The sequence below is a fragment of the Tympanuchus pallidicinctus genome, unplaced genomic scaffold (genome assembly GCF_026119805.1).
Source record: "Tympanuchus pallidicinctus isolate F22 unplaced genomic scaffold, pur_lepc_1.0 scaffold27, whole genome shotgun sequence".
Classification (NCBI taxonomy): domain Eukaryota; kingdom Metazoa; phylum Chordata; class Aves; order Galliformes; family Phasianidae; genus Tympanuchus; species Tympanuchus pallidicinctus.
Genome location: NW_026294744.1, coordinates 7523327 through 7592697, shown reverse-complemented (window position 1 = coordinate 7592697; position 69371 = coordinate 7523327). Strand labels below are relative to the sequence as shown.

The following is a 69371-nucleotide window of genomic DNA, read 5'->3' as shown; positions in this document are numbered from 1 at the left end:
TAAGACCTCAGGGGTGAAAGACTAAGAAGAATTAAAAAAGAAAAGAAAAGAAAAGAAAAGAAAAGAAAAGAAAAGAAAAGAAAAGAAAAGAAAAGAAAAGAAAAGAAAAGAAAAGAAAAGAAGAGAAGAGAAGAGAAGAGAAGAGAAGAGAAGAGAAGAGAAGAGAAGAGAAGAGAAGAGAAGAGAAGAGAAGAGAAGAGAAGAGAAGAGAAGAGAAGAGAAGAGAAGAGAAGAGAAGAGAAGAGAAGAGAAGAGAAGAGAAGAGAAAAGAAAAGAAAAGAAAAGAAAAGAAAAGAAAAGAAAAGAAAAGAAAAGAAAAGAAAAGAAAAGAAAAGAAAAGAAAAGAAAAGAAAAGAAAAGAAAAGAAAAGAAAAGAAAAGCTGTGACTTCCAAGAATGCAAGTTTCCATTAAACACCAGTGCCAAAACCATAAACCTCGACCTGCGGGAACATGAGTGAACCTCTGCGAGTCGTTTTTGACGCTGCACTAATTTTGCTTATATAAATACCCATCCATCAACTCCCCTTACAGCGGCTGAGGATTAGAGCGGCCCGACGCAGCGCCCATCTGAGTCAATGCGACCTGCGCGCCGTACAAAGCAATGTCTCTTTTCCTCCTGCCGCAACAGGTAACTGCGTTTGTCGGGGAAAGGCCGTCAGGCTCCGACCCCGCTCCTCCAACCGCTTACGCTCCTCCAGCCTGCGAGCTGAGACCTGAGCTGCCACAAAGCTGGGAAAGCGAAGCTACAGGCTCTGCCCAGAGGCAGCACGGACACCCACATCCCGCCGGCTCGGCCCAGCTCTGCAGCCCCAGGGCGGGCGTCCGTAGCTCCTGCCCGCTCCCGAGGGCTCCCAGCAGCCCCGCGAAGCGCCGCCGCGCTCCGGCAGCCGTCTGGGGACATGGCTGGGGATAAAAGCGGGGCCGCCCCGCCTCATCCCGGAAAGGAAGGAGGGCTGACTGGGGAACGGGAACGCCCGCACGGCGCGGTCCTGCCTCCAGCTCGCGGCTCGGCTCCCTGCGATGGTGCCGAGGGACGGGACGGAGGCTGTGCGGCCGGAAGGGATCTCCGCGGGCCGGCCTCGGTTCAGAGCGGAGCGGTCTGGTTCTTTGCGCCCCGAAGGATGCGAGTGACCGAGTGTCCGTGCTGCGGACACACCCGGGTATCTCCTGGAGAGCCGAGGACCCGACCTGTTGTACGTCGCGTTACTTTAGGGCGAGTTTGCGGGAGAGTCCTGCAGCATGCCTTCTGCAGGGAGTGCCAGGAATGCAGATAGCATCCCTGGTGTCCTTTGGAAGCTGGCACCCGTCGCTCGTACAAAGAGGATGGGCTGGCGTGGGGAGGATGTGCTGTGGAGTAAAGCCACTTGTCACACTCAATGTCAAAGCTGCTGATGTGGGAGTACCCAAGCAGAGCTTCTTGTTGAAGCACCTCTGCAGCATCTGACCAATTTTCTCTTTTCTCAGGGGAGGCAGTGAGCTCCACGGAGACACACCGCAGGGAGCGTCCCCCGTTTTGCATCTCGCTAGGTGGACTATGGTGGCAGGGAAATGTTGGCTCGGAAGAGTATCATCCCTGAGGAGTATGTGCTGGCACGGATCGCTGCTGAGAACCTGCGCAAGCCGCGCATCCGGGACCGGCCGCGCAAAGCCCGCTTCATCGCCAAGAATGGAGCATGCAACCTGGCCCACAAGAACATCCGAGAGCAAGGGCGATTCCTGCAAGACATCTTCACCACCTTGGTGGACCTGAAATGGCGTCACACGCTGGTCATCTTCACCATGTCCTTCCTGTGCAGCTGGCTGCTCTTTGCCATGATGTGGTGGCTGGTGGCTTTTGCCCACGGTGACATGGACCCGAGCACAGAGAACGCTGCAAACAACACCAAGTGGACTCCATGCGTGACATGTGTCAGGTACAGCGCAGTCGGGGTGACAGCAAAAGGGGGGGACATTGCTGCCTGCTGTCCCATCAATGACTGAAATGCAGTTTTTGGTTTACATGAACCATTATGTTTGGTTGAGACAATTGAAAAGTGCGGTGTTTTCCTCTAGATTACGTAAATTCAGCAAGCCTTCTGGGCTTGGAAAATGCTGTACTGTAGATTTCTTTGATTCCTTACAGGATCTGAAAGAGAGGGAGACCTGCTGCTTTTCATGTGTCTCCACACTCTGTGGGTGACATACCTTGCCTGTCAAGATAAGAGCCTGCTACAAGAGTGGGTATGTGTTACATGTATCGTAATGTTGTCTGTGGCAGCAGGAGCCTCCCAAGCATGGTGTGAGCTGTGAGCCGTGCTGGTGGAAGGTGGCCCGCTCCAAAAGCAGTGCCTGGGAGGCAGGCACCCGCCATAGGTGTCAGCTGGCAAGAAATGTGCTGCTTAGGGCCAAACAAGGTGTGTTTCAGGATGACACTTATGAGACAGCTCCATAATGCCTGGCCTTTGATGAGGCCAGCAGTTTGAAGGACAAACTGCTTCCATGATGTGCATGATTTATCGGATAGTGAAAGCTTAAGGGAATTCTGGGTTAAATGTCAGCTGTTAAGAAAAGTATTTTCCTCTCTGTCCTCAAATGACAATTTTCAAGGCTCTGGCAAACTGACGCATATCTACACAGGACAGGAGGAGCGTTTGTTAATGGGAAGTGAGAGTAGACAATAAGATCATTCTGTCATCTCATCAGTAACAGGTCTTTTTATAGCAGCAGGTGCTTTTAAGCGGGATGATCTGGGTTCAGGGTGGCCAGGCTGCCCTATAGCAGCTGCTTTGACACTGTGCAGTGACTGTGTGAGGGGCTGAGAGTTTCTGCTTCTCTTTTAACTTTCTGTTGCATATAGTTTTTGAGGTACCTTAGCAAGCTTGAGGGCACCTCGGATCTGATTCATGAGGCAATGGAGATTTCATTCTCCCTTTTTTTTTTTGACACTATTTTGCTAAATGGGAAATTTCCAAGTGGAAGATAAAGCGGAGATTTTCCAGGCTGACCTTCATCAAGCTGGGGATCTGGAGCAGCGGGAGATGGCTGTCTTATTTCCTTTCCATTAAGGGGTCAAAAACAGTTGCCTCTGACATGAGACATCATGATCCAGCTGGCTCCCACTGGGGATGTCCTTCAGGTTATCACTCCCTGTCTTTCTGGTGTACTGCTCCCAGAGGGAAGTGCGTGTGAGATTTGCCCAACCCCACCAATTTTCTGGGGTCCTCTGGGAGGATGTCACCCTACTTGGTGGAGGCCCCCTCAACATGTATCCCCATGGTGCTTCTGGGCCACTCCACAGAGCCTGGTCTGACTGCTGAGGTCATCATGCCACCAGGACAAAGCAGAGCCATAGCCCCTGCTATCTCCCTGTAGCCTCAAATGCAGAATCCCTGTGCCAGCAGTGTCCTCCCTGCCACAGAGGCTGTCTGAGGGCTGGCAATGAGCAGAGCCTATGAATTGGTGCCTTTGAGCTTAGGCCTTTGGCAAACAACACCTGTTGCACTCTCCTGTGATTACCTGAGGTGTTTCAGCCAACAGCTGCCTACGTATCCATGGAAAATCTTTTCCCTACATCTTTTTAAACCTGGCCACCACCTTGGACACAATATCAAATAATACAATCTGAAACGACATTGTGATTGCTGATATTTTTAAGAGTACAGAGTTGCTGGATTTAAAATGTACTTGATATTGTGTATATGTATATTATATGGATTAACAAATAATATTAATATAATATCCATCAAAATAGTGGCAAATATTTTTTTTTTTTTAATTCACTTTCCTGAGATTTAGGCTCTAGATGTTTCAAGAGAGTTTTTTTGGATGGGTGCCATTACAAATTTATAGGAAAATCTGGCATTAGGAAATTTTAACCACTGCTGCAGGGAACTTGCAGAGAACTTCCATTTTTCAAAGTACTGCAGAACTTCGAAGGCTAGTAGCACTTTTGCCATGCAAAGCAAATGTTATCCAAAGGGAAAACCTGTTGCAGAGCTCTAAAGTGAGGGACTTGGCAATAATGTGGTTTAACATTCATGGCTCCCTCTTCGCTTGTTCATCATGCTGTACAAACTTGTTGCCTCTGATACTGCCACTCTAAAAAGGTGGGGTTCTTTTCCTTTTTTTGAATGATGAGTATCAAAGGGAGTCAGAATATTTCATTGCACAGAGTTTTAAGTTGAATTAAATTTAATTAAGATTTAGCTGGAAGCTTTATTCTGCATGTAGATGACTACTCATTAACATAGAAATCATTCCATGAATGAATGAACTCCTTCATCCCTGATTTCTTCAGTATAAAAGACAAGAATAAACTCCTTAGTGTGAGGGGATCTGCTGAAGATTAACAGAAAACAGAAAAGGAAAAAATAGACTAAGTTATTTCAAAGATGTCTGTGCAGAGACTGGCTGGTTTTCTGAAAGATGACCATTCTCATTCTACAGAACATTATCCCTGATATTGACTGTTCTATTTCAATGTCTCTGCTTGATCCCAGGCCTTAGAACCATCTTCATGGACAGGATATATATTTTCCATAGGTAAAGCCACACACTTGGAGATGCTTCAAATGTTTGTGGATTGCACTGTGCTGAAAGGATCACTGTGTTAGTTCATGAGACCCTGTGTGTAAAATATCTACTGCATAAAACCCAGGGTACAGGTTTGGAGTATAAGAGACTTTTGTGAAGGAAGTATCAGTTTATACAGGGAAGTGAAAAAGCCTGGTGTATATTCAAGAAGTCATATTGTGCACTATTATAAATAATGTGTTCTGGAAAGTTTGCAGACAGCATCCTCTGATGTCCAATAGTATAGTATACTGGGGATACACTTCTGCAACCCTCTGCTGTGTTGAAGTTTTCCAGCTAGCTTTGCCACGGCAGTGAGCTTAACCCAAACCCTGGACACAGCATTGTCTGTCAGCTGGGATGTGCCCTCCCTCTGCAGCCTGATTCTGTAGGCTCACATGCAAGGCATGCAAGAGTCTGGGAGGTGTGATAAAACTGGGAAAACTTGCTAAAGGGGCTCATGACAAAGAGAGTCAGGTTTTGAAAATGAAGTCCTGCAGCTTTCCCAGTTTCCTTTTCCTGTGCAGGCTGGTGGGAGAACCTCAGTGTGCCAGCCAGTTGCTCACTGGTTTGTCTCCAAAACCATCACTCCCTACCAAGAGCTTCATTGGATGTAGAACGTGGAAAGTCATGCTGGGAGGTAAAGCACTGTCAGCTAACATGGTGTGCAATGTTTTTTCTGGACAGAGAATCTAGTGAGCTTCTTAGGGTCATCTAGAATTGCAAATGGTCTTCTAGGAGCTCAGGCTCTTACGTCTTCCCTCTCAACATTATATGCATCAGTGATCATACAAACACTGAATCACTGAACATGCAATGTTAACAGAAGGCTTAAATTTACAAGAGCTGTAAAAATAGGCACTTAAGTTTGTTTCTACTAAGCATATGCTAATAGCTTATCAGTTTATGTTTGACGAGCTTTGAGTTAACTTTGTACAATCTTCCTCTCCAGGTCTTTCACCTCTGCTTTCCTCTTCTCCATTGAAGTTCAGGTGACCATTGGTTTTGGGGGCAGGATGATGACGGAGGAATGTCCCTTGGCCATCACAGTCTTGATCCTACAGAATATTGTGGGTCTAATAATCAATGCTGTCATGTTGGGCTGCATCTTCATGAAAACAGCTCAAGCTCACAGGCGGGCAGAGACCTTGATTTTCAGTCGGCAGGCAGTCATCGCTGTTCGAAATGGCAAACTTTGCTTCATGTTTCGAGTAGGAGACCTGAGGAAGAGCATGATCATTAGCGCCTCCGTGAGAATTCAGGTCGTGAGGAAGACTACCACCCCCGAGGGAGAAGTCATACCCATTCACCAAGTAGATATCCCCGTGGATAACCCCATTGAAAGTAACAATATTTTCCTGGTGGCTCCCTTAATCATTTGTCACGTCATAGACAAGCGCAGTCCTCTTTACGATATCTCCGCTGCTGACCTGGCACTCCAGGATCTGGAGCTTATAGTGATACTTGAAGGAGTCGTGGAGACAACTGGCATCACAACGCAGGCAAGAACCTCCTACATAGCAGAGGAGATCCTGTGGGGTCACCGCTTTGTGCCCATTGTCACTGAAGAGGAAGGCGTTTACGCCGTTGACTACTCCAAATTTGGCAACACAGTCAAAGTGGCAGCACCACGTTGCAGCGCACGAGAGCTTGACGAAAAGCCCTCAATTCTCATCCAGACCCTGCAGAAGAGCGAGCTGTCCCACCAGAACTCCCTGCGGAAACGCAACTCTATGAGGAGAAACAACTCCATTCGGAGGAGCAACTCCATGCGGAGAACCAACCCTTCCCTCATGGTGCCCAAAGTGCAGTTCATCACACCCGAGGGGAGCCAGAGTGCCTCCGAAACGTGATGCACAGCCTTGTGTAGGGTCAGGGGGAGGCTCAAAAATAAATTTCATTCTACTGAAGAAAATGAGAATGCAGACAAGAACTGAGCAAGGACTATTTATTCCATTACTTACTGAAAGCACTACCTAATGGCATTAGGAAACACGTTAGCACTTAGTGTATGAATTAATAAAAATGGCACGTACACTAAAGAAAACACAGTTCACTTATGTAATATAATGTGTATTTATACTTCTCCTAATGGCATGCTAATTTTCTTTTTTATCATAGTTTTTCTATCAAAGGCCTCTTTCTTATCTTTTTCCACTGCCTATCACAAAGTGTGTTTTTATCCTGTAGAAGGGGTTACCCACCCACAGGCAAAGTGTTTTAGTTCAAAACAGCTTCGTATCGACAGCTTGCACTTATTTTGTGTGAGATATTTGGATATCAGTTTTTTAAGGGTTGATCCCTTGTTCTCTTGAAAGGACTAGCTAAATTCCTCAATGATTTAACAGGAGAAGAGGCAGGATTTTCCAGTCAGTTTTCTAGATCCTTTCTTTCCATTTTTTTATAGCAGAGATGTTTTGAAAGCAGTCCCAGTAGGTGAAGTGACCTGGCCATGCCAGAAGAGAGCTTCTGCAGCTCTGAGCAGCACCAGGATTAAAAACAACATTTCAGCAGACCCACAAAATAGTACAACCTCTTGCAGGGTGCTGCTCTTGTCCTGCAGGTAGGATATAGTGCTGCAGGACAGTATGTGTTTGTATTGTATCTGCAACCCATGCTGAGAGATTGCAGTGTTCCCAGCCTCCCATTGAGCATCTGTGGTGCTAAGGCTGAAAAAAGCACACAGCTTTTCAACGTTCTCCTTGTACTGCTTGAAGTCCAAATCCCGTTGTTGTTTTTATTAGTTTTGCAGATTAACATGCTGAAGACAAGAAATCTATTTCCTTCACTTACTTTTTGTAGGATTAAGTCTGTTTGTTTCAGGAAAAGGTTGTTTGTTTGTTTGTTTTTCCCCAGTGTGGCTTCATGAATGGGAATGAAAGGGGATCATGGCAGTAATATTACAAGTAATAACATTTTCAAAGTCATCTGAGTAGTTTTCAGGCAATGCAGCTGAAGTACTACCCTTTAGCAATGTCGCACTCGTGTTTTTATACAAAATGACATTGAAAGTTGGTGGTGAGCAACTTTTTAAATGACAGGGGGTATTTATTTCTTATCTAGAACCTTTGCCAAAATGTCACCACAAGATTTTCTAGAAGAATAAGTACAGGTAAAACAACTAATTGTGTCACATTTGGTAATGCTAAATGGATGGATGCTTCTTTCCCCTGTGAAAACCAAGTATAATTATGGATAAATTCTTGTTCACAGAAGTTGCCTTAATGTCTCTGGCTCAGGAAAAGTACTATTTTTGTGCTGACTCAGTAAGACACTCAACCACTTAAATACTCCTGTGATTTTAAATATCTGCTTACTCCTTCCATGTTACACAGTCAACAGCAATGCTTGATTCTCATTCTCTTTGGAAGCTAGTTCATCAGCACTTGTACAGTCACTTTGTAGCTTCTTTAAGAGTTGGATGGTGGCATGGAAGGGCACGGCTGTGTAGTGTAGACTCCTTATATGCAGAGCAGGTGCTGTCTATGAAATAAACACCAACATAATGTTTCATCCGAAGCACTAACAGAAATTGAAATTTCTGCTAAAAGTGTTTATTCCTGTCCTGCCCATTACTGTTCTGGAAGGATGTCTGGTGAACATCTGGAGATATTAATCTGTCCGTTGTGTGTCCAAACAATGAACATCTGTAGCTTCCAAGAAGAGTCAGAATGAACATATACAGTTTGTCTCTGGTCTGCATTTGCTGGCCTGTGAATTTCTGTGATGCAGCCTGCTTGCAATACAATTAAGTCAAATGCTGTACAAAAGCAAATTTTCTACAAAATAAAAAAGTGACTATAATGATTTATTCCGTCTCTGATTTTCTGCTCATGTCTTTTCTTTTTTTCTTTCTATTCTCCATTCATTTTTCTGCATTATTTGTCCTTCTTGTCCCTCTTCCTTTTCCACAGACTCTTCGAGTATTAATTTAATATTTTTTAAAAATTTTCCTAGTATTTCAAGAGTTTCTCTGTTTTAAATAGGAAAATGCCTTTGTACTCCTTGTGAATAGCCAGAAGATTTAGAGTTAGTGTGGTGGGGACATGGAAAGCAAACAGAGAGCACTCAGAGAGAATACAAAGCATAGTGCTACGGGGCTGAAGCCATCTTCCAAGTAATGGTATTTGGAGGGAGCTTGCCCCTCCAGGTGGCAAGGTCACTCCACAGTCACTGTCAGGTTTCCTTGTGCTCTCTTCCAACACATCTGCAGTGAGCCAGGGTCAGGGCAGGACCTGAGATGGGCACACCCTGAGCCAGGGGGGTAAATAGGAGCCTAGAGGAGGTACAGCAAACTGCAGACATCCCAAGCACCCTTCCTGGGCAGCCCCAGTGCATCTGCATCCTGTTCTGCCACCAAACTTGCCTGGAACCTTGCCTATGTCATACTTCTAGCTCCTCCAAAAATGATCCCACTCCTGAGCATTGCATCACAGGTACGTGCAGCACTATGATAGTTTGCCCTTACAAGAAAGCCGTGTGGCTCCATCCACAGAAGAGTTATCTCAGCCTTTTTGGGACACTCAAGGCATCACACGGAGAAGGATTCAGATTTAGCTAATATCTCACACACAGAATAGGCCTTCACCATAAAGCCACGTCTTACTGTAAGACCCTGGGTCACTTTAGAGGCATAGGCCTCAGCATGCCTTACTGCCAGCTTGAAGGCATTTCACAAAGGCACATACCTTCCCCTTTGCATGAAATTCAGGCAAGGCACTATGCTTTTGCTTTTCCATCTGGAAAGCAGTTATGTGCACTCCACTCTTGCTGACAGAAGAAACATTGCTAATTGCTTTTCTCCCTCCACAAACTAAGATTAAGGACATTTTGTGAAATCAGTTTTCTGGCTTTTCAGTGATTATTATTAGCAAATGCTTGCTGATGCAAGCTGAAAAAGTAGTTTGTGTAAGACCAGAAAGGAACTTTGTCTGGAGAAAAACATGAGATATTGTATGATGAAAGGAATAAAGCTTTCATTATTTTTGATAAATGATACTCTCCACGGAGCACGATATTTTCAAAACACTGGTGAGGGTTTGGAAGGGACTGTCAAACAATAAATCACATCCCTCTAGACTCTGGTTTTGTGCTCCACTGCCATTAGCAACGAGGTTTTGTAGCCATGTAGCCATGGCACAGCGTCCTACAACTGTGCGTCAGCCCTGTCTGCAGATGCCTGCGGTCACATAACAAGTTACACTAGGGATTCGTGGGGAGCTGGGTGCTGCCTGGACTCAGGAGCTGCAGTCACCAGTCTCAATGGGCAACAATGCTGGAGTTTGTGATCATAAGGTTGGGGCTGAAAGTATCAAGAACCTGGCGTCCTCATGACAGCCAGATCTGTGGACAGGAGGTAGATGGCCTCTGCTGGAGCTCCCCATGCACCAGAAACCCTGCCAGAGCCCTTGGATGGTGACATGTCCCCAAGAGTGGATTGGTAAGGGTTGTGCCCTCTCGGATGCTTTGTCGTTCGGTGTCCTTCATAGCAAGGTGTAAAGGTCCAGTAGGCAGGATGTGACACAAGGTGGTGGGGGAAGCTCTTTTAGTCTGTAACAGAAGGCACTGAAACACAAAAAGAGAGAGTAAATTCCCATTTCTCTACATTGCCTCTCTGAATTTCTTGCAAAGCCAGGTGAGAGTTAATATTTTCCTTCAACTGATGCTTATGTCAAAATATATTTTCTGTATACGTGTGTTTACATCACATCGAGACTAATCTAAAATGATAGACAAGAATTCCTAATACCCCTAGCGAATTAATAATGCTGCTTCTCCCTATCTCTCTGAATTATGTTTCCTACTTCCCCTTAAGAATTCTTTGAACTTGAAAAAAAAGATTTCTCATGTGATAACTGGACAGTAAAGATAAAATGTGTTCCCACATTCTTTCATTGGACAGTGTAGAGAGATTTACCACGTGAGACAAAATCAGTGCTGTCCAAGAGAAACAGCCTCTGAGACTGAGGCACTCACGGTTTGGACATGTCAGCAAGGGGCTTGGATTAGAAGAAACCCTTGAAAATAGTAAGTATGCAATACTCTCAGACCACTGATAAGTTACTAGTTAACAGTGGAGACACAATATGCTGGAAACATCACGCTATACTGCAACATAAATTAAAAAAAAACTGCATTCAAGGAAATTATGGCCTGAACTTCAACTAATGCTACCAATGATTTAACATTTGTGCTGTTAAAAATTAAAAAAGGAAGACTAAAAAAGTGATAGATTCTCTGTTCACATCTAACAGAGATTTAACAATTTTTTTTTGCCTTTGTTCTAAAAAAAGAGTTGTCCCAAAAGAAGACATTTCTTTCACCCACAAACCTGGTTTGTTTTTCTGGAAGATGCACATTATCCTCAACACACTTTTCTGGATTCAGTGCAGTAGCTGTGCATGATGCCAGGGCCTGTGCTGCTCAGGGGGCCAGATGGGAAGACCTAATGGTCCCTTCTGGGCTCTGCATGTATGAATAGGGAGAGTTAATAAGTTTGGATCAAGGGAAAGGCTTCTTCTGATTCCAAAGTTCTAAATTAATGTCCCACTGAGGAAACAAACTTGCAAAATAAAAAACAATGTTAGGCAACACCAAATTGTTGATTTGTTTAGACAAATGTATTTCAGTGCTAATTGTGGATACCTCAGATGTCACTGACAAATGTCCCTGAGGATAACCTGTAAAAATTGGGGTATCTTATCATTACAGGAGTTTACTTTTTTTCCTACTGCTTTTAAATTTAGGTTACTAGCAAGGGCAAGAAAGAAAACATCTGTGTGGGCCAAAGCAAAACTGTGTGTCTTAGTTTTATGGTCTGAAGCCTGCTGCAAAAGCCATTAAATTGAGGAGTGGCACAGGACTGCAAAGGGCTGTTGTGGTTTGGGGCTCCAAGTCTTCCTCACTCAGGGAGCATCACTGCTCTCCACAAGTGCTATTTCTATAACCACAATAGCGACAGAAATTAATTGCATCCTTCCATGGCACAGCCTCTTTATTCTTCAGGGCATGTTTTTTGATGTTAGGCCTTTGAATCTGGGTGATCTGGGTTGGCCTGTCAAAACATGGTTACTTCTGCTCACTGTCATCATTTTTACATTCAGTCAAAGCCAGAACTGGATCAATAAAACACTGCTGAGATTCAAGGAGAGCAAGTTATAATTGTTAGCCCCTTGGGTAGTCAGTTTTGTGTCTCACAGCATTTAAAAGATATATCAAATAATTAAAAAATGTTCTATGCTCAATCTTAGCCAGAGTTTCTAAAGTAAGTTATAAACAGATACTATTCCTGGCAGATCAGATTAAACTGTTTGTGATGTGCTAATTTTTCCATATACGGTATCTCAACATATTCTCTCAATTTTTAGTATTAACTTGAGAGAATAAAATGGTTTCTGAACTAAAAGTCTCCTCATGGTCAGTCTCTTTGTGTTGCCTATACATCAACACGAAAAAAAATGGAATGCAAATCTGAATGGAACTTTTGAAATACTTAATATAAACTAATTTTAAAGACACAAGGATCCTTCAGTTTATATTGGTACTAAGCATGCCCATATCATATTCTGGTTTATCATTTTATCATATGTCATATTTTCTGTTTCCTTTTGGGGACAAGAATCTGTTCAAATATCAATTCAGATATTCTTAAAGAGTAGCAGGCAATGAACATAGTGTATGTTCACATTTTGCTCAAATACTACAAAATTGTTTTTCATATAGTATCATATAGTATTGTGTCCAGTTCTGGAGCCGCCAATACAAGACATGGAGCTGTTGGAGTGGGTCCAGAGGAGGGCCACAAAGATGGTCAGAGGGCTGGAGCACCTCTGCTACGAGAACAGACTGAGACAGCAGGGGCTCTTCAGCCTGGAGAAGAGAAGTATCTCAGGAGACCTGATAGCAGCCTTCCAGTACCTGAAGGGAGCCTTCAGGAAAGCTGGGGAGTGACATTTATAAGGGCATGTAGTGACAGGACAAGGGGAAATGGTTCTAAACTAGAAGAGAGTAGATTTAGGACAAGATGTTAGGAAGAAATTCTTTACTCTGTGAGGGTGGAACAGTGGAACAGGTTGCCCAGCGAGGTTGTGATCTCCCCTCCCTGGAAGCATTCAAGACCAGGCTGGATGGGGCTTTGAGCAACCTGGTCTAGAGAGAGGTGTCCCTGCCTATAGCAGGTAGTTGGAACTTGATGATCTTAAAGGTCCCTTCCAATCCAGACCATTCTATGAATCTATGATCATATTTCCTTGAATGTTTGTAGTAAATCTTGTAGCTGAGGCAAAGTTTTTCAGTATGTTCTTTTTTCAGAGACTAAAGAAACATAAAACCTTTCCACAATCCAATTTATTGTTGTACATCTTCTGGAATGACCCCAAGAAAACAAATAGGTAAGCATGACTGTATTTATTAATCCGTATCAGTACTTAAATGTGAGCACAGTTTTGAAGCATAGGTTCATCATGGAAGGAGTAAAGATTTGTTCAGCACTAAAACTGGGGCAACTTTTTGCCCGCATAAGGAAGTTACTCAGTTAAATCCCTGTGAAAGCATTACTGTTCCTTAAGAGATGTAAGAAGCTGCCATCCTTCCTTTTGGGCAATGGACCCCTTCTCTTTGCACGTCAGATGTACCCATTGTGGCTCTGCCTGCAGAAGGTGTGGTGTAAGCACTCTTTATTTCCTCCAGGCAGGACAAGTTGGGCCCATTTTCCATTAAAGTGGTTGATCTTGCAGCAAAGTAGATAAAGGATGAGTACTTCTCTGTTAAGATGACTAAAATCAAGATTTCCCAACTGTGCTCTGAGTGATAAGTGGAGCAATCTTCAAAGTAGAGTTGGTAGAAGCTTCACCGATGGCAACGCTAAAATGAGACCATACGCATTCATGTACAAGCTGTAATAAATGATCGGGGAAACACGTAGGCCAAGTCAACTGTATCTTTCTCATTTCAAAGGTCAACGTCTGAACATTTGTTCACTGAAAGGAGGTTAGTGATGTCCACAAAATAAAAAGACCATCTCAAGTAGATGACTGCACCTTCTACAGGGCATACAATTGACTGCATATCACACAGCTAGCAGCTAGTAATAACTCCTTGGGGTCTTCCCAACATAATACATCTGTGTATATTATTGCATTCTTTCCTATTCCACTTTGAGCATATTAACTCCTCAGTAAATTCCTTAAACTTAAATTCTCCTTGTATACATAAGCAAATCAAAGGACAGAAACTAGTTTAACTTGTTATTTATAGAAATTGAAGATGTGTTTGCACTGCCAGATTTGGCAGAAGGGATTCTCCAGGTTGTATTTAATATGACATTCCAGCCAACAGTTTCCCCTTTAAGCTTGGTGTTCAGGACACACAGCCCAGGAATCCTCATGTCTAAGAGTTTTGTCTCATGTGCTTCAGTGAGGAAAAAACATCACTGTGCCAATTATCCATTTGGACTTCTCTCCCACCCAGAGCCTTGAATAAACTCATTGACCTTTGAGCCAAGCTACCAGCTCCATCTGTTCTGGCAAATGTTAAGGAAGGTTCAACACAGCAGAAGATGCATTTTTTTGTTTGGAAGAACAGGCTGTGAAGGGGAAATTTTCATCCTTATTAGGGCAACGTAGCAGTGATTAATGTGACATGATGTCACAGGAGAAGCACTGGTTTTGAGACTGATTGTTGTTTGTAACTCGTTGTAATGTGTTGGTTTAGATTTCTGTCAAGCGTTTCAGAGAGCTTTACTTGACCACTTTTCTCTTTAAAGTTTCCAAATTGGCTAGCACATGGATGCAGAGTCAGAGATGGTACTGCCCATGTGCCATCTGGAAAGAAAGAGGGCAGGATAGTTAAAGTGAAGCTTCTTCTCCTTCCTCCATTAGAATTTCCAGGCATTTCATACTGGCACTTTACAAATGTCACTTTGAGCATTAAAAAGAGGATGTAAACAGTAGTTTACGCACGTACAACTGTGAAAACACGCACATGCAAAGGTTGTTTATGTTTTGTTCCTGAACTTCTTTTTTTTTTTTTTTGTGAAAAACTGAAAGGTTGTCTTAGTAGTAAAAGATTTCAAACTCCCTTTGAAAAACTTCCAAAGATGGGGAAAGGTCTGGCAAGACATGTGAGGAGTGTCTGAGGCCCCTTGGTGTGCTCAGCCCAGAGCAGAGGAGCTGAGGGGAGGCCTGATGGCGGCTGCAGCTCCTCACCGGGAGCGGAGGGGCAGCGCTGAGCTCTGCTGTGTGACAGCGACAGGGCCGAGGGAACGGCGTGGAGCTGTCAGGGAGGGCAGCTGGGGGTCAGGGACAGGGGCTGCAGCACAGGGCGCTGGGCATGGAACGGGATGCACAGGGCTGTGGGCACGGCAACAAGTGCTGGATTTTAAGAAGTGTCTGGACAAGGTTTGAATTTTGGGTGGTCTTGTGTGGAATTGGGAATTGGGCACTATGACCATCATTTGGGTCTCTTCCGACTCAGGATATTCTATGATTATATGATTCTGTGAAATTGTAAAGATGCCCTGTCAATTCAGCTCAGTGAAACTGCCGTACATGCAGACCCACCTGCCCAGTATCTCAATCATGATGTACACATACAAAAAAGAGGTACAAGCGCACTTTGCAAGGAGTGATATTTATTAGCAAAGACATGGTAGATTAACCAAAAGGTTTAATTCAAAAGGTCCAAGATTTTAAAGGTTAACACTCCATGCACTCATGGCCCCAGGGAGCTCCACTAGCGCAGATGGTGTTGTATGAGGAGCAGTACATATCATGCAGAACAAGTTCTTCCAGTCAGGAAAAGCAGTAGTGACCACACAGCTACGTGCCTGCCCGCTCACATCAGTCAGGGACTCACTTCCAAGTGGGTTGCGTGCTGTGACCATGCGAACATCACAGCAACGGGAGGGATCAGGCCCAGATCTTCTTTCTGTCAAAAGCACATGTGCCTAATATCTCCTGGGGAATACTCTCTCTGAGCTGCCAGAAGCATGGTTCGAAGGACTGTGAAAGACAACCCAGACTCCTGGTTTGTCTTTGTTCCCTTCCATGGCTTTTGCTTTTTCTCTTGCTAAACAACTGATTATTGTGCAGAAGGGTCTTGCACATACTCTGACTCTGAATATTCTCTTCTGCCCTCTGAATGAACTTGATTCTCTGTACTAAACAGTGGACAGTGAATGCTGAACCAGTTTCTAGAGTGCAGCTGTGGTGAATCAGCTTAATAAGGATCTGGTGGGCAAAAGAAGCAGAAAAATCAAGAATGGTAGGAAAAGCCATCCTTCAGCATGTGTTCTATTGAAAAAATACAACAGGAAAAGATGGATTCTGAGGGAAACAGAAATCAAACTCCTGCAGCAGTCTTGAGGGAAGACATCATCCATGGGAGAAGGAGACGACACCTCCAGGCAACCTGGCTAATGTGGGAATGCACTAGAGAGGTCAAGGAATGACTGGCCTTTAAGGAAAGCAGAAGTGAACATCAGCTTTTCACAGTTTTAAAATTATTTCTCTCAAAATGTCTTATTCCTCTTGGTAAAGTAAATGTGATTCTGATTATTTCAGATATGAATGATTCAAGACCTCTGAAAGGGAAATCTGCAGGTGCTGGATGTCAGCTGCTGTGCTGGCTAGTACATGATAACACATAGGTACCAAATTAAGTATGACTAAGTATGAATGAATGAGAGCATCATTATAAAACAGATGATGCTCTTATTCACTGAAATAGACAGAAACATCTTGGCACTGTTGAAATCCTAAGCAGTTCAGAGATTTCTGTACATTTGCCTTAAGTCACCTCCAAACTAGGATGGTTCTCAAGGAGGACTTTGAAGCTGAATATATGCTTAAGAGCTTAAAGTCCAAGCAGGAAGGACAACTCTGAATAGTGGCAGGATTTCCAGATCATAACTCTGTCTATAAGGGGACTTTTCCCAATCCCGATTCATCCCTTCCCAGGCAGGGTTGATGTGCATCTTCTAATCCCAGAGAGTTATTGACTTACATACAAACACAAATGTCTTTGTTTAGACATCTCTGTGCAACCTCTGCAGGAAATGAAAATAGCAGGAAGTTTCCTGCTGTCCTTTCTGTATAACTGAAGTGTGCTTTTGTTTCATACTCTGACACATTAAGAATTTTGTCATCATTGTTATTATACGAGGGTTGCTCTGAAAGTAATGTCTCCTATTTTATGATGTTGGCCCGACACTGGAGTTGGATGTTGGTGGTATGGCAGTAGTGGTTGAACCTTCCCAGCTTCCCTATTTTGTACCTTCTTGTTCAGTATTGTTTTTGAATTACTTGCCTGCTTTTCAAGAGGAACAGTATTCCAGACACCGCAGAACAGTTTGATGCTATTTGAAATGATGGATGTGCTCTTCCACTGGCTGCTTCATAATAAAACTCCCACCTTATTGTATTGTTGTTTTTTAAAGAAAAGGAAGGAAGGAAGGAAGGAAGGAAGGAAGGAAGGAAGGAAGGAAGGAAGGAAGGAAGGAAGGAAGGAAGGAAGGAAGGAAGGAAGGAAGGAAGGAAGGAAGGAAGGAAGGAAGGAAGGAAGGAAGGAAGGAAGGAAGACTGTTTAACACTCGACTTATCCAAAGTAATTCAACAAGGCTCTGCACACATCCGGCTTCACATCAGTGGAACATCTTTGGGTGTGAGTATGAATGTGAAAGGCTACTATAAAGATGTACATTGACAAGAAACTTTGATACCCTACTTGGATCACCTGTGTGCATTTATTAGCTCTGTCCCTCCTGTGACTTTCTAAAGTCTAAAGTGCTAAAGTGCTTTGTAAGTGCTGTGACAGCAGGCAGTTTGTGCCAGAAAACGCTATCAGACATACAATAGATGCCCCGCTTAGCTGAAATCTGCAATTAGTTCTGACATAATCTGAACTTCTGTTTTTAATCCTAATTCCTAGCTGCCACAGTGTGGTCTTCTGTGGAGGACTTCAGGCTTTCCAGATGAAATTTGGAAATCTATTTTACAAGTATTATTTACAGTAATTTTGCCATATTTCCAGCAGATAGAACAAATACGTGTTTTCATTTTATAAACAAAGCAGGGAATGTCTCTGTTTCAGTGAAAGTGCCCTCCAGTTCAGTACTATGCACATTGGAGTTGCACCAGTCGTTACTGACACCTTATGCCATGGATGCTGAGCTTGTTTTCACTCGGGTCTGCTGGCTCCTGCCCCCAAATTCCCAATGAGAAAACCCATGGCAACAGGGATGGACAGCCCATTACAGAACTGGGGATTCCAGAGACCCATGCAATGCCCACTACAAAGCAGCTCAGCCCAGTCACTCAAACAGGCGCTGGGAGAACAAACCCTGTATATTTATTATTGTAAGCCAGTGTAGCCTGAAGCATAAAGGAAAGAGCCTTGCTGTTACATAATTACATGTACTACTTGACATCAGGGAAAGAAGAATGACTTCTCTCATCTGAGCAAAAGCCGAGTAATCACTTGAGAAACAAAATGTCAAACAAGAAGCATCTCCAGGGTACTGAGCATTCCCAGAGGAAGTAAGAGACACATTTCTCCTTGGGAGAATTTCCCACCACCAGTGGAAAGCAAAGCTGTCACAAGGTTTACATAACAAAAAATGAACAGATCACAGTACAGCAGATCAGTTAAGGGCTTTTTGACGCAAGATTTGCTTTATTTTATTTTATTTTATTTTATTTTATTTTATTTTATTTTATTTTATTTTGGTATCACAGAATGGATTACCTACAAACAGTATTTTGGAATAATTTCCTACTGATGTGACTTTCCTTTTGCTATTTGAAACAGAAGAGCCCTGTCTGAGGTTTGCAATGCAGAATCTCATTGGTATCAAAATGAGATAACAAGCCACACATCACTTTCTGACATGCACTCTTCTATTGTGAGAAAGGAATTGAAAACACCATAGGATTTTAATAACTGAAATTACAGGAGATGGCTTTCTGCTGTTCCTACAGAACATGCCCCAGAAAACAGGAAAGGGAGGATTTGTCTTATTCTCTGTGCATCAGCCAGAGTTGGATTGTCACGAAACACCTAGGCACTCAAAATAAGTTCACTATTTTGACATAGCATTTCCTTACTTAGTGCTAAAACTCTCACACATGAAGAAGATTAACAACTTGGTTTTCCCTGTATAATAAAATTACGTTCTGGAAAATGATTACACTCTTAAATAAGCTCCTTTTCTTTCCTTAGTCCAGTCTGCAGTTTGGTTACCCCAGATTCACAGGCACACCCCTGCTTTTCCTCTGTCTACAGTCAGCTCTGTTCACTGCTACTTTTTGTCCCCAGGTGTGCAAGGGACAGCTCAGGTCACCCATTCTCCTGGAAGTAGTGTGCCTGTGGTGCCACGAGTCATCAGCTAAGGCATACAGTGATGTTATACAATTCCAAGAAATGTCTTTTTAAAAATCATTGAAAACCCATAGACTGTGAAGAGATAAGGGAGATAAGGCTTAAATATGGAGCCAAAACTCTTCCACTCTTCAGGTCTCCAGGGTCAAGGGGGTTGCTTTTATTTCTCTCTGGGATAAGAATGCCTAACCATGCTCAACACTATGCGTTCTTAAACTGTTATGGCCTAAAATTTGATTAAAGATGGTAGATTTCTTGTTTTAAATCTGATGATTTAGTGCAGACTTTGTAGTCGTGGTAAGACACTACTGTGGTTTAATCTGTCATACTTTTGTACGACATCAAGGAATAACGGGTGGAGACGCATTTTTGATATGTCTTTTTCTTATGGCATCTTTCATTGGATTTATACAAAGCGTTGCAGGAAAAATGCTTATCTCACCACCTGAAAGAGTCACACTGTTGCTGACAGAATATAGAAAAGGGTGAAATTCTAGGCACAAGAATCAATTTTCAGTACTGATCAATTCGTCTTACTGAAGGCTGCTTATCAGACTGGCTTTGCAAGAAAAAAAAATCATATACATCCATAGACATTATTTTCTGTCCATAAAATAAAAAACTGGGAGAATTGGAATAAACATTCTTTGCTCAGTGTATATATCTATACAAATACATTCATATATGTATCTAAGCAACAATTTAAGCAATGAAAGTTAACAGATACACTCCATTAGTCCTGAATATTGATCTTCCAAAACCTGCAACTTATTTTCTCTGAAAACCTTCAAGGGGTTTTAAAAGACGGATACTGAATTCTGTTGCAGTGTTGCTTAGATGGAAGAGCGCAGAGCAGATCAAGACTCGTGTCAGATGTATGATATATTCTCTCTCCTATAGGACAGTATTAAGAAATAAACCACTGATACAGAATGTCATCTTCCAGTAATAAAGAGCTCTTAGTTCATGCTTAATTTTAGAAGAGAAGGCATATTACAGAATATTTCTTGTTGCATTCTATAAGAAGAGCCAATTTTTGCAATTCATTCTCTGAACTCCTAGCAAGTGTATTATTCCATATGGCAGTAATGTCCGTTACATGTAAGTCATTTCTCATACTGAAAGATAAGTGAGAAGCATTAAAACACAACCCAGTTACCTTCTTCCTGCTTTTGTATTTTATTGGGCTGTAGCAGAGAGAGTTAGTCAGGGGCAAATAGAGGTGTTCAATAAACATACCCATCATTCTGTTTGATGAAAACAGTGGATGGATGAACAAACTTCCCTAGCTATTACAAGTGGCTGGGAGCACTGAATTCTTCAGTATCATTGCTCTGTCACTTCAGGGAGTTTGTTTCCACATAAATCAAATGTTAACCAGACAGAGTAAAACTGTTCTCACTGTCACAAAGAAGGCAGCTGGCCAACTCAAAAGGACTAAAACTCTGTTCCTCTGGGACATATTGAAATGGTCATTACAAGACAATATTTATTTATAAACACACTTGGCCCCATCAATTGGGCTTGAATATATAGAGGAATGAAGCTTATTAGTAAGATAAAGCTTTCCCATGACCTATAGAGGACACTGCATAGGGACCACAGATGTTCTGTATTAGAAATGCTGGAAAATTTATGTCAATGGCCATGAAAAGCTCAGTTTGAAAAGAAGTAAATAAATAAATAAGAAGGTCATCAGCAAAGACAAGGTTAAGGACACTGGAAAATGGATCTTCCGGGATATGTAACCTTTATTTATTTATTTAGGTGGAACAGATCCTGGCCTTGACTACATGTGTCTCTCCTTAGGAAATCTGCTGAAGCTACCAGATTGCTGAAGTTCAGTGAATTTTCAGAGAGCCTCTGCAGTGGCCGTGTCTGTCATGTGAGTGAACATACACACACGTTTGCCTTTTTAATGGGATCCACACAAGTAACAACAGGAAAGTGCCAGGGAAAGCAATACTTTGGAAGACAATCCATACCGATTTCCATGCACAAGTACAAAGGAAAATGGTGTCTATATGGACTCAGCTTTGCTGCATAAATCACAAAGCTTCTTACCACACAATTAATAGCCTACTTTTAAAACTGAAAGCCAGAATAAGGTACCAAAAAAAAGTCACAATATCTAATTCAATTTCTATTTAGCATGGCCTGCTTCTTCAGATTCTAGAAGCTGGCCTGTCTAAGACAAAGGATCACCTCCTTATACCAGCTCTGAATCTTGCTCTAACTAAATGCAAACTATCAAGTCCTACTGGGACTGAAGCCCAGAATCAAAGGTTTTGTGTATATATGGCTTCAATCTGTGCTCATGAAAGTTAATGAACACAGGCTGATGTTTGCACAGCTGCAAATTCACTGTACACCTTTGGTCTGGCTCACAGCCTCGCTCTGCTTCCCAGCTGCTTCTTCCTCCACACAACATGGAACAATCAGACCAGCTTCTCCTCACATACCATTGTGGCAAGGAACCTTTCTGTCACACGCCAGATCCTTGAGCAATCTCGGTCCTCCCTCTGCCAGAGGGTGCTGGCTACTTGCTTTCAGATAGAACCATGCAGAACCAGAGAGACAGTCAGTATGGACAACCAGATTCTCCAGCTACTAAAACAGCCATCCTATGTCCAGATACACCAAGCCTGATGTGGCAAAAACTAGAAAAAACATCATTTTTTTTTCTCCCCAGGCCTGAAAGAAGACCCATTAAAGGGAGAAATGAGGCCACATTATGCTTGGAGTGATGAGACATCCTCCCTATCACAATTTTGAAACAAAAATGCTATGGTTATCATATGGCTGAGAGCACCAGAGATGTGGGACTGAGTGATTTCCATTGGGTAGCTGAAGTCTAACATTTTCTAAACCATCTTAATGCTGCAGGAGGTATCCAGTTTTTCTTGACTGTAGAAGGCCAGATGAGCATTCCTACAACTACAGAAGTATGGCTATATCTTTGCCATCAGTTTGTCTCACTTTGTGTATTTCCATAAGCTCCTGGTCTCACAGATATACCCACCCTATTCATCACAATCTGCAGCTTTCTGCCAGGACCAGAAAAGTTAGTGCTCTCTCAGCCAGCTTCCCAGAGAGCTATGGGCACATCCTAACAATCTCCCCTTTTCTTGGGACCCACAGGCACAGATCCCCACAACACAGATGCTACCTGATTAGGACTACGTTTCTTTTCCCAATGGATGAAGAAGGGGGTAGCAGCCAGTGAGGTGCTGGGAAGCTGGGGAGGAGAGTACTGTGAGCATCCCAGAAGCAGAGCGGGTGGACACTTAACAAACACATGCAATCATCACACTAAAAATTACACTGAAGTTCAATTTTTTTTTTTTTTAGTATTGTTTCCTATGATGGGAAAGATATACAATATTAATGTGATTAATTCAACTCAAGCTTGGTGTTCAGCAAGGTTAATTATTAAAGAGTAATTTACTTTTCCTTTGAGACTGATATATATCTCTGAGAGAAAAAGAAATCTCACAGTGCTATTTTGCAGAGTCATTTTCCTTATATTTGTGCTCTTTAGACTCTTCAATTTATATATATATATGGTTTTTTTTTTATTTTAGAGTTGTTAAGGAGAAACACAATATTTTAAGTATGTAAAACTCTCTAGCTTATAAGAATCAAGCAGTTCCCACTGCTTTTTAACTCTAAGGGGAAAAACTTAATCTGGAATATATTAGTATATTAGTATATTAGTATTCTCAATATGGTCTTTGTTGGATAACGTTTGATCCAATCTCCAATCCTTTGAATATTCATGGAGCTTTTGCAAATGAAAGTGAAAGGATCCATGACCATGTATTACTTGCAATAACAATTTAAAAAGCAAATCAAATGATCAGCACTTTTATAGCACTACACTAACAAGTGTATCACAAACAGGAATGGAACATTTCTGTAGAACAATGAGTCCTTTGATTCTTCTTTGCCTTTCTTCTTCCCCTCAAACATATTTGGTAGTTTTTCACTATCTATCTAACTAGAAACAGAACACTTGAAGTATATCTTAGCCTTCTCAAACTCCTACAGTATATGATTACAGAATCACAGAAGACACACCTCTGGTCCAAACCAAACCCCTCATTTAAAGCAAGGCCAACTACATCAGGTTACTCAGGATCATGTCCAATGGATTTTGTATATCTTCAAGAATGCAGGCCCCACTCTTTTTCAGTGTTTAGTTAACATCATGGTAAAAAAGTTTATCCTTATATTTAAGTGGACTTTATTGTATTTCAGTTTGTGCCCATTGTGTCTTATCCTGCGAGTGGGTGTCACTGAGGAAAGCCTGGTTTCATCTTCCATACTCAATCCATCAGGTATTTATACACACTGAGAAATACCCCCTGAGCCTAATTCCTGACTGTTCCAGACTGAACAGTCCCAGCTTTCTCAAACTCTCTTCATATGAAAGATGCTTCAGCTGTTACTTGGCCCTACTATTAACTCCTAGGATATACTACAATTGATTGACTTCCACTGGACTTCATGTCACTGATCACATTTGTTTGAGCCTGGCAGGTAAGCCAGTTTTCAGTGCACCTTACTTCTCACTTACCAAAGCTATACCTCATCAGCTTATTTACGAGGATGTTATGGGAGACAGTATCATATTCTTTGCTAGTGGCAAGGTAAACAGTATCTACTGATCTTCATTCCACTGTCAGGATGGTCATTTCATCACAAACAGTTATCAGGTTGGTCAGTCATTACTTCCCCTTCATAAATTTATGTTAATTTTTCCTAATCACCTCCTTGTTCCTATTATATTTGGAATTGTTTGCCAAGATTAGTTGCTTCATCATCTCTCCAGGGATTAAGGTAAGGCTGATCGTCCTGTAGTTCCTCCTCTTGCCCTTCCTGAAGATAATGGTAATGTTTGCTTTCTTCCAGTTCTCAAGAATTCCTCATGATGGCCATGACATTTCAAAGATAATCAAAAGAGGCCTCACAATGACGTTGGCTAGCTCCCCCAGCTCTCATGGGATAAGCCCATCAGTCCCACAGACTTGTGTATATTCCGTTTGTTTAAATACAAGTGTTTCTCCTCAGGGAAGGAAAATATGACAATTACTCACGTGCTTTCATTGTTGTTAGTTGTTTTTTGTTGGGTTTTTTTGTTTGTTTTACTTTTTTGTATCCCTGGTTTATTTCTATAAACACTGGTGCTGAACTTGTCAGTTCTCAATTTTTTTTAGTCTAGTTATCATCCCGCTAATACAGAAGCTCAGACAGAAGTTCAATACAGACAGAAGTTCAAGACTTTGCTTCTTCCTCATTGCAGCCTTCACTCACTGTTTCATCCCTCAAAGCACTCTAGTTTCTAAAGCAAGAAGAAAAAGAGACTAAAAAGATCTTTAAGCTTTTATCAAAAGAGACCCAAGCCTATCGATATCTGTGTTATTTACTCTTGCTCTCCTTGAAACAACCAACTCTATTTCTACCAAAAACAATCCTTGTTTTGACTTGAACCCCTCTGGCTCTCACAGAGGCTATTTTGCGGAATGAGAGGCTGATTCATTCTGATCAGTCTATGTTAGAGCCATTTCTCATCTTCCCATGCAACACTGAGTTACCCACCACAGGAAAAACACCATCACAATACAACCTTTCTTTCCAAATCCTCTGCTGTCCCTGGATACCATGAGAGTCCATTTCAGCCACAGTAGGAACAAAGGCATTTATTTTGATTTATGGCTTCCTATCTGCTCCCCATTAGCCACAAGATTCTGATCTCCAAACAGACACATCATCTCTATGTAACTCTGCTCCCCAATCAGACAGTGACCTATCTCAGAAGTCAAACTGAGATCAAATGTTACTCTCTGGTTCATGTGTAAAAAAAGATTGAATCACAAGAGGAACTAGAGGAAAAAGATGTCCATTCTGCACACTGCTGTGTTCACAGTGAGTACGGTTGGTTCCTTTCCCACACATGTTTGCTGTTTCTTTGTTTGTTTTTTATTAAGCTAACATGCATTGCAACAGCTGAATCCTTGGGAGTTTTAAAACATATCAAGGAGTAGTATAACCCATTAACAATATGTATAATAAAGTAAATAAATAAATAACTGGGGGAGAAACAAAAATTGTAATCTGGCAGATGCTAAGCTTGTTTTTTTTTCCTCATGGCTTCATACAGCCAAGGAAACAGTGAGGTAAATGTACGTGGGAAGATTTTTCAAAGCACATGCACAGTGTGTGTGTGATTTGGTTAAAAATTTCTAGGCTGAAAGAAAAAGAAAAAAAAAAGGCAATAGAAAAGAAGAAAAAGAAAAAGAAGAAAAAAGAAAAAGAGGAAGAGGAAGAGGAAGAGGAAGGGAAAGGAAAAGGGAAAGGGAAAGGGAAAGGGAAAGGGAAAGGGAAAGGGAAAGGGAAAGGGAAAGGGAAAGGGAAAGGGAAAGGGAAAGGGAAAGGGAAAGGGAAAGGGAAAGGGAAAGGGAAAGGGAAAGGGAAAGGGAAAGGGAAAGAGAAAGAGAAAGGGAAAGAGAAAGAGAAAGAGAAAGAGAAAGAGAAAGAGAAAGAGAAAGAGAAAGAGAAGAGAGAGAGAGAGAGAGAGAGAGAGAGAAAGAGAAAGAGAAAGAGAAAGAGAAAGAGAAAGAGAAAGAGAAAGAGAAAGAGAAAACAAAGAAAAGAGAAGAAATAGAAAAAAAGACAAAAAAGAACAAAGAAGAAAAGAAAAAGAAAAACAGAGGCTCGAGCCCATGTCTTTGTTTCAGGAAATGCATTCACCATAAACAAACCAGTTATAATACTGGGTCTGCACCCTGGAGTTCATATCCTACAGGTGGCTTATAGTCAGACTGAGGCTCCTGATCAGGGTACAGAAACAAAACAGTATTACAGCCTCTCTGTATTTGAAGGCATTTAGACTTGAACTCTACAAACTCAGCTTCTTGCCATGTCTCCCTTTCTCTTTCTGGCTTCCCAGTAAAGTTTCAAGTTTTTTATGGGCTTTGCTGTGTACAACGTTCATGAAGAAAATTGGTTCTTTGCACTGCAAAGTCACTGGCTGAAGTGATCAAGCTATAAATTTGGCTTAGTTCAATATGTCATCAAAACATAACATGAAATTAAATAAACTTTCTGTTTCTTTTTATGATCCTCATGGAAATAATGCAGAACTTTGCCCTAACAAGGACAGTTTAAATGCAACGTGTCATTTGTTGTTTGGATCACTTGTCTTTCTGTATCAGACCCTCCAGTTACTTTTTTCTTAGATAGAAACTGGAGAACTTTAAAAAATGGGTGAAAAGAGGAAAGGATCAGGCTGAGAATTAATAAACTCTTTAGTATCTGTCCTGAGCCTTATCAGCCCAAATCCAGGCTATTTTTTTATGACTACCCACATTCCTGGTACTGGAGGCACAAAGTCCCTTAGTAATAGGAGCTTAAACTGTTTCCAACAGAAATAAAGCAAGAGGACTGATTTTGCACATGCACTGCCCTAGAAATAGCCAACACCATGTGAAAGGCTCTGCTTTGTTATGAAACACTGCACTAGCACAATCATTTGGCCACAGTTTGTTTAAAGAGCAATGAAGACAGGGAGAACATAAAAGAAAACACAGCTTTACATCTATTCAGGATGGAAGGACGTTTTTTTTCCAAACAGCAAAAAAAGATAACATTTCTAAGTGCAGTTTCAAAAGTGGATTTGGTTGTTAAATATGTCCAGGTTAAAAAATAGACAGGCAGACAGAAGGAAGGAAGGAAGGAAGGAACGAAGGAAGGAAGGAAGGCAGGAAGGAAGGAAGGAAGGAAGGAAGGAAGGAAGGAAGGAAGGAAGGAAGGAAGGAAGGAAGGAAGGAAGGAAGGAAGGAAGGAAGGAAGGAAGGAAGGAAGGAAGGAAGGAAGGAAGGAAGGAAGGAAGGAAGGAAGTTCAATAATTTAGAAAAAAGTAATAGTCACAAGCTAATACTCCAAAAACAACTCATGTGCCAGCATTAATTCATATACACATACAAATATTGCACTCTAGGAGACACCAGGTTAGAGGAGTCTATTTGAAAATGGAATCTGCCAAGTACATGATGGATGAGTCCTGCCCAGTCCTGAGGGATCAGCTCTTGTTTGTCTTATAATCATTGGAAAACAGGAGCTGTAGGGGAAAAAACACTTGATCAAAATCAGTGGCATTTCTTGGGCAGAAATTAGTGAGCAGTCTGCTGGGCAGCAGCCCAAGGGAGGAGAGAGACTAGTTTGAAGAAATTATCATTCGGCCTGATTGAGTTTTTTGTGGCATGTTTCAACTGTTCCCATTCAGATCCTATTAAAAGGATTAAGATGGTACAGCCTTGTCTGTTCTTTGACCTTGTAAATGCAGACGTCCTTTTGAAGAAGAAAAGCCTAAGCTATGCAAGGATACAGTAGCTGGCCTTGTCATAAACAGCATGTGCTGAGCTAGTTCAACAGGCAAGCCATATATAATGTTAGACTCTGCTATCTGTGCCTTCTGAGCAGCTGAACTAATGACACCCCTTTTCATTGAGATTTTCTTTTCCAGTTGACTAAATTTGATGTCCAAGCATGTAAAATTCCCAGGTGACACTAGGCATAAGTGGGCATTTATTTATAAAGGCACTCTATCATACAAGTTCTCTAATGACTAATAAGATGTAGGTTTGCACTATGGTCCTTCTTTCCTCTCTCTTCTACCTACATAGCTATTTTCACAAAACTTGTAGCATCTTAATTATCTGTGAAATCTCAGCTTGTTGCTTGTGGTTGATAATAGCCAAAGGATTCAAATGTTACTAAGGAGAGGGGAGGAAGGCACATAGTGGTTGCATATACTTCATTTACAAGTGTAGAAACTCTGTAACGTAATTTCAGGGCATGAAGAACAATAAAATTTGGACTATTTTTGGAAGGGATGGAAGGATAGTGGAAAAGATACCAATGAGCTTCATCTCTGGGGAGACTTGGCGATCTTGGACTGAAGTAGCACAAGAAAAAAAATGTAAGCTACAAGTAATAGAACCAACATACTTGGGAAGAGCTGAATATAACAGACCATATTCTTTAGCCTGCTTACCCAGGCCTAGCAAGAAGGACTACAGAGCCTCTTGCAGTGACAACGTGGAGGAACATTTGAGCCTAATTCCTCTGCCTGAACCTCCAAACTGAAAATGTGAATATTGTGGCTGTTGGGTAGTTTGCTCATGTAGGTAATCACATTCAGGCACCTTGGTTTTATTTTTCACTTGAATGTTTATGTTTCTTTAACATTAGGTGCTTTTCTAACTTCCTCTGTCAGATTAAAAAACATTTTAATGTAATTCTTAGCTATTTCACTCAAGAAAATAACTTGTACGTGTTGTAAAGTCACACCTCAACAAACAGAACAGAATAAGTTTTCCTTACGCTTCCCATTTTCCTGAGCACTGCCTCAGCTTTTGTGACACTTGTTCAATTACCTGAGCTTTATAGCTTTCTTTTTAAAAGGCAAACACTACAAATCTCTGACTTATTCCCACATTAGGCTCACAGCTGCCACATGACCAAAACAACTGTTTCTCCTTGCTGCTACTTACTGCACACTTACTTACATACCTATGGGTCATGTTTCTCCTTTAATATGGTGCCAGATGGAACTCAGCCTTTGTCCCTTTGTCCCCACTGTCCTCAGCATTTGGTAAGGGTTTGCAGTATCGCCTTAGTCCACCTTTCTGTTTATCCTTTCAAGTTTTGATGTAGCTTGATCAGCCATGAGCTGTGAATAACAAAACACAAAGACATCATGCAAGAACATGAGGGAAGGCATAGCTGGAAAGACCAAATGTTCCTCCAACTTGGTATTGACTCTTCAGGTTTAATTATGACTGAATGTGGTAGCTGCTATCAATGGCCTACTGTGACAGGTGTTTCCTATGAGGACTTCCCATAAATGGCTTCTTTGAGCTCACACATGAATCTCCATATATTTATTAACCCTTATTAAAAAGAGTGTGTAGGGAGTGTGACAAGAGCAGTAACAGTACTATCCCCCCACACTTACATTTTGCTGTCCAAAGGCAATCTGAGGCACAGCTGCAGTCTCACAACCAACAGTCATTGTGAATTTTTGTTCCCTAAAGCTGTCAAATCATTTTTTGAAAATGTGATCATTGTTAGCATCCAGCAGATGCTGAATCAAGGAATGACAGCTTAAATACATTTTGGGTGATGGATCGGTTTTTTTCTATGTTGTGAACCTTCTCTGACAGTTGAATGATGTCCATTAGCTCCCATTACAGAGACAGCAGGAAGCGTTTTCTTACACTTCTTCCCTGGGCAGCACGTGTCTTCTAAACATGTGTCACAAGTCCCTTCTTATGGACTCCTACTTAGTTTAATATTCCACTTTATTCATAATCCCTGTTTTGTTCCCAACACTTTCTTTTCTACCATCTTTTCTGAAGGGAGAGAATCAGAACTGTGCACTGCCCTCAAGGACACCATGGACCAAATGCTCTTTAAATCTTTATCAATGACAGTGGGATTGAGTGCACCGCCAGTGAGTTTGCAGAAGATAGCAAGCTGAATGGTGTAGTTGGAACAACAGAAGGAAGAGATGTAATCCAAAGGGATTAAGCTTAAAAAGCAGGCCCACGAGAATCTAATGAGGTTCAGTAAGGCCAAGTGCAAGGCGTTGCTGTTGGGTTGGGGTAATCCCAAATATATGTACAACCTAGGAGAATACTATCTTGAGAGTAACCCTGTGGAGAAGGACTTGGGAGCCCTAGCAGTCGAGAAACTGTACATGAGCCAGCAGTACGTGCATGCAATCTAGAAAGCCAACTGCATCCTGGACTGCATTGAAACAGGGGTGGCTAGCAGGGCAAAGGTGATGATTGTCCCTCTCTATTCTAACCTTGTGAGATCTCATCTTGAGTACTGTGTCCAGCTCTGGGTTCCCAACACAAGATGTAAAACCGTTGGAGTGGGTCCAGAGGAGGGCCATGAAAGTGATCAAAGCGCTGGAGCCCCTCTCCTATGAAGAAAGGCTGAAGGAGCTGGACTTGTTCAGTCTGGAGAAGAGAATGTTCCAGAGAGACCTCATTCTGTCCTTCCAATACTTGAAGGGAGCTTGTAAACTGTAAGAGTCTGACATTTCACATGGGTAGATAGTGATACGACAAGGGCGAAGAGCTTTAAACTAAAAGAGAGGACATTTAGATCAAGTATTAAGTGGAAATTTTTCACTCAGAGGGTGGTGAGTCACTGAATAGGATGCTCACAGAAGCTGTGTATGCCCCATCACTGGAGGCATTCAAAGCCAGGCTGTATGGGGCCTTGGGCAGCTTGAGCTGGTGTCTGATCTAGTGAGTGGAACTTTTTCCTTTGGAAACTCGAGATCACATTCAGATTCCCTTGCAAGTTTGGCTTTCTCAAACCCTTGCTACTTGCCTACTTGACATCACACGTGCTCCAGGAGTTAAAGCCTGGATCTGAGGGTTTTGAGAAAGATATATAGAGATGAGGTGATTAAAACCACATTTTTTTGCTACCTGGAGGCAGTTACTCCGAGTGGTTTCAGCTGAAGGAACCTCCTTCTGCTTGAGTTTGTTCAGCAACATAATGAGCTGGAGTTGACCAGCTAACATAGCACTAGAAGGGGGTACTTTTCTGGCTGATTTATTGAGCAGCAAAGCCTGAGCAGATCCAGTGCAGTAGAGCAGGATAGACACAAGCAAACCCAGACCAGCCCTGCAGCACAGCTCAGCTTCATTGGGCTTCTGGGAGGCACTGGGCCCCTAACAGATGCCCAGACATACCCATTTGCTGAGTTCCCATAAACTCCTATAATCTTATGATGCAGGGTTGTCCCTTCACAGTTACTGAACCTGCAAAATCTCTGTCAGAGAGAGGAACAAAACCCTAATTAACCTGGCAAACACAGTGACAAGTGATAAAGCTTCAGTGTCCTCTGGCTTATTTTCTACTAGCTGTGGTGTAGATGTTCTAGGAAAGCAATGTTCAGTGTTGCCATTAGCTAATAAAATGGTTTTTTCAGCAACATTTATGAGAAGGGCTCATTTCCTTTGAGTAACTGTGCTTTGACGTTACTGGGAGAACTTTTGTGGCAGATATTTACTTGGCTGAATTCCTGTGGCATCCTCCGAATGCATTTGACACAGGGCTGGGGCACAGGCTGCCAGAAGATGAAAGAGCACTTTGCACAGCACCTTATCAATTTGTTGTGCTAACTGAGAAGCCTGATGACTTTTCCATGGCTATGAAGGCTGGCTAACTCTCCCTGAACCATTAATCTCAGGACAGCTTGAACTATGAGGGCTGCTTCAGACATTTCTGTAAAAATAGACCATGAAGTATGCATCTGAAAGGAAAGACTTTGCATCTTTTACAGCTTCTTGACCTCTTATGAGTGGATTTTTTACTAATGGGAAGGATTAGATGCAATATCCTGGTGTTTCAGCGCAATGCAGTAACCAGCTTGCACAGCTGTTCTCAGTCAAGTCTCCAACAGTGCATCTACTTGGGCTGTGCATGAAGTCGGGGCTTGACTCATTGCTGCTTTGGCTCATCGCTGCTTCAATTTGTCAGGTCACAGATTCAGCCTTGAGTCTGATGCCTGTGTTTTTGAAGTTTGGTTTCAGTGGAAGCAGACTGGCTAAAAGAAAATTATGGAGGAAGGGAACACGTAGGAAGACTATTTCCCTACCATTATCTTTTGTCCAGGTGGTGCTGTTTTTCTTGCTCCACAGCTGCTGCTCTGAATAGTCTTTCTCGTATTCCCAAAAGGTGGTGATAAGCTGAGGTTGTAAGACACCTGGGCCAAATAAATCACAGTGCTATGTAATCATTGCACACACAGTAACAGAAGATTCATGTAACTGAGACAGCCGAATATTAATGCAACCTGTCCTATGATTGTAAAAAATATGAAACGCCTGGGTCACGAAATATTGAGTCTCAAAGTTTTTGAAATTTGTCTCAAGCATTTTTTTTTAAATCATACCTTCTTCTCAAAATTAAATTTGTTGAATGAGGTTATTTCTTCTGTCAGATATTTTATGTAATACCGGACACAGAAGGAGAGGAATTTTACATTGCAGTATTACTTTTTTGTGTGATAACCTCAGTTGCGCTTGGGTTGCAGGCATGCTGCCTGTGCAAAGACTTGGCTGCAAAGGTGAAGAAAATATATGTGTAGTGCAATATTTGGACATAAGTCTGATGAACACAGTATCATCTTCTGTGTTCAGGACTGGTGTGTCAACGCAAGAAAGATGTAGAGCTTCTGGAAAGGGTCCAGAGGAAGTCCACGAAGATGCTCAGAGGGCTGGAGCACCTCTCTTATGAGAAAAAGCTGAAAGAGCTAGCCTTGTACAGTCTGGAGAAGAAAAAGTTGTAGGGTGACCTCAGCCAGCCTTCTAGTTCTTGAAGCAGAAGAAGAAACAAGTTTTCACATGGTTTGATAGTGATATGACTAGGAGGAATGGTTTCAAACTATAAGAGGGGAGACTTAGATTGGATGTTAGGAGGAAATCTTGGAGGATGATAAAGCAGTGGCACAGGCTGCCCAGAAAAGCTGTGAATGCTCCATGTCTGGAGACATTCAAGGCTGGGTTGGATGGGGCCCTGGGAAGGTCCTTTCCAACCCAATCTATTCTGTGATTCTAGGATTACCTCATATCTCTTTCCACTGGAATCAAAACAGTTACTAGCAGCAGTCTTATAGCCACAAGCTACAAAGAAATACACAAGCAAATAATAAGAGACAGTCTTACCTTACCCCTCATAATATTTATAAATATCCTTTCATTAAGAATAATACTGCTTGTTTTCTCATTAAATTATACACCAGGCAAAGTCGCTGCACTACAGACCTTAAAATAAAACAGACCAGTGAGTACTGGTGCAGAAGTGGAAGCTCAAACATGAATCCAAATATTTCAGCATTTAAATACTGAAATATTTTTATAGAGAGTAAGGAGAACAACCCCTTCCCCTCGCACTCAGCTGCTACACACTGAGCACTATCCACTTTATCTCCAGTATTTGTAGTCATGCTGTCTGTGGCTCTGGGGGAGCACCCGTTCTTTCCCATGGTTGGACTGCGAGCCTGTGGTTTCTACTTGACATCTGATGTCTGCCAGATTTTTCATCATCATCATACAACCTTTTCACGTCGAGTCATGAACACAAAACACATTGTCAAACTTAAAAAAAAAAAAAGAAAAAGAAAAACCTCTTCAACAAATTGCGTTGTTACTACCACCTAGTGGTGGTTATCAGGGAGTTGCAGCAAGCGCTTAAAAAAAATGTATCAGAATCTTAAAATGGCCTGGGTGGAAAAGGACCACAACGATCATCTACTTTCAAGCCCCCTGCTATGTGAAGGGTCGCCAACCACCAGACCAGGCTGCCCAGAGCCACATCCAGCCTGGCCTTGAATGCCTCCAGGGATGGGGCATCCACAGCCTCCTTGGGCAACCTGTTCCAGTGTGTCACCACCCTTTTTTTTCAAAACTTACTCCTAATATCTGACCTAAACCTCCTCTGTCTCAGTTTAAGACCATTCCCCTTTGTCCTATCACTGTCCACCCTCATAAACAGTCATACCCTCTCCTGTTTATATGCTGCCTTCATGTACTGGAAGGTCACAATGAGGTTTTCCCAGAGCTTGTTCTTCTCCAAGCTAACCAAGCCCAGTTCCCTCAACCTTTCCTCACAGGAAAGGTGTTCCAGCCCTCTGATCATCTTAGTATTCCTCCTCTGGACCCACACCAAGAGCCACATCTTTCTCCTGGATGCAGTACTCCAGATGAAGTCTCACAAGAGCTGCGTAGAGGGTGACAATCACCTCCCTCTCCCTGCTGGCCATCCCTTTTTTAATGCAGCCCAGAACACAGTTGGCCTTCCAGGCTGCAAGCGCACACTGCTGGCTCATATCCAGCTTCTGGTCTACCAGGACCCTCAAGTCTTTCTCTGCAGGGCTGCTCTCAAGGGCTTCTTTGCCCAGTCTGCATAAATACCTGGGATTGCCTTAGCCCAAGTGCAGCACCTTGCACTTGGCCTTGTTGAACCTCATTAGGTTCACGTGGGCCAGCCTGTCCAGAACGGATGGCTTCTCTTCCCTCCAGTGTATTGACTGCACCACTCAGCTTGGTATCATCTACAAACTTGCTGAGGGTGCAATCAATGCCACAGTCTATGTCACTGTTGAAGATGTTGAAGAGCATCAGTCCCAAGATGGACCCCTGAGGGACACCACTTGTGACCGGTCTCCACTCAGACATAGAACCATTGATCACAACCCTTTGGCTGTGACCAGCCAAACAATTTTTAATCCACTGAACAGTCCATCCTTCAAATTCATACCTCTCCAGTGTAGAGAGAAGGATGTGGTGAGAGACCATGTCAAAGGCTTTGCGGAAGTCCAGATAGATTACATCCATCCCCTTCCCCCATCCACCGAAGCCGTTACTCCATCATAGTAGGCCACCAGATTGGTCAGGCACAATCTGCCCTTGGTGAAGCCATGCTGGCTGTCTTGAATCACCTCTTTATCCAGTATGTGCCTTAACATAGCTTCTAAGAGGATCTGCTCCATGATCTTTCCAAGCACAGAGGTGAGGCTCACCAGCCTATAGTTCTCCAAGTCTTCCTTTCTCCCTTTCTTAAAAATGTGAGTAATGTTTCCCTTTTTCCAGTCACCAGGAACTTCATCAGACAGCCATGATTTTTCACTTCTTCAACTTTTATGTTGCTTCAGAACAAGACTATGCGCGCATGATTTACATGATCTTTTGGTTTCCAGCAGACTCTTAAGATCCCCTCCAGACAGATGGTAAGTCAGTGCTTTATTTAGTAGAGAGATTTGCATGGCTTCTAACACAGGACAATGAATACAGCAGGTAAAGCCTGCAAAGCACCACTGAGAATTAATGGGAATTTTGAGAAAAAGATATAACAAACAATAAATGTCATTTAAAAAAAAATAAAAATCATCAGTGGTCATAATATATGACAATCATCTGTCAGCCTTAGCACCTGGAGGAACATCACTGGCATATTTCATCAGAATCACTGAGGCCAATAGGTGCAATCTCCTTGGAGGAACCATTAGAGGAATAACAATGTCAATGGAGATTGGATTTAGGAAGTGCCAGTGGACTGAAAATATTTTCCTAACATTTTGCATCTAAGAAACAATGAGGGCACTCTATTATCTAGAAGCTGGAAAACCATGTGGCCATGAGAACATCTGACAAGAAGTATTGTGACGTTAGCAAGAAATCTGTATGAGTTGATAGATTTGTGGAATGGATAGACTATGGCTAAGACATACTGAACCATACCAGACATAAGGATGTGATTCGCATCATTAAATGTTATTCAAAATCATTCCGGAGTTGAATTGGCCATTTTGTAGCAATTACCGTGGTTTTGAGGGGATTGTTGTTTCTTTGCCACCAGAGGTCAGCATGCACCTCATTAAATAGTAGCTATTCCTAGCGATTAAAATCTAAACCAAACCTTGAGCATTCACAGACCTACAAATAGCTGCCCTTCAAAGAAGCAGGCAAATCAGTCATGCTGAGCCCAGACAGAGCTGAAATCTCTTAAACGTGAAGGCAAGACTTTTTGTGCAACATGAGAATGATGAGGTTGGGTTACTCATCACAGGGTAAGAAGAATTAATTTTCCCTAAAATTTTAATGACATCGAGAATGTAAATTTTAAATTTAGTGTGCAAATTAAATCAGAAATCCTTTAAGATCCCTCTCTGTCATCTAAGGAAGCACAAGACCGTTGATTAGGGCTTCACTGGAAGAAGAGGATTTCTCATCCCTGACTGGAGACATTCATAGAATTAGTGCCTTTGTCTCATCATTCTGAAAACCATCTTCAAAATGTGAGCATCTGTGCTGCAATCCTTTCCCTCTCTTCCATAAGAAGATCCCAAACCCAGCTTCTAGCCACTGTGCAATAGCGTTTGTAACGTGCAGACTAAATGGTATCACATAAAGATTGTATATGGAAATAGTTTTGAAAATGTTGCCTCATAATGGCACAAACATTATTTTTCCAGATATTTGAGGCCTAATCATATTGTATTTAATATTAAAGGGAGACAAAGAGTGTGATAGGAGTTAGTCTTCTGCTGGGGTAGAATAACAGAGTGGTTCTAAGTATTTATTTTTTAACATGAATTTATGATTTCAAAATAAGTATATGAAAGTCTCTTTATTCTACACTGGGGAATGCTTCTCTTAAGTAATTCCAAGTTCAAGTCCTAAGAGCTTTTCTTATGTATATGCCTGACTTTTGTCATGCTTTCCCAGGACTTCTGCCTCAAGTGCCAGCACAAGCTGCAAGGCAAACTCAGAAATCCCACAGCAATCACTTCTGTGCTGTGCACCTTGGGACAGGACTTTACTGCTTGCAGCCTTTGTGGTGTGGAAGGTGCTTTGAATGTGTTTGGCATAAACATCCCTACTGACTGATTTTAAAACGAACCAAAATTTTGGGGGTTTGTTGGTTGGGTTTGGGTTTGAGTTTTTGCTGTTGTTGTAGTAGTTATTGTTTGTTCATTTGTTGATATTTTAGACTCCAGAACCCACTTCTTTTGAAGGAAACAGAAGCAATAAATAAAAAGGGGATGTTGTGAATTGAGAAAGGCCTAGCTGACTTGGCAAAGCGGTGTATCAGAATATTCATGCTATTCAGAATAAACAATGACACAACAGAGGTGGTTGGTGCTTTTTGTTTTTTTACAGTTCAGTTAGATGAGGAACAGTAGACTTCAAAAATAGAAGAGGTTGCTCAATCACTAGATAATTAAACAAGATACTAGACAACCATGGAAACAATCACAGAGGGGCAGAAGGTGGGATTTAAAAGCACAAATATAAGCATCTGTGCTTTGAAGCAGGTGAGAATCCTTAACTGAGGTACACAGAGAGAAGTTATTATTGCACCAGTTTGCTGCAGGATTTCCTAACTTTTCTGCTGGAAAGTTTGTTAAACTCTAAAGTCAGAGAAGGGTTAATGGGCTTTGATGAACAGTGGGTTAAGTATTGATATTAAGAAGTCATTAAACAGGTAACCTTATAGAGAAATTTTTTAGCTGTAGATCCCATCTCCTTCGCAACCTATATATTTACAAACACACAGGAATGAGAGATGCGTATCTGGCTAAAACTGCATCAGCTGCCTAAACTGTTGGTAGCTGCTCATGCAAGGTTTGCTCATGGAAGCAAGAGCAAGATATACAAGGAGTGTCTGAGGCCCCTTAGTGTGTTGGGCCCAGAGCAGAGGAGCTGAGGGGAGGCCTCATGGCAGATGCAGCTCCTTACAAGGAGCGTTGTGACAGCGATAGGGCCTGAGGGAACGGCATGGAGCTGTGTCAGGGGAGGGCAGCTGGGGGTTAGGGAAACGATCTGCACCACAGGGCAGTGGGCATGGAATGGGCTGCCCAGGGCAGCGGGCATGGCCCCAAGTGCCACAGTATGAGAATTGTTCAGACAGAACTCTCAGACATACGGTTTGAATTTTGGGTGATGCTGCATGCAGCCAGGAGTCAGACTTGATGATCCCCGTGAGTCCCTTGTAACTCAGGATATTCTATGATGATATGATTCTAAGATTTGCCAGCATAGCCTTAGGATTGAGTTTCCTCGCAGGTCCTGCCTGGTGAAGTACATCTCCACAAGCACATGGCAGGCTTTCACACAGTCCTTGGTCCTGTGGGCAGGCACCTGCAATGAAGCCCATTACTTCTCCCAGGGACCTCTAGCCTAAAAAGTTGGAAAAATAAAGTAGTGATGTACTAGGATGAAGGTGGTCAAACAGACAGTGATGCCCTGATGATGCTTTCAGTGGGATTTCTGCTTCACTTTCTTGGCAGAAATCATATAATTGTAGAATCATGAAATGGCCTAGGTAGAAAAGGACCACAATGATCATCCAGTTTCAACTACCTGCTATGTGCACGGTCGCCAACCACTGGACCAGGCTGCCCAGAGCCACATCCAGCCTGGCTTTGAATGCCTCCAGGGATGGGGCATCCACAACTTCCTTAGGCAACCTGTTCCAGTGTGTCACCAAATCTGTGTGAAATGTAGTAATACCACATTATGGATTTGGATTTGGAGTGACTGATACAGACGGTGTTTCTAATTTTTCTATCATCCAATGCATTTAGCATTCAAACACACAACTGAACGCAGTTGGTGTTTGCCAAGGCTGTGTTTTTTAACTTGGTCAGAAGATGTCACTGACAGACACCTACTCATGTATGGAAAACGGCTGAAATAAGGTCTCAAGAAATTAAGTAATGACAGCATCGTTTTTCCTCACTGGTGTCAATTTGCAGTGGCTGAGAAAGGGGAGAAGTAAATGTATTTCAGAGGAAAAATTTTCACAGGAAACAGTTGATATTTCCATATTACAGTTGCAAATATGATGAAACAATACATCTGGGCAGTGTCAATTCTGATACATTGTTCCAGTCCAAATTCTGGAAATCATTCATTCATTTTTTATAAAAACATACATTATCGGTGCTTGCTTTTAGACTAGTGTTTCACATGCTGCTATAGCAGCTAAGTGTTTAAACTTAAACAAATCCTAAAATTCTATCTAATGAAAACTATTCAAAAGCATAGATTCAGTATATTTCAGACCAGTTTATAGTAGAGTTTATTAACAGGATGGGATTTTTTGTTAGCCCATAAAACCAGGCAGGCAAAACTGAACATCTATTCAGGAATTAATACACTATAACTGTTTAATCCTCCAGAATCTTCATGGCTTCAAAGTTTGCTGAATTGCTAAACAGCACTGCAGAACTTGCAAAAAATCAGCAGGCAAGTGTCCAGAAAGTCCTCGATTAATCACTGCACATTCCTTTTTGTGCAAAGCAAAGCCCCAGATACCACCAAATGTGACAGATGCTAAAATGAAACATCTTCACAAATTGCTGAGAACACTTATCTACCTCCTTTATGACAATGGCTGTAAGTCCGTCGGCTCTGAAGGTCTCCCTGCATACCAACACTCTTTGGAGCTTTCAAGAAATGCCAGTAGAAGTATTTTGAGCTGGGAGACACACAGGCCCAAGACTGGAAACTCTTGGGTGAGGGTTTCCAGTAAATGAAGATAAGGGAAGAATTATGCAGCATGAATAAGACCATAGAACAAAGAGGGAATTGTGAGAAGGTTTTTTAATTAAGTCAGTGCATTGGAAGTTTCTGAGACAATCACCATCTAAACCATTTTTGTCTTAAAACTCATGAGAAGAAGCTGAGTTAGTTCAACAAACCCTGGAAGCTGGGTTTGTTCAGCTTCCAGGGACAAGTGTTTTCTTCCTGCTCACTCCATGGGTGTGATACACAGTAAAAGCACAGGAGACAGCAGCCAAAACATGTAGAAATAGAAATGTTGATTAGATTTAGAAAGAAGTTCTCCACCATGAGGTTGGCCAAGCCACCAGGTAAGCAAATATGATAGGACACAACCACAAGAAACCCAGTCTAAATTCCAGTCACTCTGTGCTTTGTGGGAGGTTGGACAAGAGGAACTCCAGAGTCCCTTTCAACACAAGTTACACTTTTAGTTTGTATCTCACAGAAACCTTTGGGGAATGGCTGTTCTTTCTTAAAACACTGGCATTCACACTCAACTCGATCTGGATAAAGCAGGGAAAATTAGTATTATTATTCACAGTCTCCTTGGGCAAAGGGAATAAACCAAAGAGGGGAAATGTTCCTCTTAACACCAACTATCACTCATCTGACATGAATAGTAAGCAGTGGAGGTAAATATTTTATTATCAACCACTGTAAATTGATATTTACTTTTAGGAATTGTTTCCCATCTTTTCTCTCTGCATGTTCAAATGACAAGGTTGGCCACCTGTGTTCCAAGTAACCACACTGCTAACAATATAAAGCATGCAAAGTGCAAAGAGATAATTTTTAAAATGCACTTAGCCCTGAAATTGCTTAAGATCTTGTGCCTGAAAACTATTTTTTTCCCAGATTATTGAACATTCGAAAGTAATACTCACTGCAGGCTTGGCATGTAAATTAGTGCTCCACAGAATATTCTTGATGTCAACATTAAAACATACAAGAGGCCTCCAATGGTACTCAGAGGATTGTTAGCAATTCAGACATACAGCTTGTGTGTTGATTACTTCCAAACTCTGAACACAGTAATCAGAAAGAAAGCAAAAACTAATGCAAACTTATTCTATCGGTGCAATACTATTTTTGTTTGCTTGCCCATTCATAAATGCTCCACTCTCTTCCAGGAGCTTCTCAACAGTCTGCATAGCCCTCATGGGAAGTATGTGTGAGTATGACCCCATGGGAGAAGCTGGCATCAGAGGAAAAACTTCATTATGAATTGGCACCATGCCATCCTCAGATGCTTAGCTAGGAATAAAAGGTACTTCAAAACCCTTGAGCTCAGTACTGAGCATCTGACAATTTCTTTAGAGGCAGAATATGAAGTTGCTCCGCAGCAGGCTGTGTACTTCTCCATCGGCTTTTTTCTGCCCTGGCTTTATTCATCATAGAATCACAGAATCATGGAATCATAGAATGGCCAGGGTTGAAAAGGACCTCAAAGATCATCTAGTTTCAACCCCTGCCATAGGTAGGGTCACCAACCCAATTCCTAGGGGGCCTTCCCTACAAATTAATTGTCTTCCTGTTTATTTTTATTTAATACTGGTTTACCTAGGAACATTAAAGGAAGATTAGATTGCCTTAGGGGACTTGCAACTTCCAGACTTTTTGAGTATGCAGACCAGTAAAAAGTCATTGGAAGTATTCCCTTTTCTTATATGAATAAGCCAACAAAACAGTCTTCCTTGCTTGCTTTGTCGTTGACACTCCCATGTACATAAGTGCACATCCTGATTCCGATGCACAGAATGCAGTTTGAAAGCTAATTTTCATGAAGGTTTGCTGTGATAGCTATCACTGCCAAGTTAAAAAAAAAAAAAAAACAAACCAAACCTAATTTGAAGAGAAATGTCAGTCAAGTTTCATACTAACTTGAGACAGACAGAAAATGACTAATTCTTATGAGTAATATGTGTATTTCTCACAACACTTTATCCCATGTAGGGTAAGTTAGATATTATCAGTCAACTATACTAAGTGCTTTTCAGCTCTCTCTGGCACCTCGACCTTATTTAAGTGTCCAGTACCAAGCAGCATCCCAAAGGCCAATGACTCACAGCACAGGGGAGCATTCCTTCCTCCAAGCTTCTCTTGTCCTGCATCTTCATCTGTGCATTCTTCATCTGGAAATGCTTCTTTTAGAAGAAAGAAAAAAACCTTATAAGCAGTGAAGGGAATATACACAGATGGAGAATAGATGTAATCAAAGAAGAAAATTTCAGAAATTGTGTTTAGGCTACCCTTGCCACACGCATGCTGCAAGCTCACAGCAGAGCTGTGCTATTAAACAGTGTTCAAGCCTACTCCTCACGCTATTTTAAGAGCCAACCACTTCAGAACTCCCTGTCTTGCTTTCTAACTATAGCACAAACCACTAAGGTGTAGCACATGAGTTAGACTTCTATACCAATACCATTTTTGTAATAACATGCTCTGTGGAAGAGTTTTCTTGTTAAAGAGATGGCACCCAAATCCAAGCAGCAGTCTTGCAGGGCTGCAGATGTTGGAGTCAGACTGAAGGTTATAAAAGAGGAAGGTAGGAAGGAGGAGCAGTAGAACCCAGCTTTTGTTTGTAAGGAACATGTGGTTAGGAAGTATTTTTAGTAAAGTTATGGAAAATTTGACATATGAGCTGAGAAAATGCTCAAAGCTGAGGTATAACAACCCCATACAGCATTTTATTTTTAATCTTCATGCTTGTGTTATCAGCTCCTGGTGTTTGAAGTCACTAAGCACTCTGAAAAAGTGTGTTTGTTAAGGTTGTTGGTTTACTGTTGTCTTCCTTGGTTTGATGGTGATAACATTTATCTGGGTGTTTGTTAGGTTTGTTTCCTCTGAAGTGAGAGGGAGGGGTCAGAGGCTAGAAATTGCCTCTTCAGCATGAGAGCTGCTGTGTATTTAAATAAATCAAAAGGGGGAAAAAAGGTTCTACAACAGTCTTTACTCCCTTGTGTGGACTGGCAATGGCTACATACTAACCCCTTTTCCTTCGTCATTTTATAACTTCAAGACAGTAGGCTGACTTTCATGTCAGTAACATATTTTACCTTAGCAGGTGTTGCTTTTTGAGTTCTTAGGCAAAATGATTGCTTAATGCTTGCTCTTTAAAATACAGGGTTGAATTACTGTTGTTCTTCCCCTTCACTATGTTTCCTGATCACCTGAAGTGCTCAGAGGGCATTTTCTTGCTTTGTTTCTGAGTAACTCCTGTGCAACTGAGGATACAAGAAAAAATACAAAACAAGAAAACAAACAAAAAGTAGAACCAGAAACCTCTTCTGGAAACTGCTAATTCTATTGCTATATACTTTCTGCCTCTTTAGTATTTCAACACTGCAAATTGATTATATACTGCTAAGCATAAGACCAAGTTCAAGATCTTTGCTACTAGACATAACCATCCAGCTGAAAGGCATGTTTTTTCCTCCAAAAAGTATTTGACTACAGCAGTACTTTACATTTATAATTAATGTTGGTTTTGCCTGATGCAGCTAACTGTAGCAGCAATTAATCCAACCTTTTTGTCCTTAACACTGTAAGCCAACTAATGTAAGCATCTCCATGCTGGTTATACCATATCCCTGGTGTATACTTGAGCATTTTTTACGGCGTTTGCCTTTTTTTATTTATGCTGTGCAATCAGCTGTATCACTGATGAATTCTGTTTTCTTTTTCCACATGAATTGTTACAAAACATGCATTCCTCAGGCCTGAACAGCTGAATTTGCTGCTAATGCCCTGTTTGTGACGGCAGCATTCAGACCAAGCAGAGACGTTCCTCCTGCTTACAGGGATTGTTAGAATCATAGAATCCTTAGAGTTGGAAGGGACCTCTGAGAGTCATCTTGCCTTGAATGTTTCCAGGGTCGGGCCATCAACCACATAACTAGGCAACCTGTTCCAGTGCCTCGCCACCTTCACTGTACAAGATTTTTTCCTTGTATACAAGCTAAATCTATCCTTCCTGAATGTGAAGCCATTTCCCCTTGTTCTATCACCACAGACCCTGCTAAGGAGTCTGTTGCATTCTTTCCAGTAGCTCTCCTTCAGATAATGAAAGGCTGTTATCAGGTCACCTAGCAGCCTTCTCTTCTCCAGGTTGAAGAGTGCCAGCCTCTCTCAGCCTGTCCACATAGGAGAAGTGTTCCATTCTGTGGATCTCTAGTGCAGTTATTCCTTCCCACACCTTATCATGGAAAAGCTCACTATCCTCCCCATCCCCCTTCACACCTAGCGTAAAGCCATCCCAATAAGTCCATCTAGCTTTTCCCCAAGGACCCTTCTTCCCCTTTGAGAAAGGCAAACCTCATCCAATGCCCGCAAACCAGGTACCATGTAGACTAATTGGATGTCAAAAAAACCAAAGTTCTAGTGACAGCACCAGCCAGAATGCCAGGTATTTAAAGATATAATCCTTTGGCTTGTTTCTGTGTCCTTACCCAATACAGGAGGCAAAGAACAAAAGATGATCTGGGCATTCAATTCTTTTAGCCATTGTCCCCAGGCCCTGAAATCTCTTGATAGCCCTTAACCCACATGTAGCCAACTCATGTCTCCCTGTATGAAGAAGCAATAAGGGTTGTGGTCTGTCAGCCATACCAGGCTAGTGGTTTCCTGGCGTTGTCTCTCACCCACACCAGGAAGATAGCAGACTTCTCTAAGAAGAAGTTCTGCTCTGCATATTGGACATTCAGTTCCCTGCAGGGAGGAATCACCTACAACCAATACCTATCTGTTCTTCAATGAAGCAGTCTTAGTGTTTAGGGGAAGGCTTTTCCTGGTTTGGTTTTGTTAGCATGTCAGGACTGAGTGAGCTGTTGCTGCCCTCAGACAGCCTTGCACATCCAGGGCCTCATACCTGTTGTACAGAGGTACTTCGGGAGAGAGCAGGCAAGGAGGTTTTCATCTGCAGCTTTGGGTGCAGACTTGTCTCCATCCACTCTTTTACTTTGCATTCTTGCCTCCAGCCTTAGAATTCTTTTTCCTCAACTTAATATGATACAGGTTGCCTTGGGTTTGTGATTTTTTAATTTGAAATTACCTGTTTGTGCATCAGTGAAATCTAATCATGTGAAGGACTGAAGAAATGAGGGTTGGACAGAAGCCAACACAAAACGGGTTTAGAAATATTATGTTATTTTCTAGTTGGTTACTGTTTTGTTTTTGTTTTTTTCCAAATACAAGATGAGTAAGCAGAGAAAAAAATCTGCAACTTATCTCCATTTTTGGTAGGTGAAGCTCTTGCCATGTGGGAGATGGATAGATTGTGACAGTGAGAACAGTGTTTCCTCAAACTCCCATCCGGATATTGTATTGTAAAACCTTACTCCTTCCAAAAAAACCCCCCGCCTTTTAGGCTGCTGTGGAACAGTCTCAACTAATTGCTCCTCTGGGCAAGATCCTTCTAGTGTTCACTACAGAGGCAAGAGTTGCAAAGTCCAACCTGAAACACCCCTCCAGAGTACAGGGACCAGCAGGATGTCTCCAGCCTCTGTTGTACAGTGTGAACATCCACAGACTGGGTAAGGAAAATCATTCTGGGGAGAGAGCACTGCTGAAGAGGTTTCCAGAACTCTTCTTGCAGTGTGTACAACTGCAGGAGGAAAGCAACTACTTACTGGAGCATGGAGAGGAAGATGCTCGAGGAAGAGGATCATGGGTGAGTTTGCCCTCCCTGTGGGACAGAGACATGCTCCATCCAGCTCTACAAAGTCTACTAGAAACACAACTCCTCCAGATACTAACCTTGATACCAAATGGTATTAAGGGAAAGTGACCCTGCTGGAAACCAGGTAGATGGAAATATCAGGTCTTGCTGTAAATAAGATCAGATGGAAGCTGACCAGCTGTAGTTCATGTATAATTTTCCATATAATTATGGAAATAATCTTCTGTTCACTCACTTCATTGTTCATATCAGTTTCCAGACAAATTTACAGCCCATCATGTTTCTCATCTGAAGGATTGTTACCTGGCTGTAACCTGAATTCTTACCACATATTTTCCTGCAACTGTAACATACATTTCTTCTCTTTAGACAGCTACTCCAAATGCTTAAATGAGAGATTTATTCCCTCCATTTGTTTTTTGCTGGAAATTGCCCTAGCTCTGTTGCTACACAAGTAAGTTGTAACAGATGTTTCAGAATCCACTGCAGCTACATGACATCCAGGCACATACAGGCACAGTCCACAAGCTCAGTGGAGGCTGGAAGCTGGGTGAAGGCATGAGAATCAGAGAATCAGCAGCTCTGGGATCGGGATCAGGATGCCACAGGTATGTTGAGCATCTTCAATTCAAAAAATTCAGCTCAGCAGGCAAAACCAGACTTTCCTTACTTGGAGTTGTGCAGCTACAGTTAAGAGCACCAGCAAATTGTTTTTTTTTCCCTATTTGTTTCACTGCTTCTCTGGCAATAGGTAATACAGAGGTTTGTGAGGCATGAGTAATCTCTGTTTGCAAAGCACTCTAAGGTACTCAACTGAAAGTGTAACTCAGGGCCATGAACATGGATCCACACAACAGCTGGGCTCTGGAACCAGCAATTTCTGCCTGGAAAATTAGAGCAGCCAGCTTTATAAGGGACATTTCACCCTGGAGTGGCATATGACACATTTGAGCACTCAGGCCTAATCAGCAAAAATGGGCCACATGTAGCAGCAGGCGCCCAAATGAGCCACTAACCTTACATGCTGAGCCACCAAAAGCAGCTGCTCACCTACAGGCAGCTGGATGATATTTGCCAGAATAGGGGAAACAACAGAAATGCCACAGAAAACAGCAAAAAGTCCATGAAAGACTTTTAAGCTAAGATTCAAAACACAGGGGAAAAAAACTTCTGCTTTCTGCTCAGTCCATCCTACACAAAGGCAAACAGTACCGTGCTATACAGTCTCTAAAAATGAATAGAACTATACCAGAGAAATACTTGTTCTCTATTTTTTCTTTAAAAGAAGATGGCCTGCAGTTACTGAATACTGACTGCTCCTTGAGGCACGCTCAGGCAGAGGCAGGGAGCACAGAGCAAGCTTTGCAACTCTGGCCAAGGTGAGTAGTTCTGGTATTAGCACTCTAAGTGTTTAACACTTTCTCAGAGTATTGGGAAAAATAAAAAAATAAAAAATAAAAATAAAAAATCCTGCTTTCTAACTCTTGTTCTGAGTTTGGGATTTTTTGGAAGCAGATACAAAATTAAGCTTGCTCAAGTACTGAATGAAAATACATCTTTGGGCCATGTTGAGGAGTCTGCTAAGAACAGCAGCATGCTTTTAAAAATTATTACACATTGTGTCAGAACAACTCACCAAAAAGAGCACTTCAGGCTATACCAGCACTGAGTATCTCCTTTTTTTCACCCTCACAAATGAGATTTTAGAGCAGGCTCAAAGCCCACCCGAATCTACATCCAGTCTCTTTAAGTAAGCAAGCTTGATGCCGTTGGCCTTTCCATAAATGCTGGCTGATTAGTTCAGCCCTGCTCAGTGTGGGACTGATTGTGGGCACAATTCAAGGCTGTAGGTCACAATTAGTCTTTCTTTGTGTGAAAAAATGATTATAAAATTCACATGGACTGAGATTGTGTGTTGGACTAATGCGCAACAATGAATTGACGTGCCATATTCCTTGTGCATATACTGTTCTCTGTGCTCTTTAGTTGTTGTACATGTATGAATGCTTAGTAATTTAAAAGGAAATATTTATACATGTATCAACATAGTGGTGGGTGGGGGAAGTAAACTTCATATTTCACAAAACACTTTTTTGGGTAATTATGCAAAGCCATTCACTATTTAGTAGGTTGGTTTCGTAACAGGCCATTTCTGCTGTAGTGGGTGAAAGCATGCCAAATAAGAAGACAAAAGACCATAATTCTGCTTGATAAATTGGCTAATTAACATGGGAACTTTGCAATTTGGAAAGCCTGAGCTCTTCTGCAATGGGGAGTGACTAAGAAAAGCAGCATTTTGATTTAAATTGAAGCCTCATACACTCCCAACAGGAAAGTGTCTATTATCACGGGTGTCCAAACTTCTGGCTTGCCTGTACTGCTCTGACTGAAGAGGAATTGTCTAGAGCCACATATAAAATATATAATATAGTTCATGCATGTAAGTAACAAAACTTCTTTTTTTTTTTTTTTTTTTTTTTTTTTTTTTTTTTTTTTTTTTTTGCTACAACATATATAGAGGGCAACAAAAACATAAAACTTTGGGTTGGACACATTTAACCACACCTATGCTTTGAACTTGTTGCAAATGCCAGCTATCACAGAATCACAGAATGGCTTGAGTTGGAAGGGACCTCAAAGACCATCAAGTTCCAACCTCCCAGTCACAGATAGGATTGCCAACTGCCAGATCAAATACTAGATCAGGCTGCCCACGGCCCCATCCACCATAGCCTTGGACACCTTTAGGGACGGAACATCCACAACCTCTCGAGGCAGCCTCTTCCAGCACTTCAACCCAATCTCAGTGAAAAACTTTCCTCTGATATCTAATCTAAATATTTCTTCTCCTTTAATTTAAAAACATTCCCCCTTGTCCTATCACTGCTTGTCTGTGTAAAAGTTGTTTTCCCTCCTGTTTATAATCTCCTTTTAAAGACTGCAAGGCCAGAATGAAGTCTCCATGGAACCTTCCCTTCTACAGACTGAACAAGCCCAGCTACCTCAGCCTGTCTTCATAGGAGAGGTGCTCCAGCCCTCTGACCACCTTTGTGGTCCTCCTCTGGAGCCTCTCCAAAAGCTTCACATCTTTTCTGACTTGGGGGTCCCAGACTTGAATGCAATACTCCAGATGAGGTCTCATGAGGGCCAGAGGAGAGAGGGACAATCATTTCCCTTATCCTGCTGGCCCCCCTTCTTCTGATGCAGCCCAAGATTTCATTGGCCTTCCAGGCTGCAAGCACACACTGCTGGCTCATGTTAAGTTTTCATCAGCTGGGACGCCTATGTTCTTCTCAGCAGGGCTACTCTCAAGGAGTTCTTCTCTAAGATTGTATACGTATCTGGAATTAACCCAATCCAAGTGCAAAACCTTGCATTTTGCTTTGTTGAACATCATTAGGTTCACAAGGGCCTACCTTTAGAGTTTATCAAGGTCCCGCTGGATGGCATCCCTTCCTTCCTCCATATTTATTGCACCAGTCAGCTTGCTGTCATCTGCAAACTTGCTCAGGGTACACTCAGTCCCATCATCGATATCATTGTTAAAAATGTTAAAGTGAACCAGTCCCAAGACAGATCCCTGGAGGACACCATTCCTCAGTGGTGTAATACTTGGACATAGAGCCATTGACAAGAACTCTCTGGTTGCAAGTTCCAACCAGTTCCTTATCCACTGAATAGTCCACCTTTCAAATCCATGTATCTGCAATTTAGAGATAAGGATCTGGTGTCAAAGGCCTTGAAGAAGTCCAGGTAGAAGGTATCAGTTTCCTTCCTTTTGCCCACTGATGCCATCACTCTGTCATAAAAGGCCACCAGATTAGTCAGGCACAACTTTCCCTTGGTGAAGCTGTGCTAGCTGTCCTGGATCACCTTCTCATCCTTCATGTGCCTTAACATGTCTTTCAGGAGGATCTATTTAATGATTTTCCCAGGCACTGAGGTAAGACTCACCAGCCTGTGAAATCTCCTCCCATATACACAAGAGCTCAGTGAGGACTAAGAATATACTTTCATAGCATTTCTCTTTTGTTATGTTATGCCTGCATCTTGAGAAAGACCTGGTTTCCAGTTTGGTAATCAAGAAAAAAAACACTACAAGGTGCACAGTACAATATGCCTGGCACACAAAGTAAATGGGAAAGAGGATTTTCTCATACAGGCAGACGATCCTAGGGACCATGAACTTTAAAAAATATATGTTTTTATTTATATCCCGAAATTCATGGTAAAATTACAATAATTATCTCTTGGAGTACTTGGACTATTTTTCATGTAAGGGAAAAGAGCATACACGCTGCCTTTGATTTCACTCCCAACACAATTCCTCCTCTGTTGATTATGGAAGTGAATAATCATTGCTCGATAGAGTTCAGCATCTTCTTTATTTTCATTGAATGGAGCCAAGTCAGTTTACAAATGAGATCTTTACTCCTGAGTTCACCAAAAGCTTGTGCCTATAAACACAGTCTGTGCTGTGAGGAAAATACTAGAAAGTATTGGAGACTTCTGCTTTGGTGATACCTAGACATCTGCTGTCAGAGTTCAATTAGTCTTGGAATACCAACTTAACAGGACGGCTAAGAAAGTATTTTCCATCACAAATACCATTAAGAGCATCAGAATCAAGCCTTTCATAACAAACTTGGTGGCAGTAGCTCACAAGAGTCACAAACCAGCCGAAAAGACTACCAGATAGTTATCAGGAAAAGCACTTTCTTAAGAAAAACTATAAGTGGTTACTGCTCCTTAAGGAGAAACACATCATTACAAAAAGCTCAACGTACATCAAGGATCAGAAGAGATGAAATTATTTAGCACTGAAGACCCAGCTCAGTGCCCTCACACTTGAGATGTCCAATTAGGAACACAGGCAGTAGAGAGAAAAAAGCTCCTCCAAGCAACAAGTCATAGTCTAGATGGGCAAGCTGGAACCAACATCCTCATAAGCCTGTGTCCTCCAGCTCAGTGTGTGGACTTCACTCACATGTCTGGTTAACTTGTTTTTGTTAGGAATACTGCTAAATTAGTCATTGTAGTCACACCTGTAAAGACGTGCTTGCCAGAGTATGCTTCAGTCTTCTTTATGTCTGCCAAAATTGACTAAAATAAGACAGATTTATATTACAACATATGCTCACCTATTCTGAGTAGTACTGATGGAATTATGGGCCTCTGTATGGACATCGTGCCATAGCAAGTAGGGCATGTAACAGATGTTGATGCAACAAGACAAAACTACTCTAAGCTGCTTAAAATAAAAGCATTCCTCTTTTCAATCTTTTGAATTCTTGCAGTGTGCTTCACTGTATTTTACTAGCATGAGTAATGCTGAGCTGATGTCTTGACAACAGCCCTTGGAGCAGATCTTTCCTGGAGCTGATTCCATAGCTCATGGCAAGAGCTAAAGCAGTTTATAGAAGGAAAAATGTTTTGCTGAGTACTTCTAAAACTCATGCAGAAGGGAAGCTGCTCACATCCTAAATGGATTTCACTGAGTCAGAAAGCCCAAGCTTGCACCTTCTCTGCTTTCCAGCTCATGGGAGGAGATGAAGGAAGGCATCCCAGAACCTGCTTGCAAAGCAGAGATAGGAAAACTCACAGCAGCTTGGCAGAAAGCCAAGTCTGAGTTCACTTTGACAAGCACCACAGAATGATTTCCTTGTGATTTATACCATCAAAACCAAATCATTATGGAGGAGGAAATACAAAGACGAGTCTCTCCCAAGGCAAGGTTACAGTACTTGCAAAAATGGAAGCAATGCTTCCTCCCCTCCTAACACCACAACTGTTTTGAAAAACTTTAAATTACAAGTATCATTAAGACAGTATTTGGTAAAAATGATGAAAATTAAAAGATAGCAACTAAAAGAATACAAAATGGAGAAATTACAGAACAAAGGTCACAGAGAATGACACAGAAGTTACAACGTGATTTAACAGAACAGAAGCCAGGACAGGATCTGATCACACTTCTGAGATTGGCGTCAATACGAAAGCGAAATCTGCAAGAGGGGAAATGTTAAATGAATGACTCATTTGGTACATATTTCAGGCAGGGAAATTACAGTCTTCAGGGAGCACTGCACAGTCACTTCAGCTTCGCAGCAGTCTGAAACAAGGACACAACTTCAGTTCAGAAGGAGGGCCCAGGCCTTCTGGCAGCCTCCGAGTAGTGCAAAACAAAAGGCAAAGAGAAAAGCCATTAGTATGCACAGCCATGGACAACTGAAATAAGGCAGGCAGCAGCTGTAAATCTGCAGTAAATGAAAGCAACAGGCTCAAGAGACAGGAAGACAGAGTGCCCCTCTCCTCCCCTTCCCTCAGGAGAAGGCCAAAGGCCTTCCCAAGTCACTTTGAAGTAAACAGACAGCTGTGTACTGTTAGTGAGCTCCAACTCCTTTGTTTCTGACTCAGATCTTAATAAAATCCTACCTTTGCAATTTAAGAAAGAACAGAAAGCGCTTAAGGAAACCAAAGGAGGACCTTTCAGGTGGTTCTTTTTTTTATCTTTTTTTTTTTGGCTAATATTGTTTTATGATTTTTCATAGGCTGCTGAAATTCATGCAGAAGAAAGTATAAAGGCAGCCACCCAAGGAGAATGAAAATGCTAATGGCAGCAGAAAGTACCATTTTAATGAATGCAAAGTGTCCATGTGACTGGGAAGCCCTTAAGTTTAAAGTTAGTAATTAGCAACAAGTAAGTAATAAGAGGAAAAAATCTGTTCTGGATTGTTCAGCTCTCTCATCTATTCTTTATGCAATTTAAGCTAAGCTGTTTGGCTCCTCTTTACTAGGAAATTAGGTGCAAGGGAAGAGGAAGGAAAAGGCATAGCTCTTTAAATCATTGTAAAATAAACCCAGTTAGACATTATATATCTGCTCTTCATCCCACGCCATGTTATGAACCTTAGCATTTGAAATCTCAGAGTTTATACTATCAAATATAATGTACTTTTTTTTTTTTTCTACTGGAAGAATACTCTCAGTGTATCAGTTCTCTTCCTCCCTGAGCATGCACTCAGCACCTTCTTCACTTAGAAGCAGTAACCTTCTCATGTTTCTTTTCTTGATGCTAACCAAAGAGCTGACATGGTAGAAAGGTTGTTACGATTTTCCTTGGCTGCTTGAGGAAACGTGGAAGATTTAAGGGGGACAAGAGTTCGGATGCAGGATTACTGGTCCAGACAGTTACTGTGTCCTATCTGTAGTTGAACTAATATTCAACCACTGAGTAAGCAAAGACATGTGACTGGCATAGATTTTTATTTGAGGAGGAAATCATTAGCAAGTTTATGTCTTTCCAAGGCCTCTCCTATCTACAAAGCCACTTTGAAGTTATGTGAAGGGTGTATGTGTGTATTTTGGTGAAGCAAATATCTCTCATAGCTCATGGGTGGTCAAACATACTAAGTAGCCCCTGGGTTAGCAGTACTTAATTATCTGCTTCCGAAGGACAAAACAATCTACTGCCGACAGATGCATGAGAATTTGATAAACAGCTTGTCTCTCTTCCTTCTAACCCTTGCAGGAGGACATACAAACAGATGCCAGATTCCTGTTTGGTGCACTGATAGAAAAACACAGTCTGTTTTTCTAAAGGTTTCATTCCCTGTTGTGCTCCCTATCACTCTGCTAATACCTTTTTTTGCTTGAAAAAGCAGGAAAGGAAGCTTCACCAGCAGGGCTGTACAAAAGAGCTGGGGTTAACTGGTATTAACAAAGGTCACAACCAACTGTTGAATTGCCTTTGTATAGTGTCAGACAGCTTATGTGAGATAGAATTCTCTTTATTTTCTTTAAAATCCACATCATGTCACATGTGCACAAAGAATTATTTAAATTCCTGTTTATGAATAACACACAAAACCCATCCTAAATTACAAACAAAATATAAAACTTCTTCCATGTTTTAATGGGAGATGTTGTCCAACAGAGTAAAGGACACCTGGAGTTCTCCTCCTACACAGTTCTTATCCATCTCTTTATTTATTGCTGCTTCTCCTTCCAGTTTAAGTAAACACATTCATATGTGCTGGCTGAGAAACAGGTAGCCATGTGATTTCATTTATTTTATTCTTTGCCATTTTCTCTCCCTGCACCTACTGGGGTATGCAGCTCACAGCAAAGGAAAAAGTTAAGGATGCTGGCCCAGAGATCATCACACTCCTGCTAATTGATGATAGATAGGAGATGTGTTGCTAAGGCAGGAGATCAGGCAGTCTCCTGCCTGGAGACACTGACCTCCAGGAGCACAGTGAGATTCCAGCACAGGGCTGGGGGCTGAAGGCATTTCTGAGCAGGGCTATCCTACCCTCCCATCAACTGAACCTGCCCTGAGATGGCCCCAGGCTGACAAAGAGTTTCTCTTAGATCGACCCAAAAAACACGGGCTATTAAAGCTACCAGAACAATAACAATCTTCATTTCATTGCCTGCACTTTGAGTGAAAGTTCTGTGTACCCTATAACAAAAGTAAGCTTAGTCTTCTATCAAATACTTAGGGTCACAAGCAGAATTTTCGGGAAAATTTGCTAAGAAAATATTTTTAAGAACAAATTGGTAGACATTATAGAAATAAAATATTAATTTATGAAGGCACAATTAGAAAGTTACGGCAATAGGAATAAAAATGTATAATATGTAGGAATAAAAGCCTACAATTACAGTGCTTTCTATGAAACGAGTAGGAGGAGCACAAATATTTGTGCTATATGGAAGTACTGTCTTTACTGTTTACTTCCCACTTAGGTTCTTAAACAATTACATCACAGCACATTGCTCACATTGTTTTTTTATAAATACTCTTCCCATTTGGAAAATGGAAATTGCATGCTAATCTGTTCCTTTGATATAAGTCTAATTCTGAACTGTCTGCCCATTATGCAGATATTTCAGAAGTGTAACCCAAATCTCAGTGAAATCAAAACACAGGATTTCCATGGTCATTTAGCAAGGTTTTATGGTAAGGGCCTATGTGATGTAAGCAAGGACAACAGAGTAAAGTCTTAAATGAAGACCATAGAAATACAAGATATCCTTAAAGCTAAAGACGAAAAAATGACAGGATCTTCTCTTTTGAAACTTGCAAGTTTAAAAAGACTCCCAAAAGATTAAAAACAGATGGAAGAGATGCTAGCACTTTATACCATGCTTTAATATGCAGGTTTTTCCTGAAATAACAAAGTAAATTGGGTGTTTTTAGTAAAGAATAAGAACCATTCATGATCTCCTCCAATTCCTTTTTTTTTTGTGCTAGCTGTGTTTACAGCCTTTATAATGCATGAATGTGAAACACAGTGAAGTGCTAAATTAATTCTTCACTGATTAAAAACAAAAAGATGTATGTTGGCCTGAACAAGGCTCTTTTCCTATTTAACATGTACATCCCAATTACCTCTGGAATTAGACTTTCACTCAGTTAATTACATGTGCAATTACAGTTCAAGTTATTGACATGAAAGGGATATAACAAATTTGTAGTGAAATCAAGTGGGCTTTTTCCCTAACCTTCTCCCGAGAAACCTAGAAGGTTTCTAAACTGCATACACCTCTGTTAGGAAAGTTACATGTGTCCATTACAAACACATGCTTGTGTTTTTCCATTTTGCCTGTCGACTGTGAGCATCTCAGCATGGAAATGTTCCATTTCTTGTCTAAGTTTGCAAAATGCAAGCCCTGATTCTGCCTCTCAGAACAGCCTACTTTTGCTACCAGATAACAGTGCTGCCTTTTTTTAGCTCAGATCCTCAATGTTGGAAAGTGAGAGAAGAACTTCCCAGGCATCTCATGGAAGCCTCTGGTGGACTTCAATTCAGCAGAGCATCAGAGCACAAAAACCTGTAGGGGAATGAGCACCCCAAGGTTCATCCACCTCATGATTTGCAACAGCCAGAACTCACACATGCACAAAGCCAGAGAGGAAGCTGCGGAGGTAAATCTTTGATATGGGATTTCTACCACATCTCTCCTCAGCCCTGGGATGCTCTTATACCCAGTCTAAGCCAGACAATGAAAGCATTGAACCGTTTGGCTTTGTTTCACAGGCTGTGGAAACCAATTCCCTCCTGGGAGGGGACCCCTGTAAGAGGAGAAGCTGCTATTAGCATTTGTAATCTAGCAGGGCGGCCAGGGAAATAAGACTTGCCTGCAAGGTAGAGCTATGCATTCTGTGCTATATGCCCTGCAGCCCTCCAGCACAGCATCCTGAAATCCAGCTGGGCTGAGCTGAGTGGTGCAAAGCCTGCCATACCTACAGGCAAGGAAAATATTTTACCTACTGACAGAACCAGTCATTCTTTCCATTCGCTCTCTCTTTTTTAATTCCTGCCTACACCTTTTCCCTCGTGTGAAAAGAGGGTGGCCCATGGTTGACAATGTGACCTCTTCACCCTGTGAAGTTTCCTGGTTCTGGCCCACAAACCTTTCTGTGTAGTTGTGGGTAAGGACAGTCCCCCATGGCAGCCCTGATGGTTTGTGGAGCCCAGGCACAGGGCCCTGCTGAGCTCACATTTGGCAACTCCAGGCCCTGTGCACCCTTGCTCAGATGCTGTGGAGAAGGAATTTTGGGGAGGGTGTCAGCACCATCTGGACTTCAAATGTGGCCTCATCCTACAGACCACAGCCAATCCTCCTCATGCCTAGATCCTTCCTCAGCAGTGCCTCTACCTGAACTCACACAACTGCCACTCACTGCATCCCATGCCTGCCTGAAAATCATAGAATTGCAGAATGGTTTGGGTTTGAAGAGACCTTAAAAACTGTTCAGTTCCAACCCCCTGCCCATGGCAGGGTTGCCACTCACCCGATCGAGCTGCCCAGGTCTGCATCCTATCCGGCCTTGAAAACCTCCAGGGATGGGGCATCCACATTTTTCTGGGCAGCCTGTGCCAGTGCCCAAGAAAATAGGAATAGGTTCTCACACATCCCCCCAGTCGCAGTGCAACCAGTGTTGTTCTGGGTTGGCATTTAACACCAGTCCCCCTAATGGAAGGTGAGTCCAGCATTTCCATGGATGTTAGGTGGGTTGGGTTCCTATTATTTTGATCTTCCCAATTATTTTTTTACACTTCTCAAGTTCAACCATCCACATGGAATTGTCTCAGTAACATTAAAATCACAGGGAGTAAAGATAAAACCATTAAGAGGCAAAAATAAATTACTGGGTTTACCCAGCAATGCCTGCACATGACAGCCAGACACGTTGTAAAAAACTCAGATTAATTCAGTTTTGAAACAACAGGGCTGATGAGGTTCCCAGAAGTTCCATGAGACAGGTAGAGGAGAGAGACTACAGAACACTCCCATTGTCAGAAAGTCTGGTTAGCTCACCCTGTGCTAGACCTCAGAGAATCTATAGATGACAGAGGCATTAGAAGTGAAACTCTTGACTTCCCCTGTTCCTGGAACAACTTGCTTTTTCTTGACACACACTGCCTGTCACTTGGATCTTGCTAAACATCTTAATTAAGATATTTAACTAGGGCTCTCACAGCAACAGATGTGCCATGCTTCCTTGTACACTAATGCCATCTCACTGTGCAGCAATCCACCCCTATGGCTGATTGGAGAAATCACTTTAAAGATATATTTCTAGGTCTTCACTACTACACAAACGAAACGTGATGTGATGTTACTGACTGGTGGAATTAATTCTGTATCTTGCTCTCTCAATTTCATTCTACCTTCACACACTGGTTTCACGTATCTGCACACTGTACAAAGCAGGAGAAGCCCTTGACAGTTGAATACTGAACCCCAGGGTGTGACATGGGCAGGGACCACCTACTCTTACTGAGAAGGACAGCCGTAGTTTTGGGACAGTAAATAACTGTATTTAGCCATTTGCAACTAAAGTAGAACTAAAATTAGTAGTAGAGCTGCTACTAAAGTAATATCATTGATTGCTGGCTACCTTCTGTTGTCAGCACTTTATGGATCCCTCCACGAGCAGCAGAAGTCTTGCCCCTTACACTGGTTCCTAAGATATCAGACTGAATCCTTTATTTTTCGAATGTCTTCTGTGGAAAACTTGGCACTAGATGTTTTGTTTTGGAGGTGTGTATTTTCCTGGATGCTTTCTGCAGGTTTCATATTTCATGCTTTGCAATTGCTGGAGCACAAGTGAGCATGACCCATTTTCTCCAAACCTCATCGCCATAGGCCAACAGTTACAAAGCCCTTATCCCCATCCTTGGTGGGTGGGACTTGGAGATGGTCTCCATAAACCTCACTCACTGAAGACACTGCAGCAGGCAGGACATGTGGTGGGACAAGGAGTGTGCTACTTAGCACTGGCAACAGCAAAGTTGTGTAGCCTGGGTGGCTTCTATACTAGTGTCACTGACCCCATGCTGGCCTGCTGGCCTGAGTTCCCTATGTCCTGCCTACAGGAGAACAAGATGGGAACGAGTCCTTCCACTGCACTGATATGGCTCCCAGCTGCCTGTGCTCAGCAGGCACAAGGCACAGCATGTGCAAAACAGCTGTTTGAATCCACTACTGTTCAGCTGCTGTTATGCCTCATATCTTTAAAAATCTTTAACCTACTGTGCAGCATGCCTGAGCACATCCCAATTACGAGATACGGTGCTTTGTCACTTGCTCCTTCCTCCCTGTGAGACTTCACCATTTCTAAGAGCAACCATGGGCACAACTCCCACACACTACACTCAAGAGCAGAAACTATTTTTTTCCAAGTACCAAGTCCAGGTACTTCTAGAAGCCCCTGCCTTGCCCTCTGAGAAAGAAGGTGCCTGGGAGGGCTCACTGCAATGCAACGGGACTGCCTCTAAAGGAAAGTGAAAGCCGGAGGGCTTGCAACAGAAAGCAGTCTGTGGGGGCAGGGATGGAAAGCTGAATGCCTCTCATTGAAATGCAAAGGGAAAACTTTCTTTCACAATGAGAGCAAGAGCCTCCTCAGAGAGATGATTATCTAAAAAAGAGCAGTTAGTAGCAAAACCTATGCTAGTTTGCTCCTGAGAAGCAGCGAGAGTTAAACAAGCTCTGGTGTATTCTTGCAAAGGCATGATACTTTCAGGCTTTGTCATGACATTCCTCACTGTTGGTTTTGAATACATGGGGGAAGATCAAAATTGAATGAGAGTAGAAATAAAGCAAATGAGATTCTATCCAAGCATACCCAGTTCATTGCCACCTGCATGAGCTCCATGCTTTCCGTAATCATTTGTCCATCCAGCTGTCAGTGCTGGGCTGCTTCTTGGGGCTGAACTGCATGCAAAAGTGATAAACGCAGAGCCCAGTGCCACTATGCACGTGGGTGGCTGTCTCACAGTCAACCATTTTGTTCTCCGTAAAAGTTTTCCTGTCTTTGTTAGAATGTGTTCGAGTGGATTCATCTAGCAGAGGAGAAATAAAAAAAGGAATGGGTTTGACAGGCAGGAGCAAAAGATTACTTGGAGTAGTCAGTCATGGAGGGATGCGCTAGTTTAGCCAGCACAGTTTTAACTGGCAGAGGGAACTGCCAGAAGGTGTCTCACGGGAAATAGTGCATTCAGCAGGACTGACAGCAGTCCCTACCTGCACACGTGCAAGTCATACTGCAACTGCTGTTGAGTCTCTTTCAGTGCCTGCTTCAGCCCTTGTATTTTTCTTTCAAACTCACTTGGTTTTCAGCTACCACTGCTAGTGCACTAATTATTCAGTACATCATCACCAGTTGGGTTTACCCCTTGTTCTTGTCCTCAGGGCTTTGTGTTACTCTTGCCCCAGTCGCACTTCTGCACAGCATCCCACAATTGTATCTGCTGTTCCATCATAGGCCTGACTCAGCTGATGGACAAAGGGAACAAGCTTTTTTGACTAATTAACAAACCACTAATTATTCTTCACAGCTTCCTGTGTATTTCCCAACCTCCCAGTTTCTGACCCCATTATCTGTGTGCGCATGCTGACCAACATTACTTGTCCCTGTCCTGTTCCTGTGAGGCACTGCTGCTGCCCTGCAGGGACAAAGGCTGCTGATTCTTTAATTCTGGTCCATACTGGTGACTGTACATGTTAAACAATGCTGCAAGCAGAAGTACTTAAGTCTGGTTTCCAAAATGTCTCTATTTTATGGATTCTTTAATGTCCATGAAAAAAAAATTAAGCTTATTAACTTTCTGCTTAGTGGGAAAGCAGAAAAAAATTCTCTCCTGGCCTTCTTTCCCTAAGCTTGCAAAAAGTTAGGTGTTTTGAGAAGCCAGCTCCTCTCCCTTGGTTTAGAGGCCCAGAGGATGTTGGTAGCTCTCCAGAGAGAGCACAGCAGCAGCCACAGGAGTTTACAGCACAAAGCTGTAAAAACAGTCAGGTGGCTGTGTTCCCTTGTGTGCTTCTTAGGAGTGGAGGAAGATAAGTCCCAAGCTCGTGTCCTGTCCCCCCCCTCCCCGCTCTAGCCCTGAAGGGTGGTGGTAGAGGTGGCCCCACCTCTCTCAAGAGGAGGGAGGCTTTGGGCAAGCAGCCTTAGCACTGCTTTGTCTTTGATAAACCTTATCTCCAGTTCAACTGCAGCCAGCGAGCACAAGCAGTATTGGTGCTTGTAGGCATCACAAAGCAGAGAAACAGCTGACTGAAACCGTCCTTGGGAAGTACAGCGGCACCTCAGATTTTATGGGATGATTTACCGTAAAATTTTAACCTAACCTTTCTCCAACTGTTTGCTTCCATTAAAAAAAAAAAAAAAGAATTTTTAAAATGTGCATCTATGTGAACAAGGAAGCAAATTTTAAAAAGAAACTTAATAAAATATGTAATTTTTCTATCCAACTCCCATTTGCTAAAGAGGAAAAAACAAGTCCAACAGGTTTAACTGGAAGATGGTTTATGTGTACTGGGAAACAAAAAGCTGATCAAGTTCCATGTTTTTTTAATCTCTTTCCCTCTATTGCTTTCCTTCCTGTGAATTTTAGGATCTCATTTTGGTTTGAAAAAGATGCAGTTACAACAGGCTGAGTGTATGGAATGTTCCAAAATATAGAACAGCCTATTGCAAACAATCCTGAATTGCAGACAAACCTAAACTGCAAACACTTGTTAATTGAGGTTGCATATTACTAATATTTAGGGATACTTTCTTTACCAACAAGACAATGCTGTCTTCCAAACAGCTATTGCTTTCTTCTGTGCTTTCCTGGGATGCTGCTTTGAAACTCTTTTGCTGGCTTCAGTGCATCTGGATTTAGGAGAGGAAAAGCACTGCTTTCAGATGTTGAGCTTTCTTTTGAATTTCCTCTGTTGAACACCTAGCAGTGTTCTATGTGACTGGCTGAAGATCTAAATGAATGCCTCCTGGCAAAATGTAAGCATCTGACTTTCTGCTTGGCTGACATGTTATTTTAACAGATTAATGAAAACAAGCAAATACCTGTCTAAACAGTACTGTGACTGCTTTAAAGAACGAAATGTATGTGGATAGATATGAAATGTTTTTTAAAAATCTGTTAAAGAAATATGTTTGCACTCATTTTAAGGAAAGACCACGGTAAGCACTGCAAACATTAATATTTCCTCTCCACACTGTCAGACTCTGCAGGAGTCTGAACACTCTCTTGTTCAAACTGGATCACAATGCCTGCATCAGCACTGATCGCTTTGCAAGTAATTCCACCGAGGTCAGTGGATCTAAATATGGGGCAAGGTGCTACCCAGGGTAAAGGTTGCACAGAGGGGCCCTTCATCCCTGAAGGGTTCATGTGAGCATTGTAAGATGGATTTCACCCCCAGAAGGGCAGGCTAGGCTAAGCAGGCAGTCCTACTGCTCGCTTGCATTAATGAGCAGAGTAAAATGCCTGAGACATCACCTCTTTTCATTCACATTACCATAGCACAGCTTTTGGCTTTGCCTGGGAGTTAGTTCCAAGCAGGCACTGCTGGAGATGCCTTCTTAAGAAAAGTTAAGACAACCATTATCTTTTATACAAATCTGTTTCCCTGTAATGTAAACTTACCACAAAGCAGACATAACCATGAGCTGCTGTCTCAAACACGCTGGTAAATTAGGCAATCTCCAGCATATTATCTCAACTTTACCTGTGCCCTGTGATTGCCAAATTTCACTTATTTATTCTTCTGTCTTGCTATAAAATGAAATTGAGCAGAAATAATAACCGAGGCTGTCACTCACTGTGTTAAGTACATATTAGGTTCTTTGGAGGTTCTGATTTTTTTGCTACATGACAGCTGTCTTTCTTTCTTCCACATTTATCAACAAATCCAATTATATATAAATTCTAAAGCCCTGGGCCTTGACCAAACCAAATCCCTTTTACACTGTCTACTGATTCTACCATCTCCCAGATAGCTAATTCTATCCAAGGCAATCTGTTTGCTGTTGGCTTACAAGTTTACTGTAAAATGCTCCATTCCCTCTGTGAGAGATCTTAAATCTGTCCCATGGCCAAAGGAGTGACTGGATAATTGAAAAGACCATGAGAAGGAGTTATCAGCTGAGATGTGGTCATTATAAATACTTTGAGGCTGGGTGTTCGTAGCACACCAATATTACCCTGATGCAGAGTTCAGGATGGAACAGATTTTACTGAGGACAGGGCTGAAACACAACTCTGAAAGAAGCAAAGGTGCTGAAGCAAATGGGCAGTTAAGGAGAGGTTAGGGATGCAAAATCCTGTGGCACCGTGACATAATACTGCTTGAGTTATGATTGAGCCTGAAAATCTGATCAGATTGTGTGTGATCTCACAGCATAAAATGCCACATCAACAAGACCTTCAGACATTTCCCCTGCCAACTTTTAAACCTCCATTTTTTGCTCTAGTTGGAGTTTCCACCAACTTTGAGGCTGCAGCTCCAAGTAGAGCAGAAGACACCAATCAACAGGAATAAAAAATACCCCAGTACCTCCTGAGCTGGCACCTTCTGAGCACAAGCTAGAAAGTTATCATCATAGATGCCAATAAAACCATTCAGTATTGTGGCTTTAATCTTCATTTTCAACTGAAGAAAACCATAGGCTATGGCAAGCCAGGCCATCTTGACAGTGATTCTCAGTCTTCAGATCAGTTTGGAAGGGATCAGAGAAATCTAGAGCCTCTGCACTCTCAGAGTAGAGATGCCTACAGTAAAGCATGTGATAAAGGGCTTAAGGTTAGTAAGAAAGTGCCCTTAATCTCCTGAGCCAGCTGCCTGAAATAGGCAAACGTTACACTAGCATCACTGAGGGCAGCATAATCGTAAGCATGCAAATATCAGTGGAGATAATTAGTTACAAAATCAGGAAACCTCAGCAACTTCTGACACAGGCACTATGCAATTACTTGTTTCAGCCACCGTGCTGCTACCTTGCTGCTACGGATAGCATTGTGAAAGGTTACGGTTATTTCCAAATTATATCTTCTGGTACATTTTATCAGTGAAGAAGCATAAGGGTCTAAATGGCACCAGAACTCTCAGAACCACGACTTTGAGACCCTTACCAGCTAGAAGCACTTAGATTATTTTCTTTTTCCATTTCTGTGATGATAGCATTCATCTTCTTGAATCCTGGACAGCCATCAGCTCCTTAAGGACTGACCAACCCCAGCTTTACAGAGTGCTCTGCCAGAGCTGTGTCTCATTCATACAGTAACATCACTGGACTTTTTTTTTTTTCTCCTTCAGCTAACAAATTCATGACAGAAGTCAATCCAGCTGAAAGCAGACCCCCAACACATGAGCAGCAGAGGGAGGCTGAGCTGCTGCTGCAGCACACAGGGAGGAGATGACAGTCCCACAGCTGGGTTCATTTTTCCTTGTTACAGTGCAGGCTCTTAATGTGTCTTACTGGCAGCTGCTATAAATACGCAAGCAGTCACTTGACCTTGGCAGCTCTTTGGCTAACTAAAATAATTCCCTTTGAAACTGGCAGAGGCACAATGGGAGCACATGCCAGCTGCAGCAGGGTGCTGGTTGAAAGAAGTGACCTTGGCATTCTGCTGAAGGTGCTGCTCCATGGCTCACTGCTGCCGAGCCTTCCTTCTGCTGTTCACTTCATCTCTTCTCCTCTGCTGTGTGCTCCTGCCTTCTTTTCTTGTGTCACTGATCAGACTAAAAACTCATCTCTTCTCCAACAATGATCATCTCACTTTGAGCGTGAAGGGTAAGAAAAATGCATTCCTAGGGTTCAGTACAGCTGTGCCCATAACAGACATCTAAATTAGAAAAGATGAATGAAAATTACTTTTTTCCTTTCACTGTAAAGTCAGTAGTCAACTAGTAGTCTATGCTCTACTTATTTAAAGGCAGGTGAGACAAATCCCATCCCATTAAAGTATGTATTCATCTCACCTACTGTTCCCCATTGAGAAGTTTTCTGAATCTAACCCTTCACCATCACAGTGAAACGTGGGTATCCCTGTAGGCTATTCATCCTCTTAGCTTGTATTTTGGATTTAGGCAAATTGCTCTTAGGATCAAGTGTCAGGTGCTGATATTATGTCATTAATGGATTCATAAGGATCTGTGGTTTTTTTTCCAATTAAATTTTTTGAGTATTAGCATTTCACTACTAAGCCCAGAACTATCTCTGTCATCTCTGATTTCAGAATCACAGCATCATCTTCATGCTGGTCAGATCCTTAAATGAAATGCCTTCCTTTGCCTCACAGCCATCTATGCAAGTAAAGGTTGCCCAAGCCCACTGCCTATGGATATTTTTCATGGCAAAGTCCAGTTGGAAGAGGGGTCATTCTGAAAATTTGTCCTCATTCCTTTGATAACTAACTGGCATGTAGATAATATTACAGTTCACAAACAATACATTACAGGGCAACTGAAAAGTAGCTCAGAAGCCACAACTATACCTTTTTGCCACTGACTACACTAGAAATAAAGCAGAGAGGTGGTGTATTCTAAGAAGTGTTGTTGCTACAGTAACACCAATTTGAAGATTTTCAGAACACTGCACTGTACCAGTAGAACTCAGATGGATTTATGTACCTATGCTATAGTACAAATATTTTCTAACTACATATACCCATGCACACATTAGTATCGTGCAGCACATTCCGTACAGAAAGACATCACAAACTGTCCCCAGAGAAGGATCTTGCTCTACAAGAGAACTGTCAGCTGCATTTTCATAGTCTAACTGCATTACCAAACCCTTTCTAGTGTAGACAAAGTCTTTGCATTGGCAGAATTAGGAGAACGCGGTGCAAAAATTAACAGCAATAAGTAATAGATGAGGATAATTACCCATGCTCATTCAGCTCACCCCGTGCTGTTTATTCATGACAGCAAACAATTGCCTTGTACAAATAGCAACAAATGTCAAGTTCCTTTATTACAGGAAGCAATGATCATGAACACAGGGCTACAAATACAGTATGCCCTTAGTATATATATCCTCTCATGATACTTCCCATTGAATGGCAAGATAATTTAATTATGTTTTGTAGAACGAAGAAACAACTGAACAGAACATACAATGTGATATATGTTTTTAGTCTGAAAGTCAGACTAAACCACATCTCCACGTACAAACAGTTGCAATGACACTGAATATCATTTGTGAAATAATATGGGAAGATACAATAAAAACTGAAATGCACAAGCACTATCATATATCCAATAACATAAAATGAAATAGGTTTGCAAAAGGTACATCAGTTGTACTAAGGAAAAGTAAGCAATAGGTTTAGGACATGACACAGTTGTAAGGGTTTTTAATCTACTGCTCATGCTTTTATTTTAAAGTTTATTAATTTTCACTACTATTCCAAGTCCCAATCAGTGCAACTAAAATCCAGACAGGGTGCATTTTTGCCTACTTTTCTTATGGGTCTAAAAGGGAAATCAACAAAACACTATAGGGAACTCGAGGCTTTCCAAACCTATCAAATCTGCAGCTGCCCACATGCACACATTTCAGCGTTAGCTAGTAAGGTGACAATGACACAGAGATGTCAAGAGCACAGACAAAATGCATGCAGTAAATCCTTGGAATGTGCTGAGGGAAAAAATGTCATGTTTATGTAGCTAGTCTTAGCTATTATCTTTGCTGGTGTTGATTGTGCTGTACAATGGACATTAAGCAATTATCCATTGCTTATGGACATTAATTGAATTGAAGTGGAAGAAGTGTTGGAATTACAACACTAGATACAGGAAGAGGTATTCACACAGACTAAATTTAGCTTAGCAGAGCTAATCCCCATCCCCAGCTCCTTCTGTAGTCTGTGAAAGTGTAAGCTTCTCTAGAAGGCAGTTCAGAGCACAGGCTTAATTTAGGCTGAGGCCACAGAAGAGGCAGTGAGCTGATTTACTGTTTCTCAGCCACAATAAAGGCACAGAACTCTCCTCATACATGCTCTTCTTGAGCTTTCTCCAGCTGCCCCTGGATACTTCCCTGAATCAATTCAGTTGGCTAATGAACAGAAAACTACTTCAAGGAAAGAGAATTTCAGCTGCTTGAATGAGCTGAAGTGGCTCAGGAGGAGCTTAGGGGAGCATCAAAGCCATGTGTTAGCGGATGGATAAGCAGGGGTGAAGAGTAGCACTTTGACACTGGCCCATCCCCACAGCACTGTGCTGACTGTTTAACTCAGATTTGCTGAGTAACTTTAGCTTCTGCTAAAACTGCCCGGTGGAAGCGGCTTACAGGAGTCCCCACACCCACAGAGAAATTTCCCACTCCCATTCTCATGCTGCTGTCACTGTTATGGGGTTGGTCAACAAATGATCTCTCTGAAAACAGGGATTTACTGTAGAGCCTGTCCCCAGCGGAACTGCAGCAATCTAGATGAGGCAGCAGCAACAAACAGCAATGCAGAAATGGAAACTGTCAACATGGAGAAAAAGCTCTGAAGCTGGCTTGGTTTCTGAAGAGTTTCTGCTGACTATGTGTGGGGGTGGAAATAGTTTTCCCACGCAAGAGGTAATATTTGTGAATCCTGCCCCAGAAGGCTCCATTTACTCACTTCCAATGCCCAGTGGTGCATCTTCTGTGGGCATCTGGCTTACATACAAGTCAGAAAGTTGAAGCAGTGGCTGCTTACGGTGGATGCTGAGTGCCTGGATAAGGTGGCATGAGCAATGAGAGGACAGAAGCCTTTCTTCCTACATCCTCAACTTGCTTTTGGGCTGACCTGCATAGCTGAAGAACAATTTCTATGTCTTAGCTGTTTCCTTAGCTTAGAAAAGATGGTACTAATATCCAAAACAATGTTACAGAGATGAAGATGGTCAGAAAGCAGCTGTTTCAGATCTTAGTTTGACCCAGCTTTGGATCAACGAGCTTGCACTGAAATCCTCAAGGTGACATTACCAAATCCAAGCCACAAAGTATTTCATTGCCTCTTCCTTCAGTGTATTGCACTTTCTCTGGGGAGCAGATCCTGTACTGCTGCTACTTGCCATTCCTTATTTCACTGGTTAGGTGCAATACACTGTGACTGAGGATGCTCCAGAAGGCTGCCCAGCACTCAGCCATACACTATGTGCTATCTATCAACAGTTAGTTGTCTTCCCCTGGCTCGTGAATCCAGCACCACTAAGAATGCTCAATTGCTTTTATCTAGCTTCCATCAACAAACCTCTACCACCATGAGACTCCAGTGTGTTCAGAGCAACGTGTGTCCTGCTGACCTTTCACAGACTTGGCTGCTGTGATGAAGCCAGGCAATCCCCAGTACTGGGAAACTTGTTAAATAATGCTTTCTAGAAGCTCTGTTCACTGTATCTCCACAAAAACTTGCTCTGTGAACTGCAGGGCAGTATGGGTCCAATGTTCAATGTGGCAAAGGTTAGTTAAGATATCAGTGGGCACTTCCCAAAAAGCAGGACAGCTGATCGACCTCGACCCTTTACATCAGTTATCTGCTTCAAAGGCAGTGACTGGAAGCTGTAACTGTACTAGTGAGTACAAGCAGAAGTGTGTATCTGTAAAACAAGCAAAAATACACTCTGTCTTAAAAACTATGATTTTTAGCAGGGTAAATGTAGGATCACTTAAGTGGATATCAAGTTAGAGGGAAATGTGAGAGGTGAACCTGCTCTCTAGTAAAATACAGTGTAAACAATGTCCAGATTTGTGGAATTCAAGCAGTATAGTACCTTCTCAAGGCACTACATGAATACGGGGAAATCCTGAACAGACTCCTACACAGGTAATAAAAGAGGCTTCACAATGTCACAACTTTCTCCTGATTCAAAGTGTCCCTACAGTATAAATGCATCTGAATTTCACCAAGATCATTCTAGAGATCCCACGAGGCCTTCCAAACAGTGCACTCACAATGAGAAGGGGGAATCATAAAAGTCAATCCAAAAAGTCAATGAGGTTACTGAATTGAGGGAAGATATTTCTCAAGCGAGGTTCTTTGCCAGAGGAAGATGTGCCTTTCATATAACACTACTTGACACTGTTTGAATCATCGTCAGTGGACCAAAGTAATCCAAATCATGGCATTTTTTATGATGCTGAACATCTGATTATTGGGGCACTGTTACAAAGAATCCCCAAACTCATTTCACAATAATCAGTGTGAGCAGTGTGCTATTAGAGGATAATGTAATTTAGTTTTTTAGTGTCCAAATGGAAGGTAAATCAAGATTATTTTGAAAATATGTCCTATTAGGATGAATTGACAACAACAAAAAAGTCATTTAAAGAGGGCTTCTGCTGGCACTGGGGCCTTCAATTGCTGATGATCAGTGTACAAACTTGTGCATGTGATGTTTATTTGTTTTTTGATTAAGTGCGTTGTAAAGAACTTAGCTATTATGAATGTGTTATCTGGCACACTGTATAATCTTTAAACAAAAATTAAACAGAAAGTTGGCCCAATGCCGAAAATAACTAAGAAATCGTTTCTTCAGATAAAACTAGGATAAAAGAATTTTGCAGAATTGCCACTCCAAGATCCTGTGGCTTTACTACGTGATGTATTTTTCTGTTTCGGTGGAGAAGCCAGATAGGTGACTACAGAATTAAAACTCAGATGGACCAGAATGTTAGCTCAGTATCTGTCAGCACAGTGTATACACTAGCACTCCATGATTTCTGGCACATGAATCAATCTCTTTCTATTTTGCAAAAGTGGACCAATAATTCTTGTCTCTCTTTTCTCCTATGGCCATCATCAGACCATCGACATTTTGCTGCGGGAAGGAGTTTCATTAATAGAGTTTTTCAATGAGGTCTCTGTTTGCAGTCAGATTAATCTGTAATTTTGCAAAAAAAGGAACAGCGAAGTAATCATATCTACTTTCATGTGTTTGGGGAAGACAAAGTAAGTGATGTATCTCAGACTTATGTAACTACAGACTTTGTATGCAAACCAAAAGTTAAATGTGATTAAAATGTATACACAAAAATGTTGTAACTGTATGAAGGTTAGTAGGCAAATTTATTTAGACTGTGTCCTGTAACAGTAGGGTTTGTTTTTCTGTAAAACTATTCTTTGTCAAAAATGCCAACGTTGCCAAAGTTGAGATGAACTTTGAAACTGTGACCTCTCACCAGAGGCCTCCTGCTTGACCAGAGGGAGAGCTCTTCACCTCCCAGTGCCTCCGTCTCTGGGGAAATAAATGAGTGAATAACTGAAAGCAGGAAGAAGGAATAATCTTCTTTCTTCTGCTGTCCTGGGCAAGAGCTTGAGAGAAAGGATTAAATACCCTCTGTTTTTAATACTGCCAGCAAGACAAGACCTGATCTAAATCAAGACCTTTAAGATCTTTCAAGCAGGAAAGTGGCCTTTTCCTCTCAACTTGATTACAAATGATTGTGGAATGCTGCTAATGAGCAAGAAAGATCCTGTCCAAAGAGCACATTAGGCAGTGGTGAGCTTTCCTCACCAGGGAGGCTGGCAGGAAGGACACACACCCGTGCTCCACTTTGGGCCTGAAAGAGCCCTGCTCTCATCTGCCCCTGACTTCTCTCACACACCTCTTCTTCTCCCTTCTTCCTTATTTTCTCAGTGCCCAGTTGCACACGTTCCAGTTTTGATTACACAAGATAAACTTTCTTACCCTCACTTTTCACTGTGCGATATTCATTTTCATCCAGCTCCCTCACATTTCAGCTGGAGTTAGGGAGATCTCTAATTCATTTTCTTCAGACTCAACCTGAAGTACCGTGTGGACAACTTAACTCATTCCATCAGGGCACTTTTTGCAATGCCAAACAGCATAACAAAGTACAGTAGGTCACAGCCAGATAGCCCTGTAAAGGCAGCAGGGAGCTGTACTGCTGCCCAGAAAAGAAGGCTTCACACTTTCCTCCCCACGCATCCTCACCATCTCTCCCCAGTTGGCACGAGCATATGTTTGGCTTCTTGGTGAGCCAGAGGGAATTAATCCAGTAAGCACTAACCTGGAAAAACACCTATCAAAAAATCAACAAAAGCTTAAATTGGCAGTGACAAAAACAACAAAAGCAGCCCACAGCATCAGACAGGAAGAGCTGGGCTCTATGCCTGGTCACTTGTTTAGGAAGATTCTGGAATCTAATATTCTGTTTTACTCTTAACAGTTAATGATGTGTGATAAGGTATTTAAAACGTAGTGCCTGTGATATGATCCCCTACATTGTGAATGGAGTTTTGTTCCTCTCTAAAGCAGTAACCACAGCAACCAATCTAAGGAACGGTAAATGTGACGTGAGATG

General features: G+C 42.0%; 1 protein-coding gene and 2 long non-coding RNA genes across 4 annotated transcripts; 1 reads left to right on the top strand and 2 right to left on the bottom strand.

Moving 5' to 3' along the window:
- Positions 1–483: 483 nt before the first annotated feature.
- On the top strand, positions 484–8363 carry KCNJ8 (potassium inwardly rectifying channel subfamily J member 8). 2 transcript variants are annotated; one of them, XM_052690751.1, is made up of 3 exons: positions 484–629; positions 1466–1914; positions 5505–8363. In XM_052690751.1, exons 2-3 carry the CDS (start codon positions 1550–1552, stop codon positions 6403–6405), a joined length of 1266 nt encoding a protein of 421 aa, XP_052546711.1. In that variant the 5' UTR covers positions 484–629; positions 1466–1549; the 3' UTR covers positions 6406–8363. The 2 variants fall into 2 exon arrangements, with proteins under 2 accessions (XP_052546711.1, XP_052546710.1); XM_052690750.1 differs by lacking the exon at positions 484–629 and adding an exon at positions 932–1194.
- A 12298-nt stretch (positions 8364–20661) lies between these two features.
- LOC128084582 (uncharacterized) lies at positions 20662–22626 on the bottom strand. The gene is made up of 2 exons (XR_008208613.1): positions 21524–22626; positions 20662–21463 (listed from the first exon to the last, which is right to left on the bottom strand). It is a non-coding gene; the product is annotated as an uncharacterized LOC128084582 (long non-coding RNA).
- A 2930-nt stretch (positions 22627–25556) lies between these two features.
- Positions 25557–41356, bottom strand: LOC128084528 (uncharacterized). Its single transcript, XR_008208573.1, has 3 exons — positions 41157–41356; positions 28505–28664; positions 25557–27050 (listed from the first exon to the last, which is right to left on the bottom strand). It is a non-coding gene; the product is annotated as an uncharacterized LOC128084528 (long non-coding RNA).
- Between the last annotated feature and the right edge of the window lie 28015 nt (positions 41357–69371).

Excerpts from the sequence above, each read along its gene's own strand:
- KCNJ8 (XM_052690751.1), top strand. The coding sequence starts at position 1,550 with ATGTTGGCTCGGAAGAGTATCATCCCTGAGGAGTATGTGCTGGCACGG. Across the intron at positions 1,915-5,504 it reads CCATGCGTGACATGTGTCAG|GTCTTTCACCTCTGCTTTCC; the intron begins GTACAGCGCAGT and ends CTTCCTCTCCAG.